The following is a 71,775-nucleotide window of genomic DNA, read 5'->3' on the forward strand; positions in this document are numbered from 1 at the left end:
TGCATTCAGCAGCAATACACCTGGTCGGCATTGCCGGAAAAACACCTCTTTTTTTTTTTTTTTTTTTTTAACGTACAAACTCACGATTTGGTCCGTACAAGTACTTTGCAATTGTGTTTACTCTACGCATTACAGGCAAAGTCTGCCTCGATTGACGTCACGAACAGCGCCCTCTCGGGTCGGGGTCTATTCTTAAATTTGTAAATAACATAAGAACTGATTTTTTAAAACCTTAGTTAACTGTTTATTCACATTCCACTCATCAAAACACATATATGGCTACCTGTTCAAGCTAGAATTAAATTCAAAATTCTCCTTTTAACTTTTCAATGTTTGCAAGGCACAGCCCCAATTTATCTCCAGGACCTAGTTCACAAATACATTCCTTCGAGAAATTTACGTTCTAAGTCAAAGTCTCTTCTTGTCATTTCCACCCCTGTTACAAAATCTTATGGTGCTCGCTCTTTCCAAGTAGCTGCAGCTGAACTGTGGAATGGCCTACCCGAGTCTGTCAAGGATGCTTCCACAGTGGACACATTCAAAAAACGCCTTAAAACTCATCTTTTCAACGCTTTTCAGTAACTTTCTTTGATGGTTCATTCTTCCTTTATTTTGTTTTCCTTAAAGCGCATAGGGACTTTGTTTTAGTGATATACGCTATATAAATACGGTTTATTATTATTATTATTATTTATATTAGTGACAAAAGCTTTATTTTGAAAAAATACCACTTCCAGGTGACTTTAAAGTCGAGCCCAGTCTTTATTGGAGGTATTAATTGTATCAGAAATTTAATTACAGTCAATGATTAGGTTTCCCGCCCGTCCCCCCCCCCACCTCCCACCCCTCCACCCTCGAATAACTAAAGCGGGTAACAAATAATTAGGAAAAGCGTGATGGGTATCCAGCGCTGAGCACTGTCTCATAATTTGTTTAGCGGTAAGCGGTTACTTTTGGATTTATGAAATTATGACATAAAATGTAAACTTTCCCATGTGCAGTATCTTGCCTGTAGAGAGACCCAATAGTTTCCAAGGTCAAACATTATTTTTTTGGTAAACAAAGTATACTTTTGCATAATTAACTAGGCCAAGGGTCACATTATAAAGCGTGAACTCTCATGGAACGCTCAACTTTGTACTAATTGTGATCGACCCCACATATATATAGTAACAATACGAAAGCTAAAGCTTTGAGGACAAGGTTGTGAGTGATGTTTCGTAGTTCATGCGTTGTAAACAACGAGAAAGGCAAGAAATTAACCACCTTTCCCTAGTCCCACGCCCTTCGTAAGATCAAATATTTCTGCCAGGACACTTTAATGGAAAGATGAGCTCCTATTACAAAAAGCGAGAGCATTCCTCGGAACGAGCTAAATCGTCAAAGGTATGTTTTTAAAAGAAGTGATTAAATTTTAATTTGCCCAATTCCCGGACAGTTCGGGACGTACATGTATCATAATTCATATATTATGTGATACACGTTTTCTTAAGAATTTTTGATAGGGCCTAGTTGTTTCCTTTTATTTTCCTCAAAAAATAAGATAGTTACCGGATCCTAGTTGTCATTTAAATTATATAAATTGGATTCCATTTTATTTATTGATAAGTTTTAGCATTATTAATTAGAGTAAAAATTTCCTTTTTTCCAATATATGGATTATTATTAAATATTATGGTCAAACTATCTATATTAAAATAATAATAAGGAAAAGTTTCCGTATGGCGCCACCACTTTTTCATTCGATATGAAATAATATAGTATCTAATTTACCTCAATGAGATATCCCTTTTTGTAAAAATGAGTGAACAAGTGGTGGCGCCATACGGAAAGTTATCCAATAATAATAATAATAATAATAATAATAATAATAATAATAATAATAATAATAATAATAATAATGAAAACTTATAAAGCGCACAAATCCACAGAAGTGCTCATGGCGCTAAAATACAAACAATAGCATTAATTAATATACAATAACAACAACACAAATTAAAATGTAAACCTAAGTTGAGAGAATTCTAGAACATGTGGTATAGAAGACAATAATACAAATGCAATATTTAAGAAAAAACATCCTAAAAGGTAACAAAAATAACAATAATTAAACCATTGAATCAAATGCCTGTTTGAAGAGATGTGTTTTCAGTTGTTTTTTAAATTGGGTCAAAGAAACGGATGAATTTACTAGTGCAGGCAGTTTGTTCCATAGACGAGGGGCAGCATGTGAAAAAAGATCGGTCTCCCCATGAATGTTTGGAAATGGGCTCAATAAGGAGGCTAGAATTATAAGACCGGAGTTTTCGAGGAGGATTGTATGAGCTGAGAAGATCATCAATATATGCAGGGGCATTACTGGTGAGCGATTTATACACGAAAAGCAAAAGTTTATACTTAATCCTACTGCTTACTGGTAACCAGTGTAATTCTTTTAAAATCGGCGTTATATGGCAGGACTTTTTAGTTAAGGTAATAACACGAGCAGCATAGTTTTGAATACGTTGAAGACGTTTAATTTGAGTACAAGGAAGGCCATATAGAAGTGAATTGCACATATCCAGTCTAGAAACTACAACAGAGTGGACAATCTGCTCAGTTGCATTTTGTGTCAAATATTTCCTGACTTTGCCTATATTACGGATATGAAATGATAGAGCGTGAAATACTAGAAATATGTGAACTAAGTGTCATGGAAGAGTCGAATATAACACCAAGATTGCGAGCTTTTGTAACAGCGGTGACTTCGGAGTCACCAATATTAATGTGGGGAATAGTAATTTTAGAAAGTTGTTGCCGTGAACCGAGTATAAGAAATTCTGTCGTGTGATCATTTAGCTTAAGGAAGTTGTCCTGCATCCAAACACGAATTTCAGAAACACATGTTTCAATACGATTATTGCTCTCATCAGCAGAAATTTTTGATGGTTTAAAAGAGAAATATAACTGAGTGTCATCAGCATATACATGATAATTTAGATTGTGTTTCATGATGATGCTATGAACTGGGTAGGTGTAAACTGTAAACCACAGCGGTCCAAGAACTGACCCCTGAGGGACCGAAAAATCATGAACAACTGGATCCGATGTGGAATTGCCAATGCGAACATGTTGTGGTCTGTTTTGCAAATATTTTGCAACATCCCTTATTTCATTAAAGCCGCTAAATCCACTGACCAATTCAAAAAACTTCTGAAAACACATCTCTTCCCTGTTTAGGCTTTTCTCTTTTTCTCATGCTTTTCAAACATTGTGTATGTAGCTTTTTCGATAAGTTTTTGTAATTGTTTAATTGTGCTTTTATTTTTCAGTTTTTGTAAGCGCTGTGATATAGTTTTCTATGGGGAGCGTTTCTAAATACCTGTTATTATTATTATTATTATTAGGATTGGCACCATTTAAGGGCATTACCTTGTAAACCAATAATATCACAAAGTCTCTTGAGCAAAATAGTGTGATCCACAGTGTCAAAAGACGCACTCAAATCAAGCAGAATCAGGGCAGTCACATAGCCGTTAGTATTACATCAAATTAAAGGTCTCCTCAGGAGAAAGAAAAACTTTCCGTATGGTGCCACCACTTTTTCACTCATTTTTACAAAAAGGGATATATCAATAGGTAAATTAGATACTATATTATTCTATTTCGAATGAAAAAGTGGTGGCGCCATACGGAAACTTTTCCAGGAGAAATTCAATGAAGCAAACGCCACTGTCATAGGTGCTTTCCTTAATGAGTTATGCCTTCCAAAAGACGCCATACGAGTGGTACTTTTCCTAGTCGTGAACTGGGTCAAAGTGATTACAAGTGATTAAAACCACGGGCCATAGGCCCCTACTACTCATTTTTAGTTACGCACATTTAGTCAAAATTTACATTGGATTAAGGCTCTTGATGCATAGAATATAAAAATTCAATCAAAAGTTTCAAAGGTGCTTCCATTTTGTGAGTTCAAACCACTGAAAGTTCTCTTTTGAATAACTACTTTATTTTTGTTTTTGTTTGTTTCTTTTCGCTACTGTACCCAGGGTGGAAAAGCAACTACTTTAGTGAATGGAATGCCTCTAGATATTCCCTCCTGATGCTATCAGCACCCATAGCCTCCCCTTGCATTATATTTTATTGATCTTCAACAATGAGATCTCCTTTTTGAAGATCTTCCAGCAGCTTACATGTGTAGACTGCTTCCGGGGACTCGTCGTACATGATATTATACCAATCAAGAAAACGTGGCACCTAGGCCTATAGGCAAAGACAAAAGTTTTTCAAATTGTTACAAGACTTAAGATAAAAGAAACAGGGATTGTGGGCACACCATAATTTTTTTCTAAGAAATAGTTCAAATTATGTAGACCATGTATACAATCCTATGGGCTCAACCCCTCAAGGTGAGAAAAAAAAAATCCGAAGGGGGGGGGGGGCATGATGATAGGCCTAAATAGTAAATAGTTGATTTTTTTTTTAATTGGACAATTTTTTTTTTAAACCTGCTGATTAACTGAAATTCATTTGTTGGTCACTGTAATGGACATTTTAACAAGTTTTATTTTGAAAATAATGAATTAATTACTGGGTGCAAACACATCAGCCCTTGCGAACCTTCACCTTCTGACCTTATTAGCATATCAACTCCAGAGGTTCCAAAATGACATTTTTACCAACTACTAGGTTCAATTAAAACTTCCATAAAATTTATGCGCAACGTCGCGCGAAAACAAAAATCCAGCTTTTCTTACTCAGAAAGGAACAAGGAATTATAAAGATGATATTGATAAAAAATGTAAAATAAATTCCTTTTTTTTCAGCATCGTAAACAAAGTGACAGTGAGTCGGACGAAGAGGAGAACTATGTACCATACGTACCACTAAAAGAAAGACGCAAACAGGAAGTGAGTGTTCAATCTTCATTCTTCATTTATTGTTGTTTGTTTGGTTTGTTTAGTACATTTTTCAGATTTAACAAATACTAAAGAGAGTTTGAGAGTTTGATTAAGAAAAGTAATGTAGATACATTGTTTATGTAAAGTGGGCTTTTTTAAAGAATGTTTTTCAATCAATCTTTATTGAGCAAATGTTTCCATTCATACAGCTTAGTTGAGGTCTGGTCGTTTGAGTATGCAAAGACTCAAATCCTACTTTTTTTACAGCTTGAGAAAGCGCATAAACTTCTGAACAGACGGATTGCTAAAGGAGTGAGCGAGGGAAACCAGGACCACAAAGACAGCGGCAAGGAAGATGGGGAAGCGGCAGACGATCTCGGTGTTCGAGCTAACGTCAGTTTACTGGATCAACATGCTGAACTCAAGAAAAAAGCTGAAAGTAAGACCAAGGGGAAACTTTGTTCATTCTAGGCGGCAGCTTGCTCGGTGTAGGACTTTGGCTCGGAATTACGTCTACAATAAAAATAAACATATCTGCTACTACACGGGATCTTGCTAGTGTTCCATAAATTGCAGGGCTCAAATTTTATACTGGACCACTGGCTCAGTGATGTCAGTGCGGAGCCAGTAAACACAAGACAAGTCCGGTGGTCTTCTTTTTTTCCAGTTCATCATCTTTGTCTCAAAAGGATGATGATCCAATATTGAGTTTGAGGCTCACAAATATCTTTCGATCCTGCTGAGTATCACCCATAAAACAGAAGAGATAAAACTTGTCTTATTGTTTGTTGAAATTAAACTTAGGGTTAAACAAGGAATTGACTAGAGTGGGATTCGAACCAACAACCTCCGGATTAACTTGCCGGCGCTCTACCAACTGAGGTATCTAGCCCTATGTTGGCGGTGTCCCTATTTTGTCAAGTTCTTTGTTCGGGGGTGCCAGTCATACAACCGTTTGCCGTGTAGCCAGGGATACAACCTGGGAAGCGGCAGCCGGGGGATCACCTTAAGGGAATGCGACTTTTTGTTTCAGATATCAATATAAACCACTGTTTGTTAAAATGAAACAGTTTACATGTATATGATAAAACTGCGTTCTCCTTATTTGTATTCTTGTCTCTTGATTAGTATAATAATAATAATAATGATAGTAATAATAATAATAATAATAATAATTGATTCAATGATGCAGGTATCAAGGTGAATCAATTGGACAAACAGCTAGAGGAGGAGCAGAAGATTCTACAGAGTATTCAAGAGCAGCGTGCCTTGATGACAGTTAAGGAACTGGCTAAAGGAATTACATACACACAGGCCCTCAAGACGGGGTATGTACATTGTACCTCCTCAGAGTACCCCATTCTTAGTGCACCTTCCCCAACCCACTCACACAACACAGACCATTAAGTCAGTTTAGGTACCTCCAAAATTTACCTCTTCTTTACTTTACCTCTTCCCCGGCCACTCACACAAAACAGACCCTCAAGCCAGTTTAGGTACAATGTACCTCCAAAATTGACCCCTTCTTGACCTTACCCCTACCAAACCCTCTCACAAAACAGACCCTCAAGTCAAGTTAGGTTCCTCCAAAATTAACCCCATCTTTACCTTACCCCTCCAAAATCCACTTACAAAACAGACCCACAAGTCAGTTTAGGTACATCCAAAATTAACCCCATCTTTACCTTACCCCACCCCAACCCACTCACACAACACAGACCCTCAAGTCAGTTTAGGTACCTCCCCCAAAATACCAAAGTCCTCCCAACCCACTCACGCAAAACAGACCCTTAAGTCAGTTTTATAAGTACCTCCCCTTAAAATACCTCACCAAGGCAAGAGTGTACACACGTGAGAAGAAGCAGGAAGCCTGGTTTCATGCTCAAACACCGTGATAGGAGGAACACACTGGTGGCACATTTGAACGTATCTGTTGGAAAGACAGGGGCTGGCTACAGACCTATACGATGAGAAAGAGGTTATAACATTGAACCCAATCCAAGCTTTATTGAGTATGTTGTTTGTTTTTGTTTACAGATGGTTAGCTCCAAGGTGTATTCTTCACATGGGAGAAGCGAGACATGACAGAGTACGCAAGAAACTTCATATCATTGTGGAGGGCGATGTCGTACCACCACCTATTAAACATTTTAGGGTCAGTTATCTACGTTTCCCCTTTTCCTAATATTCTTCAAATTGATGTCCGAATTCATTAGATAGTAAGAATTATCTGTAATATTATCATTTGGTTTTATCCATAGGCCCAGGCCTGTATGTTTCGTTTTCATAGGGCATTGGCATCAAGGCATTTTATCCTTGGTAAAGGGCACCCTAGGCTGAAATTGTAAATTTCTAAGGAGCATTTCAAGGGCACCAAGGCAATGACCAGGGGGTATAGAGGCAATTGCCTTTGTTGCCTCAGTACACCGATTTATGTAAAGAACTGTACTTTTTCGGAGTCCTGTGAAAAAAATCCACAGATATTTGCCATTATAGATTTCAGAAAAGTTGTAGAGCTATAGGCAGGTCAGTTTTTTATAGTTTAGGCTGAGTTTCAGAACCATCACAACACATGGTTGAGATTTGTGTATGTGATCTCTCTGCAAAAGAAGACTGAACAAATTACGTAGGATAAAGAATAATTATTTTTTTTTTTTTTACCCAAACACCAATGTGTGTAAGCACTGTATACTCGGTACTCTCCCAAGTCCTGTGAAAAAAATATCACAGGCATATTACTCGGGTGGGATTCAAACCCACGGCCCTTGCAATTTTAGTACTGAGTTGTACATGTGAACACATCTTTTATATACTGATGGTACCCGCTAACCCAGGCAATCTCAGTAGTTTAGTAGGTAAGACACTGCTCTAGAATTGCAAGGGTCGTGGTTTCCAATCCCTCCCAAGTATTAATATGCCCGTGATATTTTGTTCACATTTTGTATACAGTGCTAACACACATCATTGTTGGGTAAAAACCAAAATTAATAAACCCAACATGACTTCTTACTATACTTCTTTAATTTATTATAAGTTCTTTTTAAAATTTGTTAATTTAATTTCCCTTTAGGAGATGAAGTTCCCCAAGTCGATCATTTACGGCCTCAAGAAGAAAGGGATCATGCATCCCACCCCTATCCAAATACAGGGAATTCCAGTTGTGTAAGTATAACTTCACTCCGTGTATTTATTAGTAGCAGCTCCCCCCAGCAGAAAGATTTTAAATGAGTTGTTTTTAAAAGTTTAAAATGTTGTGAACTTGTTTTTGGGTTCAGGGGGTTTGGCTTGGGGGCGTGGGTAGTCTCTAACCATTTACCACTGGAAGTAAACAAATTGCCAGACACGCAGAGCACATTTTAAAAAAGAATTGTCGTAGGATGCTCACAGCAGGGCCCAATACCCTTACCTTAGCGTATAATGCCTAGTAACGTGGAGTACGCACGCGCAGAAGCCAAAATTCACCGCTACCCCGTGAAATACTCTTGGCGTAAGCACAGAATTCCCTGCTTCCGTAAGCACCGATTCTGTGATTACGGTAAGCAGAGCCATGAAATTGGGCCCTTATGTGTAAACATGTCCCAACATTCCATCGGTAGTGTTCTTATCCTGTGAGGCTTTTTTTGCCACGTAAGAAAGAGGGACAAAGGGTGGTAGAATTTCATGCCCCAAATCTCCTTTCTGGGGGGTGGGGGTGGGTATACTGTGTAATTTCTAATTGCAGACCTTTGTCTTACTGTTGGACTAAGGATATGAATGATCATTAGGCTGCCACCATTGTATTCGGCATGGGAGGTATCAGCTTACCATGGCTGATTAATGGCCATGGCTTGTGGCTGAGCTTTGGCCGACTCACGATGAACGAAAGTCATAGTTTCATTGCGACAAGGATATTCTCAACCATAAAAATTATTTAGAAATTCTGAATGTTTACTACTCTGGTGAAAACAAACAAATTAGGAACTACCGGCAGCAAGTGGTTAACGTGAATATTTTAAAGGAAAGGTACACGTATAAGTTTGGTGATCACTCTTAAAGTGAAGGGTTAGTCGCCTACAGAAGCTTTCGATAGTATAAAGCATTTTGAGAAACATTTCTCTATGAAGAAATTGGGTTTTTAACAAATTAATCAATGTTTATTATGCCCCAAATTTCAATCTGAGAAATTGTGTATTCCTTTTAGGGATTATTCTTCCTGCACGGACAAAGCCTCTTTGGACTTCTGGCGATATCTCTAAAACGCAACCACCTTTTGAAATGAAATTATACACATGTTAGTTTTATTGTATATATCTACGTTTACTTAGGTTTGAAACAATCAAACAGTTCCAGCAAACAAAGGTATACTTTGCCTTTGACATTGTTTAATAATAATAATAATATTTTTTATTTTTTATATAGCGCTTTATACACCATGTCTCAAAGTGCTTCCAACATTATTACGGTGATCACTGCGCCATTTCATTCCTTAGACCATCTCAGCTCCCTGGGGAGTATACAACCTGTGCCACCAAATATGTGGCGCACTAAGCTTATCAATCACAAGAACCATCTCTGCTCTCACAGGTACCCATACCCCTGGGTGGACAGAAGCAATTATAGTAAAGTGTCTTGCTCAAAGACACAAGTGTCAAGACCGGGATTCGAACCCACACTCAGAGCTTGAGTTCAGTGCTCTTATTCGCTCTCTCTCTCCCTTTGTTACAGACTGTCTGGTAGGGACATGATTGGTATCGCCTTCACAGGATCAGGAAAGACCCTCGTCTTCACGCTACCACTGATCATGTTCTGCATGGAACAGGAGAAGAAAATGCCGTTCATAAAGAACGAGGGCCCCTATGGACTCATAGTCTGTCCATCGGTATGTATAATAATAATAATCATAGTAATAGTCTTATATAGCGCACATATCTACCAACAAGGTACTCAAGGCGCTTAGTAGATACATTTATACAGAAGAGATGTTTTTGAAAGTTATGAATTCTGAGACCCAATTACATGTATGTAGCACCTTATAGTTAATGTGTGCATCTCGTCTTGTTGTTTGTTCCCTTTATTTTTGTAGCGAGAGTTGGCCAAGCAGACCCACGATGGGTTCCTGTACTTCTCCAAGTGTCTGGAAGCTGAAGGGTTACCATCTCTGCGTAGTATGTTGTGTATTGGCGGGATACCATCAAAGGAACAAATGCAGCTTCTACAGAAGTAAGTTATGTTTGTCCCTTGGACTCATACCAATCTTTAGCCATATAAACTGCTCACAGAAAGTTAGGAAACTTTTTCCAATCAAGTAATTTTTTTCTTCTTCATTTATTACTCTGTTTGTATACAATTATATATCAATGCAAAGCTGAGGTGTTCCTCTTTAAAATGATACCACATTTGCAATGATGACAAGTTGCTGAAATTGGCTACATGAATAACAATAAGGCAAAGTCACAAATCAAATGTGCCAAAATACAGTTATCTGTACTGAACAACCAATAGGTAATAATCAATAATCAAACCGGTCAAGCTTCAGAACCATGAATGGTTTACACAAAGATTTGCACCAGTGAGAACTCCACACACGATTACCCCGATCTCTTGAAAAAAAACCTTGCTTGGGTATTTGCAAGACTCGTTGCTTAACTTCTTGTCTCAATATAAAGTGGATTAAGATCGGTTGCCTTGCTTGCTTGCATTACGGTGTCAATTGTTTGTTCATACAGCAACACGAAATATTGCTAATTTTGGCACGTTTGATTTGCGACTCTGTCTCATTCTCACTCATGTGGCCAAGTCCAGCAACACGTCATCATTGCAAATGTGGTATCATTTTAAAGAGGAACACTTCAGCTTTGCATTGATATATAACTTAATACAAACCGAGTATTATACATAATAAAAATATACTTGATTGAAAAAAGTTTCCTAACTTATTGTGAGCAGTTTATATACTTCTCATCTTTCAAAAGTGTTCACACTAGTGCTGGGCGACTGGTGCGACTAGAGTTGTAGTCGCATCTATTGATTGCTTAATCCTGTCATGCTACCAATTTGCAACTACCTGGTTTATCGCACTGTCGCGACTACCAACAAAAATAGTCACAACTACCTTTTTGGTGAACCATTTGTTGCTTGCGTATACAAGCTTGGGTGTGTGTGTGGTGTATGTGCATTTGATCTCTATTGACTATTACACACGTTTATGCGCTGAATACGTTTACACGACAAGGAAACTAAGAAATATGGCAGGCGTCGTGGACCTACATGTACCTGTCTAAGGAATGCTACAAAAACATCTTGAATACGAGGACGAAGTACACAGTGTTACCATGTAAGAATTGTGGCGTAAGTTTCTGGTAATGTTTTGTCTACGCTGCAGTGCAAAGTCTGTTAAACAGACTTGTAGCGCTGGCTCAAAATCTGGAAAAGTTTTCCGCTTTTTTTCTTTGCACATCGCTCACATTCCTGATTATGCCCAAATGCATCTTGGGAATTGAAAATTAGTCTTGACTAGTGTTGTCATGGTTGTAGTCACGATTAATTAGGCGTGATTAGTTGATTAGAAAATGTCACTAGTCGCCCATCACTAGTTCAAAGCAGGAGGCACACCCAGTAGCCACACCCATGGATCTTTAACCACATGTATTAATTTGTCCTCTTGCAGAGGTGTTCACATCATGGTAGCCACGCCGGGTAGATTAATCCACATGCTGAACAGGAAAAATTTCAATCTGTCTGTTTGTCGTTATCTCTGTCTGGATGAGGCTGATCGAATGATTGATCTCGGATTTGAAGAGGATATCAGGACCATTCTCACCTACTTTAAGGTTAGTGTTTATGAGTTTTATTTTTCCCGTGATCATTTGTGATTTCAGCATGGCAGACTTTAGTAGTTGCTGAAGAAATTTATTTTATTTTATTTTATTATTTTATTTGATGTCATTAACAAGGTTCTGTATCATGCTCCCCATAATAATAATAGTAATGACTAGTTCTTATATCATGTATATAGTGCATTTTAGAATTACTTTCTTAATTACCTGGTGGGGAAATACAGCTCGAGCTGCCAGGGTGCTCCAAAGTAGTCCTACTCCAAAGACTTTTTCATACTTTAGTTAAACCTCGACCCTCACAGGTACCAGTTTATACCCTTGGTAAACCATCAATCACAGCTGGCATGCCAACTTTGTTTTGGCCAACATTATGGTTTTATGTTTCTTGGGGAGGGAGTTGCTAATTGATGTGCATCGATGTGCTTTACATTCGTGCTCTGGTCACTGCTAATAACATTGCTTAAATATTACTCGGCTCCCTGGGGAGTATACAACATGGGCAACCGTGCCGCTCCAAAGGCTTTTTCATTCACAGTATCAACCTCTACCCTCGCAGGTACCCATTTATACCCCTGGGTGAAGCGAAGCAATTATAGTAAGGCATCTTTCTCAAGATGAACGGGTTACAAACCAAAACTCCAATGACTAATCTACCAGACCTTTAATTTGATGCTCTGTTATTAATGATTAAACGTACAGGGCCAGAGACAGACGCTTCTCTTCAGCGCCACCATGCCTAAGAAGATCCAGAACTTTGCCAAGAGCGCCCTCGTAATGCCCATAACAGTCAACGTTGGTCGTGCCGGTGCAGCTAGCTTGGATGTCATCCAGGAAGTGGAGTATGTTAAACAAGAAGCCAAGATGGTTTATCTTCTGGAATGCCTGCAGAAGACTCCCCCACCGGTAAGACTCAACTGCTGGGAAGATTTTGCAAGAAACTTTGTTTTAAACAATTTGTTTTCTTCTTTTTTTGGATTTTTGGGGTTGAACAAATAATTGACTAGAGTGGGATTCGAACCAACGACTTCCGGATTAACATGCCGTCGCTTTACCAACTGAGCTATCTAGCCTAATGTTGGCGGTGTCTAGTTTGCTAATGTCTTTGTTCCGGGGTTGGGCTAGACCATTTAAAAATTTACTTTGATTCCTTATATTGATATTGAAAAAAAAAAAATTATTGGCACTCGGAAAATAATTTGTACAAATGATCGGTGTTAGGGCAGAAACTAAATTATATATTTTTTATACCGGATGCAAAACCAAATAGTTGCCTTTCCTGCTGCTAACCAATAGACCTATTTCCATGTGCCCTCCATCTTGGTACTGTACCTTGTACCAAACAACAGCATTGAATGCTAATATTCCTTGTACACAAAGGAGCCAGGCTATTCCTCCTTCCAGCCTCGGTTTGGTTACATTGTTTTGAATGGGAGAAAAATCAAGATGGCCGCACCATGATAAAGGTCTATAGGATTTGAACTGCCACTTGGCACTGGTGTAGCTCTGTGGTCTAGTGGTCATGGTGGTAATACATCTGCTTTTGCAAATGCAAAGGTCATGGCTTTGAATCTCACCCGAGTGATTTGCCAGTGGATTTTTTTTCACAGAACTCAGGGAAAGCACTCGGTATACAGTGCTTTGTATTCTTTATCCCTGATGCAAAACTTATTTTTAAGAAACTTTATGTTATTGGATGCACATCAGAACAATAAAGCAGAATATAATCAAGAGGTGACATTTTGACAGTTCCGTTTCACTGAGCTTTGCCTTGTGAAATGGAAAAGTCGAGATTTCAAGGAGTGATTATAATTCATGTGATGTCATCACCCTAGGAGAATGTTTTAATCTTGTCCAATTTGTTTTAGTTAGATTCCCTTAGTCATGTTAGTATTCTGATTAAGTTTGCTTTTCCGAGTGTCCTTGGCTTCATAAAAAGATATAAAAATGATTTTTTATTTTTTTTATTTTTTTATTTTATTTGAATGTAGGTGTTGATCTTTGCAGAGAAGAAAGCTGATGTAGATGACATCCATGAATATTTATTGTTGAAAGGAGTGGAAGCTGTGGCCATCCATGGAGGCAAAGGTAACTATCAGGAAAAATGTGGTTTCCATCCCCTAGTGGTTTCCATTTAAAGGTGGAAGGCCTATGTTAAAAATGTAAACAAACTGGCCACTGCCATTTCCTTATGGTCGAGTTGACATGACATGACTAGAGTCGCACTCCAACTGCAGTGCACATGTGCTATGTACATGTTAGTTTATTATTTATTTTATTTTATTAAAACCACAAATCGTGGCCCAAGGGCCAAATTGCATATGACTGTACAGATAAAAGTTTTAACATATAGCAAAATGATCAAAACAACTACTTAAACAAATTTTGATTTATTTAAAATGTTAATAAAATAAGGGACTGGACTGTTTTTCAAATGGGAGGTTCTAATGTAAGTTATGAACCAACTGCTACCTAAAAATTGATCCTTGTAAATATTTGTAAATCGTTGAGGAAGACCCTCATTGAATTTCTTTACACCCCTGTGGAGACATCTTTTGTTCTTTCCTTTGTCCTTTAGCTAAGTACCTACCATAGACTTTATACACCAAATTCCTTGTGGAGCACCTCACTCTTTGGAATTCCCCTATTGACCCCAATTCACCTAATGTCATTATCAATCTTGGCTGTTATGGTGGTGAAAGACACTGTGCGTTATTCAGTGAAGTGCGTTATTCAGTGAAGTGCGTTATTCAGTGAAGTCGCATTTTAGGGGATATTGACAACCAAATGGTGAGCATGGCACAGTTGCAGCGTGTGATGTGCGTGCAAGGGGTCAATAGAGACCTTTGTTGTTCCTTTTCTTTTTCTGGTCTTTAAAAGGTAATGAAAAATTACAAAAGTACAAATTATTAAGATTTTCTTTGTACAAAACCTTGCACAGGTCGCACCTCAAGAATGGTGGTGCTGCTTTGGGACTTGTGCGAATGGATTTGCCCGTACAAAGCTTTATAACGTTAAGTTCTGACATTTTGTCTTTTCTTCAAACTTCCTCAGATCAGGAGGAGAGAACACGCTCAGTAGAGCAGTTTCGTCAGAAGGAGAAGGATGTCTTAGTGGCTACAGACGTTGCTTCTAAAGGTCTTGACTTCCCCGATATTCAACACGTTATTAATTATGATATGCCAGAAGACATTGAAAACTATGGTGAGATATTACATCTTATATATCTTGTATAGGGCACGTACGATTAGCCTCCCTGTGTCGACCCCGCGGTGCTCACCCGGGTGGCCCCTGACAAAAGCTAATCGGACGATCACTCGCCCTCTCGTGGTCTGGCCAGCCTCAAGTGACCCGTTCCACAAGCAGGGCACTTGCGGCTAACCCGGGTGAGCCCCTGGAAAGACGTCAAAGCTATTCGAGTGACCGGGGGCAGACCGGGGTCAACCTGGGGAAGCTAATCGAGCGCACCCTTTGTTGAAACCAACAGTTCTTTTCAGAAACACCCCAAACCATTTAGAGATTAACATTACATGGTGTCTGCAAACCTTATTTCCACCATGCTAAGTTTAAAATCCTACTTTAGATCTGAACTCGCAGTATAAAATCCATTTGTGCACACATCCTTGTGGCTTGTCAACCAGAGGCGTGTGTACCAGTCACCTCAGCTTTTTTCTTTGTTCTTGGGGTTGAATGCTCTTCTGGTGAGTTTTTGGTCCCATGCTTAGTGGAATACTCGGCAACCATTGTAATTTTGTAGTAACCAAATAAATTATCTGAACATGGATTTTGTGCCTGTATGAACTAGGTTCAGGTTGGTCAGTATGGTCCCGAGATGGTAGGAGAATCCCCAACCCTTACATATACATGTAATAATGAATTTTAGCACTCATGTCTTGTTCATTTTTGTTCTTCTAGTTCATAGAATTGGAAGAACTGGCCGCTGTGGCAAGACGGGTATTGCGACCACCTTCATCAATAAATCATGCGGTGAGTTTCTTTGGTTCAAATCCTTCAAGATTATTGGTAAATTATTTAAGTTGATAACTTGAATTTGCTTAAAGACTTTGTTAATGATTTTTTTTCTTTGAATACATTTTTACAGATGATATAAGCATACAAACTATTTATTTTGTAAAAACCATGCTCACAATACGTGTAAGAGCAGGTGCGAGTGGGCACAAATAGCCGAAATGTAGTTGACTACTGACCAGCAACAAACATGCCCAGTGACGCATTCACTCGAACGACTCATTTGGAAGTCTAGTCAACCTTCCGCCTTTTTGCTACAGTGTCACTGGTTCCCTCTGCGCTTTGCACTTGTTAGAATGGAACAGGCTATTGGGACCAGTGAAGAAACCATGGGCTCGAGGCTGGTTCCAAATGGTCGACCACAGTAGTCAACCAATGGTCGACCAGCCTGGGTGACGCATTCACTCGAACGACTCATTTGGAAGTCTAGTCAACCTTCCGCCTTTTTGCTACAGTGTCACTGGTTCCCTCTGCGCTTTGCACTTGTTAGAATGGAACAGGCTATTGGGACCAGTGAAGAAACCATGGGCTCGAGGCTGGTTCCAAATGGTCGACCACAGTAGTCAACCAATGGTCGACCAGCCTGGGTTCGGAGTGCAAATGGTCAACCCTTAGTTAACCATTGTGCACACTCGAACTTTTCCAAGTTGCAAAATAGTTTGTACATGGCTGGTGGAAGGGGGTCGTGGTACCTTAAAAGTAGGGTTGTAACTGTCTCTACCTACCACTCAGTGGTCTAGTTGGAAATGCAGCTGCTCTATCTATGACAAGATTGGCAAAGGTCGTGTGTTCCAGGACTCGGGGAAAGGACTGAGTTTACACTGCTTAAAAGCACTGGTTACTATTGGTAATTGCTCAAAATAATTGTGATCATAAAAACTTACTTGTTTAGCGATCAATGGAGAGTGCTGATAGTATAAAACATTGTGAGAAACAGCTCTCTCTGAAGTAACGTAGTTTTCGAGAAAGAAGTAATTTTCCACTAAAATATTCTAGTTTGATTTTGAGACCTCAGAAATAGATTTTGAGGTCCCAAAATCAAGCATCTGGAAGCACACAACTTCGTCTGACAAGGGTGTTGTTTCTTCAACTATTATCTTGCAACTTCAGCGGCCAATTGAGTTCAGAAGTTTGTTAATTTGTGCGTATGTTGAGATACACCAAGTGAGAAGACTGGTCTATGACAATTACCAAAGGTGTCCAGTGTCTTCTTTAAAACACCTCAGGGTATTAGTAAAACCAAGTAATATTGATTGATTTTGTTGTCTTCTTTAGAGGAGTCAGTCTTATTGGATCTGAAGCATTTGCTTCTTGAGGCAAAGCAGAGAGTTCCTCCAGTTTTGGTTGCACTCGGAGGCAATGAAGAGATGCTCAACATGGGAGGTAAGTGTCGTTTGCAAAAAAATACCTGCAGTTTTGTTTCGTTTTGTTGAACCAATTAACCAGTGATCAGTGAACTGTCAGTTGGTACAGTCCATATATTTTGCTATGCAAAATTGGTGAACGAAACAGTTCCCTGTTAATGATAATGATCAGGGCCCAATTTCATGGCTCTGCTTACCGCCGAATTCTGCGCTTACGATGAAGATTCCTCGCTTACGTGCAAGCGCCGAATTTCTGCCCTAGCCTTGTAAACGTAGAATGCCTAGTTAGTAAAGTTCGCCGCTAGCCCGTGAAATACGCTTGCCGTTAGCACAGAATTCCCTGCTTCCGTAAGCGCCGATTCTGTGCTTACGGTAAGCAGAGCCATGAAATTGGGCCCAGGACTCTCCACGGACTAATATCCACCACATTACTATTATTTATCAAGTTTAATTATTCACTTCTAAAAGGAATGTATTTATTATTTTGTCTTCCTTAGATGAGCGTGGATGTTCTTTCTGTGGTGGATTGGGTCATCGTATCACAGAGTGTCCTAAACTAGAAGCTCTACAGACCAAGCAAGCAAGCACCATTGGTCGCAAAGACTACCTTGCTAACAGTGCTGCTGACTGGTAGATGCAACTCAAAGTCGCAAACCTTGCAGTTCCTTATTGTTTGAACGTGACGTTAGGAGGGAAAACGTCCGAGCCCATGCGCGGTATTATTTTTCAGAACTTTTGGAGCATCTGAAGTAATTTTTTTCCTTTGAAAATATCTGTGCCCCAATCAAACCCAGATTTGACAAAGGAAAGTCTACTGTATCCTGCCATAGAATGCTCGGAGTTGCCTCCCATTGAGCCGAATCTGATGATAAGTAATGGTGGCAGGCTGGCCAGTCTTGTATGAAACTTTTGTATAACGGTCTGGAATCGGGGATTAATTAATAACCCCTTAAAAGGGTCTATGTAACTTTTGTCGGACAATGTCCACAGATTTACACTAAACTTACACAGTTTGAAGATAATGATGAAGTAGAAAGCTTCCCTGAAAATATTACGTGCTGAGGTGCTGTAGTTTTGGGGAAATGAGTAAAACAATGTCATGAAAATAATTTTCGTCTCATGAGACGAAAATTATTTTAATCATTTACAAACGTATTTTCATGACACTGTTTTACTCATTTCTCAAAAACTACAGCACCTCAGTAAGTAAGATTTGAAGGGAAGCTTTCCACTATCATTATCTTCAAACCCTGTAAAGTTTAATGTAAATCTATGGACATTTTGAAAAGGTACCCCCAAATCCTTTAAAAGGGATGTTACGAGCATGAATGTCAGTACCTTCTGTCCCTCTTTGAACGTGTCAAATGAAGCCTCAGCAGGATAGGTTGCATGTCTGTGTATGCCTGAGTGGATATGCTTGTCAGCTGTCTAACTGACTGCGCAAAATTGAAGGCGCTCAGGCGTCGAGACGTCATATGACATAAAGTGGTTAAAGGGGGATGTCTTTATGATACATGTACGCCTGTGGCTGTTAAAGATGTACAACCTTTTACCCTGTTACTGCATACATCCATACCAAGTATTTATTATCATAACACTTCAAATTAAAGAGAATGGAAAATTAACATTTCAATTTTGTGATGTAGTTAGATACAGTGCTCACACGTGAGTGGGTGAAAAAGTCTCTGACCTCGTGTTGAAATGTCAAAAAATGTCCATTGTTTTTGATACTCTTCCAGTGCAAAATTATCTGATGACATATCTTTCTATAAAAAAAAATGGGTCTCTTCATTTTTGGAATGTAAAAATCTATTAGTTGTCGACATCCAATGATGTCAATGTTTTAAATTAAATTTTGCTATGAAAAAAAGCTGTTCTGAACCAGTGAACCACAACATTCCTGTACAAAATGGTGATGCACACCTTTTTAACTTGAGGTTAGAGACTTGTAATTAATTTTCATCATTCTTGTCATTTTCCTTTGTCTTTGTTGAATGGGCCTGTCCAATAGCCACAATTGTTTAGTTTATTAAAGACACTGTACACCTTTGGATTGTCATAGACCATCCTTCGTCCCTCAACATATGCACAAAATAACAAACCTGTGAACTGGTCGTCGACAGTGGACACTATTGGTAATTGTCAAAGACCAGTCTAAGTCTTCTCACTTGGTGTATCTCAACATGCATAACATAACCCAATTGATTGTCTCATGTTATATTCTGACTACATGGTCAATCTTCAAGGCTTGTGTCTTAAGAAAAAATTCACCCAAATATTTCCCCTATCTGTGCTTCTATTATGCCTGCTTTTGCAAGTTGAGTTGTAACTAGAAATGTTTTAAACTGTAAATAAATCATTTTTGTCTACAAAAAATCCACTGAAAAATTGTCTTTGTCATGTTGTTATGAGTATTCGATTGCGTGTTTTAAGTTCCTGTAGGCCTACTGCAAAAAAATGATTAAATAATAATAATACATCACCCAAGCAAAACATCCTTTAAAAAAAAAACAATACAAGAATAAGTAGTAGAGATCAAGTTGATGACAGTCGAGTCGGTATAGTGGAGGTTTGCCTCGGATCGCCTTCCACCTTTTTGGACCCTGCCATCGATTTCCCAAAACTGTTACTAATTTAAGACTAATCTTAGGACTTAGGACGAGTCCCAACCATGCAATGTAGCATGCAGACCATAAGATTAATCCTAAGTTAGGAAGAGTTACTCGTCCTAACTCGAGATAAGACGAGTCCTAACTCTTTGGTTAATGAATCCCAAGGGGGGGGGGGGGGGGGGGGGGGGGGGGGCTCTATGTGGATTGGGTTTTCAGTCCCTACTTGACTGCATGGGTTTCCCTGAAACAAATCTCTGGGATTTTCCTTCCACATCTAGAACTGAAATTTCTTTATCATCTTTCTTCTATTATTGCTCAATTTATCCAGATTATTTATTTTTTATTTACTTATGTAGACAATACTTTTCATAGAAAATACAATTTATTAGCCTATCATTTACTCCTCTAGAGATCTGAGACTCTTATTTTTGATTTCTTTTTCATATAATGAATAACAATATACAATCAAAATTGTTTTGGAAACATTTCTTTAAAGTTTTTCCAAGGTGAGGGCGCCAGACAAAAATTAAATTGCGCCACCTATTGTTAGGAGTTGGTTGTTGTTGATGTTATATCACTTCCCAGATCGACAAGGCATGACGTCGACCTGAGCGCGCGGACTTCGATCGATCGGGCATTCGGGTGTCATTCATTCTCCCCTAGTAGACCTTTCTTTTGTTGATAAACAAACCGCCTTGGTTGGCATGGTCGGCCGAATGATAGTAAAACATAAATTTTTAAAAACAGATGTTTTAATCGAATTCAGCATTTTCTGCAAACTTTCAATTAAATAAAATACCTCTCATAATTAATTGTTTAACAAAATCAACAAATTTGGTGACATTGTTACCAAAAATAGCGATCTTTTCTTAATTTGCACTTACGGCTTTCCATAGTTTTCATATCTGGGTTGGCAAAAACTCGGGCTGTGACGTTGCAAAAGAAAGGTCTATAAACTAATAATAGAGTAGAAATTCTGAATGATCATTTGACAAGACATGGTAAGTGAGACCATTCATTAGACTGAGATTATTAAGAGTAAGACTTTGCCGTGATGTGCGTTTTTTTCTCTCCCTCACTTCAGAATTCGTCTGACAAACTACGATTACTTACAATTCTCCTGCCAAACATGACTGAGTGATGTTACAACATGCAACCATGCACTGCTGTAGTGCATGCATTGCATGCATTATACTCAGACTCCAATAAAAACAAACAAGACACAAATTTTTGAATTACTGCCACAGTCTGAAACCAACTGATTCTATTTGTGCCTGATACCAAATTGGGCAAACCGGACACAAGAAAAACAAGCGGGGTACACCTGACCCCTAACCAGGATGCACTTGCACCCGAACCTGGGTTCAATTTGACCCAAAAATACAAAACAAACCAGGATGCACTTGCACCCAAACCTGGGTTCCATTTGACCCAAAAATTAGCTGCATATGGCAGCCACAAACCCAATATAATTTGTGTAGGCCTACACCAGATCAACTTTACTGTGTTTTGTAGAAATTATTAATTTGTTTAATTACACAGAGTACACAGGATAGAGTTGCGCTTCCACCGATGAAACCTCAGTCGGAATCATGGCCTCATGAAACTTTCGAACGCCATGGCAACAATACCAAAACCAATTAACAAATCCATTGTGTTTATAATAATTATTACATGTTGTTAAATAAACGCCAAAATCGGGGTAAATGGCTGTCTGAACCCTTCCAATTATGCCAATGCAGCAACTTGAAAAAAACAGCCAATAAGAACATTGCCAAATAACAGGTGGAGTAAGTGGGATGGCGGTGGGAAAATTATTCATATCTTTCCACATTGAAAGACTGTGACGAAGTGACAGATAAAATAATAAGCCCGCCAAAACAAAAAATCCTGATGGGGGGAATCACCATGATTGGTTAAAACAAAAGTAAATGTAATACACTGATTTGCTACATTGTTAAATTGCAACACAGCATGACCCAGAAACCCAGCAAGTGATTTTTTGCAAACTATGCCATGGATGCACAGGGAAAAAACAATTAAATATTGCTTGTAAGAAAAACGCTGTGGGTATGCCCGGAACAGACTGTGTACAATGAAGGTTACGCTGAGTATAAGGCCTTTTATCCTTAGGGTGATAAAAGGAATTGTTTCAGGCTGTCCATGGACTCGTAGAAATAGGCTGTGTGACTCTAAATGATACATCACAGGAGTTTCTATTTAGGCCTACCATATATCAAATGGAATCCAGACATTAACGACAACAGTGTAGTGAGTCTGCTGTGTCGGACACTTGAACTTAAAGCTTACTTTACATGTAAATATTACTTTATGAATGACACATCTTTAACAGTGCAGTGGAGTACAGTTTTACAAAGTTATGGCGTATAATTTATCCTATGATTTATCATAGATTGTGAATCATGGACGGTATCATCATGGTTTAAATCTTTCTTTGTGGCCGTCTTGTGGTTCTTGCATTTTGTTTTTGTTTTTTGTTGTTAGTTAGGGTGTTGGTTGGTTGGTTTGTTGGAAGTTTTGGGTTGTTTGTTTGTGTGTTGGGGTGTTTTCGTTTGTTTGTTTGTTTTGTGCTTGTTTATCTGTCTCTTTTGATCTTTATGTTGTTAATTAGTTGCAAAGACGTAACCCTCCTCCTGCCGTCGGGAGGACAGTTATGTTATCGCAACTAGTTGTTAATATAAGCATTGCATTGTTTTATTTTCACTGATTGTACTTTTAATATCCATCTTTGTTTACGTACAAGACATCCTAGCCTTATACAAGCTTTTGCTTTTAATGGGTCATGCCTCCATACAGTTTCAGTTTTAGTTTTTAATCGTATTGTTAATATTTGTATAAATGTTTTTTTCTGGTTTTCTTAAAGATCCGTGTAGTTTTTACCATTCAGTATTAAAGATGGTAACCAGTGTTGTGCGCAGTGTCTACCTCTCTAAGCTGATCAAACCTGTGATTGGCGGCAGTGTGAATCATGTGACCTCAAGGAGATTGAGCACTTCTCAAATCGTTCATCGAGCAGCAGGAGGAAGTCCAGAGGATGCTCTGACCAAGGAGTACGATGCTATCATCATAGGAGCTGGTCATAACGGACTCACTGCGGTGAGTTGTTTGTTAACCCTCTTGTTGCCAAATTGTTTGGACATCAACTATGGTTGGTGACCGCACTGTTTAACCACTCAAGCGTGAAACACACGTTCTTCCACAACAGAAAGCAGGCATGCAACTTTTCCTCGGATCAGCTGATTTCCTCTTTTTTTAATCTCAGTTTTACCATTCAAAATTGCGAGAAGTTTACTTGTAACGTGACTTGACTTGAGCAAAGGTGACTTGCAACTACGACTTGACTTGAGGAAAAATGACTCGGTTACAACACTGGCAAATTGTAACAATCACACCCTTTTTGCCTTTTTGCTTCCATAGTCTGCGTATCTTCAGAAAGCCGGTCTGAAGACATTAGTTCTGGAGAAGAGACATGTTATAGGAGGAGCGGCAGTAACTGAAGAGATTGTACCAGGTTTGTAGTAAAAGCCAATAGCCTTCAAGAATCTTAAAGGCAGTGGACATTATTGGTAATTACTCAAAATAATTATTAGCATAAAACCTTATTTGGTAATGAGTAATGGAGAGTTGTTGGTAGTAAGAAACGGCTCCCTCTGAAGTAACGTAGTTTTTTGATAAAGAAGTAATTTTCCATGCATTTTATTTCGAGGCCTCAAATTTAGAATTTGAGGTCTCGAAATCAAGCATCGAAAGCACACAACTCGGATGACAAGGGTGTCTTTTCTTTCAGTATTATTTAGCAACTTCGACGACCGATTGCGCTCAAATATTCACAGGTTTGTTATTTTATGCATGTTGAGATACACCAAGTGAGAAGACTGGTCTTTGACAATTACCAATAGTGTCCACTGTCTTTAAATAATGTGAAGTGCAATCAATCTACTTGGTGAATCAATGTTGTGCAGTCCTTTGTAGTTGTGTTGGTGAACTAAAACTTCATTCCTGTCTTCTCTCCATTTGGAAATGTTTTTTTTTCTCTTTCAAACCACTTCCAGCCAACAACTGAAGGAAATACTTTTCTTTTATTTAAAAGGGCATTAAATGAAAATTATGTTAAAATTGAGAATTTTAAAATAAAATTTATGGAAGTGAATGTTTTCCTAAAAAAGGGAATGTTTCTTTTCCATAAACAATTACTTTGGAGACCACTACGGATCAATACATTTCCATTTACCAGGAGCGCCAAAAAAGCAATCTATGTAATCCATCCAAACTGCACTAACAAATTATGACCCTGTCCATATATTGAGGAATGCCAATGGGGTATAATTGTGTTCTTAGCCTATAATAAGATTACGGATTTCTTATTTGCCCCTACCTCTCATGGCACAGGATTCAAGTTCTCAAGATGCTCATATGTACTGAGTCTTTTAAGACCGGATATCTACAAAGATCTGGAACTTAAGGTAGGACTCAAAAGAACAAGAATCAGGTTAAGCGTTGCTGCTCCAAACTAAAGAAAACAATTACAGCCATAAATTTTTAATTTTAAAAGTAATGGCCCATGTTCATGGCTTACCGAAAGCGACGAATTGGCACTTGCGTCAAGCCTATTTTATGCGTTAGCAGGGAATTTTGGCTTGCGTACTCTACGTTAATGGGCATTCTACACTTACACAGCTAGCGCAGCAATTCTGCACTTGCACGTAACACGAATGGTGTTGGTAAGTGCAGAATTCGCCGGTAAGAGCCATGAAATTGGGCCCAGGTCACATCGTGCTTGTCAGGTCAGATCATATCGCGTGTATAGCACACGTATCAATAAACATTTATTTACCATGTCGACAATAACAATTTAAGCATACACTAGAAAACAAATATCAATGAATATAATAATGAAGGACGGATGCAATGTATAGAATTTGAAGATGATAACTACAGAAATTAACGTAATAGTCAATACATTTCCCTGAGACAGACATGGACTTGGACGACAAGGACAACACTACAAAAGCAACCAAAAACAGAACAAAGAAAACCCCCCCCCCAAAAAAAAAAAAAAAAGTGTAGTGTGGACTGGATGATTTGTAGGTAGGATTGTCCAGGCCATTTTTGGGACTGCTTAGACTGTTCTGAGCTTGCTGGGACTCTCCAAGCCAGTGTTTGTAAGCAGGGTGTGGGGGGGGGGGGCAGATGGTTCGATACATTAAACACCCCCCCCCCCCCTTTGATGGAGCAGCTGTTCATGCATGGTATATTGATACTCCATTGAATTGTTATTCTTTGTGCCTTCGCAACACACAGAAACACGGATTGAAAGTTCACATCAGGAAGGCCTACGCCTACACCCCGTTACTTGAGGCCCCGGGTTCCAGCGGCAGACCAAGATCTCTCCTTCTTACTTGTGATGATAAGCAGACGTATGAACAGATTGCACAGTTCTCTGAGAAAGATGCAAGGGTATGGAATCCAGACTGCTTTTGGTTACAGTCACACCTCGGTTTAAAGACACTGGACACTATTGGTAATGGTCAACAACCAGTCTTCTCACGTGGTGTATCTCAACATATGCATAAAAAAACCTGTGAAAATTTGAGCTCAATCGGTCGTTGGAGTTACGAGATAACTATGAAAGAACAGCCTTGTCACACGAAGTTGTGTGGTTTCAGATGCTTGATTTCGAGACCTCAAATTCTAAACTTGAGGTCTCAAAATCAAATTTGTGGAAAGTTACTTCTTTCTTGGAAGCTACGTCACTTCAGAGAGAGCCGTTTCTCACAATGTTTTATACTATCAACCTCTCCCCATTACTCGTTACCAAGTGAGGTTTTATGCTGATAATTATTTTGAGTAATTACCTAGTGTCCACTGACTTTAAATTACCGGCCTCAGGCCTTCAGCCAGTGTTAAGCTCCATTATACCTCAACAAATTTATAAGTTGATCCAAACTTTGCAATCAGATTTAGAGACTTCTTCCAACACATTGTTTGTTCCAGGTTTATTTTAAGATACCTTAAAATGAGCCGAAATGCAATAGTTACATCAGTTAAATAAGGTTAGAAATTTAGCTTCAATGCATTCAAATCAATCTGTGAATTGCACTAGTTTGTTTTAAAGGCAGTGGACACTATTGGTAATTACTCAAAATAGTAATTAGCATAAAACCTTACTTGGTAACGAGTAATGGGGAGAGGTTGGTAGTATTAAACATTGTGAGAAACGGCTCCCTCTGAAGTGGAGTAGTTTTCGAGAAAGAAGTAATTTTCCATGAATTGGTTTCGAGACCTCAAGTTTAGAATTTGAGGTCTCGAAATCAAGCATCTGAAAGCACACAACTTCGTGTGACAAGGGTGTTTTTTTCTTTCATAGTTATCTCGCAACTCCGACGACCAATCAAACTCAAATTTGCACAGGTTTGTTATTTTATGCATATGTTGAGATACAGCAAGTGAGAAGACTGGTCTTTGACATTTACCAATAGTGTCCACTGGCTTTAAATTCACAATTAAAGCCTTACCTCTCTTCTTCTTAAAGCTATAGTCTACAACCCTGATTTGTTTCCCATTGTGTAGTTAATAAGTTGTAGAATCAAGGTGAAATGATTCTAAAAAAAGCTTTATACTCTTCAAATCTGCTGTGTTTCTAACCGAGTAAGTTTTTATTGCCATACATTTTACAAGTGATTAGCAATTTTAAACATTCCCTGTGAGGCCCTGAACATGTTTGGCAATTGTCAAAGACGTCGATTTCACAAAGAGTTAGGACTAGTCCTAGGAGATATACAAATTGCATGGATAGTCCTAAGTTAGGACGAGTAACTGGTCCTAACTTGAGATAAGACTAGTCCTAACTCTTTGTGAAATCCACCCCAGTATTCTCACTTGGTGTGTCCCAACATATGCATAAAATAACAAGCCTGTGAACATTTTGGCTCAATTGGCAATCGAAGGTGCGGGAAAATGATATCAGAAAAAACACCCTTGCTGTACAAATTAGTGTGCTTTCAGATAGTTATAAAAGGCTTCTGGCCAGAAGTCTCTTACTATTTTAGTGAGAAATTACCTCTTTCTCAAAAACTGTGTTACTTCAGAGGGAGTCGTTACTCACTATCAACAGCTCTACTGTATGTTGCTTGTTACCAAGCATGCCATGTAAGTTTTCATGCTAATTTATATTTTGATTGATGACCAAACGTGTACAGGGGTGGATTTCACAAAGGTAGTCCTAACTTAGGACTAGTCCTAGGCAATGCTAAGAGATAGGACCAGTCCTAAGTTAGGATGAGTTACTGGTCCTAACTTAGAACCAGTCCTATCTCTTAGCATTGCCTAGGACCAGTCCTACATGTACGTTAGGACTACCTTTGTGAAATCCACCCCAGTGCCTTTAAGCAGCTCTAATGGGCCTCGGTTTGAGAATATTTTAATCGCTGGTTCATGCAGAATTATTTTGAGTATGAGCATCAGATGACGGCCATAGCTCAAGCCATCGGACCTCTTTTGGATGCACCACCTGTAGAGTTGTCTGCACTCGGTAGTGGCTCACTAAGGGAACGTTTGGCTATGTGGCCAGCTATTAAAGCTGCTTTGAAATCAGGTATGCTGTGGAGATTAGAATAACAAACATTCTTAAATTATTAACTTATCTTCAACTCAAACTCGCATTTGCCTGAAGCGAAGGGGAGTATACTGTATATGATTTGGACATTGCATGGTGAGGTATCTATATATATTTGGTTTGCGGTAACACCATGTGTGCATCTACATGTACTTGCCAGGAGGAGTTTGTTCTTTAGAGAACTGTCTTTCTATATTCTACTACCACGGAGTAGATTTATCAGATTGTTCGGGAGACTTCTCAGTTCTGAAAAGAACTGTCCTGCTATTTAACTACTACCCGGGCGGAAGGTAGAAAATCAGCTGTGACTAACTTATAGGATTGTTATTAACTGCACAACCGTGGAGTGAGTTCTGAAATTGGTCTCAACGTTTCGACTAGCTTGCTCTAGTCATCTTCAGGAGACCGAGTATACTGTTTGAAACGTCGAGACCGCACTGGCTCTTTTCAGAGCCAACACTCCCTCAAAAGAGAAATTTTACATGGTTGTGCCTGCAAGTTTACTATTTAGTATTTGTTGTTACTTCTTGTCTTCAATTCAAAAAATATATATACACTGAGCTATCTTGCACTGTGTAGGCAGTTTCCCTTTTTGTCAATATCTTTGTTTTGGGGTGCCAGTTGAAAGCCATACAACCATTAGCTTTAGCTGCCGTCTAGCCAGGGATCACACCAAAGTGTACAATAGAACCTGGGAAGCGGCAGCCAGGGGATCATTTTTTTGTTCATATCAAAATATCAAGTTAAAACCCACAAGGGAAACTGACTGGGTAAATTTCCAATGTGCCGGCACTGTCTACCAACTGAGCTATCTGAGTAGCCCTATGTTTGTTTTCCTCACAGGTAAAGCTTTGGGGAAAAATCTTCCACAATTCTATGAGCTCTTAACTGCACCAATGGACAAGGTAAGACCACAGATTTCAAAACTAACTCAGTTTCACTGAATGATTTGTTTATAATAAATCACTTTGGTCACCATCCCAAACAGCGCCCTCACTGAGGTATCAAGATTTAGCCACCACATTGTTTGATAGTTGTGATGCAGTGAATGTTTTTCGCTCATCCCCAGTGCCTTGCCTTAGAGCCATTATACACTTTCGGTACATAATTTTTTTTTTAAGTTCACAGATTTATAATTAATTTACAGGGTTTACAGAAGGTAGTGGTGAAAGACTTATCTTGAAATATTATTCCATGAAATGCTTTACTTTTTCAGAAAACATTAAAACAATATCAATTCTCGATAGCGAGAATTACAGATTTCTTTTAAGCACATGTCATGACACGGGGAAGCGTGGGGAAACAAGGGTGGGTTTTCCGGTTATTTTCTCTCGACTCCACTGGCCGATTGAGCCAAAATTTTCACAGGTTTGTTATTTTATATAGAAGTTGTGGTACACGAAGTGTGGGCCTTGGACAATACTGTTTACCGAAAGTGTCCAATGGCTTTAACCAAAGGCACTGGGATGGGCAAACCTATGAAAAGCAAGCTCACGCATCACACTTGCACTACACCATAGATGTACACTGCACGCATGACGTACTTCCTGTTCTTGGATGAACTGGCTGCTGGGGCCGAGCGAATGAATGTTTGTGGATTTCAAATGTGCTTAGTTGTTTTAACGCTACATACAGAGTGTGAACCTGAGAACAAAAGAGGTCCACATATTGTAGGTACTTAAAGACAGTGGACACTATTGGTAATTGTCAAAGACCAGTCTTCTCACTTGGTGTATCTCAACATTTGCATAAAATAACACACCTGTGAAAATTTGAGCTCGATTGGTCGTCGGAGTTGCGAGATAACTACAGTATGAAAGAAAAAAAAACACCCTTGTCACATGAAGTTGCATGCTTTCAGATGGTTGATTTCGAGATCACAATTTCTAAACTTGAGGTCTCGAAATCAAGTTCGTGGAAAATTACTTCTTTCTCGAAAACTACGTCACTTCAGAGGGAGCCGTTTCTCACAATGTTTTATACTATCAACCTCTCCCCATTACTTGTTACCAAGTGAGGTTTTACGCTGATAATTGTTTTGAGTAATTACCAATAGTGTCCACTGCCTTTAAAACACTATGTGGATTGACGTCCACACAGTTTTTTTTTACAGTGTTGAAGAGAACAAAGGAAAGTCCACAGAGTGACTGCGACACAGCTGAGTGTGATGGCATGTGTGCAGGTCATTTGAGTCTGTTACTTTTTCATATCATATACTTGTTATAAACTTGATTATCAATTCTGTTTTGGGTTTATTGTTGTCCATTTTGGTATTTATGTCAGATCCTGGATCGTTGGTTTGAGTCTGAGCCTCTTAAAGCTACCTTAGCAACAGATTCAGTCATAGGTGCTATGGTAACGCCCAGCACACCTGGTAGCGGGTAAGTGCGTTTTAAAAGTTTTTATGAGTGAAATATCTGTCTGATCTCATAAGGAATATGTTTTTGGCTTTCAGTTTAATAAATGGCTGGTGTCAGAGTTGGTATCAAAACAAAACAAAAATTTGTAACTGTAAAATACGAAGTATAATAGTTGGGATTGAGGAGGTGTAAGTCTGACAAATGAATAAGAAAATTCTATTGTCATTTTGCCATTGTTTAAAAACAACTAACCACACATTGTCCAACACCCTGAAGGCCGGTTTATAGTTGGTCCTGCGATGGTGGTGCGATGGAAATCTAGACAAGTGATCCCCAAAACACAGTTTATAGTCATCGATGAGGTATAAAAACTGTGTCTTTGTATGATCGCGCATAAAGATTTCCATTGGGCGGCCATCGCGGGACCGACTATAACTCGGCCTTTAAAGATACTGCTTTTAAACATGAAGTACGTTTTGATTCACCATTGGATGAATGTTGTTTTATATAATTTCAGAATATTTCAATCCAACGGAACAGATACCTTTGTATTGATTTGAGGTTGTTTTAATTAGCACCAAGAGGTTAATCCAACACAAAACTGTCTCGGCCCTCTCGGATTTCTACACCTCGGTTAAGAAAAGCAATTACAATGTATAGTTAAGTGTCTTGCTCAAGGACGCAAGTGTCACGACGGAGACTCGAACCCACACTCTGCTGCTGTAAACACCAGAGCTTGGGTGGCGTGAAATAGACCACTCAGCCATGACAGACCATAATGGTTACACCTTCTTTTTGTTTGTGTATTTTTTCTCCAGTATCTTTCTTGTGAATATTATTCATTTTTTAAAGTGATGTTTTAGTGTTTGATTTGACTTTGGTCAACAACATGTGTTGTATTTTTCTGCCTAATCAAGCGTCTTGTGAGTACCATATCTTCTACTGCCGCAAAAAAACACCTGAAAACCTACTTTTCCAGTCAGCCTCGTCATTAATCCTTTTTTTTTTTTTTTTTCTTTCTTCCTTTGCATTGTTCTTGCTTTATTCATTGTTCAGCGCTTTGATCTGTGTTAAAGGCACTTCATAAATACCTATATTATAAAAATACCTATATTATTATTGTATGTGCATTTTTTTTCCAATATTTTTTATGTGTAAATATTATTCATTTTTTAAAGTAATGTTTTAGTGTTTTAGTGACTTTGGTCAAAAACATTTTCGAGTATGATTCTGTGTATGTAACTTTTGTAGGACAAAAAACACAATGTCCACAGATTTACACTAAACTTACACAGTTTGAAGATAATGATAGTAGAAATCTTCCCTGAAAATATTACGCGCTGAGGTGCTGTAGTTTTTGGGAAACAAGTAAAACAATGTCATGAAAGTAATTTTTGTCTCATGAGACGAAAATTATTTTAAGCATTTACAAACGTATTTTCATGACATTGTTTTACTCATTTCTCAAAAACTACAGCACCTCAGTCAGTAAGTAATATTTGAAGGGAAGCTTTCCACTATCATTATCTTCAAACCCTGTACGTTTCATGTAAATCTATGAACATTTTGCGCTATATAAGACTACTATGTTTTATCCCTTCAGGTATGTGTTGATACATCATGTGATGGGTGAAGTAGAAGGGATCAAGGGGGCATGGGGCTATGCTGAGGGAGGCATGGGGTCAGTGTCAGGGAGTATTGCTAGTGCTGCTAAGGCCCATGGAGCTACCATTCTAACAGAGAAGGTGAGTCATAAGTAGGATTTGGAACTTTGCATGGTGGAAATAAGATATAGAAGAGTTTGCGGTAACACCAGCTAATGACTATCTCTAAATGAGTTGGGGTGGTTCTGAAAAGAACCGTTGGATTAACTTGACGTTTCGACCTGTATGCTCTGATCGTCTTCTGGAGAATGCTGGACTCTGATGCTGCATGCTGGTTAAGTACTGGGCGGCGGATTAGCTTGGTGATGCACGAAGGCGGGAAATACAGGCGGGTAGTGAACTCGATGATGCGTGGTGAAACCTGCTGTGGAGCCTTGGGTAGTGCGTGGGATGTGTGTGCTCACTGAACCGTGTCGGTAGGAACAAGCATAGGGGATAGTGAGGGTGTGGGGCCTAGGTGACTGAGGGTATAGATGACCCAAAGCAGTCTAATGGTTGGGGGCCTAGGGGGTGACCGTGGATATAGAAGATCCATTGGTCGGGAGGAGGGGGAGCTAGATGTCGCTGATGTCATAAGTGGTGAGATTACTTTCATGTTTGTTGAAGCTCTATCCTATGGTAGTGCAGCAAGAAACAAGATCTCAGGGATGATTTTCCTGTTAGAGAATATTATTTCGATAGAAATGAGCAATCAGGGAAGAGTTTCCCTTCGACATGTCTGAGGAGATTCCATGGTTATGCGTCGTCTTGTTTCACTGTAATCATTCGATCAACATGGGCCACAATATACCAGGTGAAGTAATTTGGCTGTCAAACTAGTTATTTGCTGAAAAACACATCTAAAGACTGCCGTTTGATTTAGGTTATTGGCTCACACAAATCAAAGTGGCAAATTTTAACTGATGTCAAATTGCGAAACAGGAATCAAAATTATCTTTCATTTTTGATTTGGTTTTCCTAAAAGTAAGACAATCCTAAATGAAGAATCAAAAATCTTTTTGCTGCCTGTCATTAAAGTTAAAGTAACTGGATTTTTCTGAGTTGTTTCATTTAATATATTTAAAACTTAGAGAAGAAAATAACTTTTTTTTCTATAAAATAATTTGCCTACAGCCAGTGGATACCATCATGTTAGACGGCAACCAGAGAGCATGTGGTGTTGTCTTGGAAGACGGAACTGAAATAAGAAGCAAGATGGTCCTCTCCAACGCCACGGCCAGACTTACCTACTTGAATCTGACCCCACAGGAAGCTCTTCCAAAGGAGTTCATTCAAGAGGTCAAAGCTATTGATTATAAATCACCTGTCACAAAAATCAATGGTAAGTTTTTTTTGTTATTTTTTTTTAATACAATTCAGTGCTATTCACACGACAGCAATTCAACAGGGGGTCCCTTGCTTATTTTTAGCACGGTTGTAAAATGTAGCAATGTTTGAGAAGATTTTAAAAAAGAACTTGGACAGTAAACAAAATGTTTGTCCTTCACACGGAAAATGTAGCAATGTTTGAGAAGATTTTGGAAAAGAACTTGGACAGTAAACAAAATGTTTGTCCTTCACACAATGTACATTTTGTAAGACTTTACAACCATGCTACAATTTAGCAAGGGACCCTTGCTTAATTGCTCTTGTGTGAAAGGGGCTTTAGCTGCAAATCTTCCTTCTGGGCACACAATGATTTATTTATGCAATTATGTCAATTATGAAATTATAAATGTCATCTTCCCTTTGCAAGTAAAATTTGTTGGAAGCTTGTGGGAACTTCATGCAGGTTAACTGTTAAATAAAATATTTGGAAATATCTTGGAAATCACCATGTGTTATCGGAGCTGCCAACAATTTTATCCTGCCATCAGGGAGGTTTTGTACAACAACCATTATTTAGAGTTACATTCAACATGACAGGGAAAAGAGCAAATCTCATCAGGGAAATTTTCATTTGTTTTCATGCATAGAAAGATTGGTTTATTTTCACAGAACTTTCTGCAGAATCATGTAGAGTTTATAGCAGCTGTCCATACACATCTCACTCTTGCAAACTTTTCTTCTCAAAAACATTTGCAGTGGCTGTGGACCGACTTCCAAACTTCAAAGCCAGTCCTACAGACTCCAATCAGCCCGGTCCCCATCACACCTGTACCATCCACTTAAACTGCGAGACGACCCAGCTGTTGACCGATGCCTACGAGCCGTGTCAGAAGGGTCAAATTGCAGATCGACCCATGATTGAGATGTGTATACCATCCTCAATGGATCGTACCATTGCTCCAGAGGGATGTCATGTCCTTAGTCTTTTCACCCAGTATACACCGTATCATTTAGCTGATGGGAAAGAGTGGGATGAGGAGACCAAGAATGCCTATGCTGATAAAGGTGAACATTAAACCATAGAGTTATAAGAACTAGAGAGCGCACTGGTGATGCTGCGCGCACAAATGTCATGGGACCGTAAGGAAGGAGACACGCGCGCCATTTTGTATGAACGTTGTACGCGCGTTGAATAATAAGTAAAAGTTGGTGGGGAACGTGTCATGATAACTCTGTGGGATGCTGTTTCGTCAACTAAAAAGTGGCCGCACACCTGGCTGCGTATCTAGGCTTGTGCGCCCCCCTAGTTCCTATATATAACTCTAAGCATTACACCCATCACAAAGGGTCTAGAATTCCCTCTTCTGTTTCAAGTAGGAATTGAAACTATGCATGGTGGAAGTATAATTAGGTGAGGTTTGCGGTAACATCATGTGAAACTTTCTTATGGGTAGAACCGGTGGTTGAGAACACAATGTTTTGATCAAATTGCTCTGATCCTCTTAAAAAGGCACTGGACACTATTGGTAATTGCTCAAAATAATTGTTAGCATAAAATCTTACTGTTGATAGTATAACAAATTGTGAGAAACGGCTCCCTTTGAAGTAACTTAGTTTTTAAGAAAGAAGTTATTTCTCTGTAAAATAATTATTTGATGTTGATCTTGAGACCTCAGAATTTGATTTTGAGGCCTCGAATTAAAGCATCTGAAAACACACAACTTTGTGTACCAAGGGTTTTTTCTTCCACTTTTATCTCACAGATTTATGTCTTTAGAATTTGCCAATTATAGGATCTTTTCAAAAACAGTTCACTTAGTTCCCTTTGAAAAAGTCATTCCTCAGTACAAATTCCCATTTTGTAGGCAATCAGTACTCCTTTGCTTTACAAACAGTCTTCGACAACATTGAGAATTATTGTCCCGGGTTCAAATCCAGTGTGATTGGAAGAGACATCTTACCACCGCCTGAATTGGAGAGAATCTTTGGACTAACAGGAGGGGTGAGTGTACCATGTCTTGATTCATTCAGAGCTTATACAGAGTATATCGGTAGCAGCAGTCTTTGCAACATGCTCTCGGCTGTACCTTATCTTGATTCAAAGACAGTAAGAATGGATATCAGTGGCAGCAGCCTTTGCAACGTGCTCTCGGCTGTACCTTATCTTGATTCAAAGAGAGTAAGAGTGGATATCAGTGGCAGCAGTCTATGCATCATGCTCTAGGCTGTACCTTGTCTTGATTCAAAAAGAGTAAGAATGGATATCAGTGGCATCAGTCTTTGCATCATGCTCTAGGCTGTACCTTGTCTTGATTCAAAAAGAGTATGAAAGGATATCAGTGGCAACAGTCTTTTCTGCACCTTATCTTGATTCAATAAGATTAGGAGTGGATGTCAGGGGTAGCAGTCTTTGCAACCTTCTGTAGGCTGTACCTTATCTTGATTCAAAGAGAGTCAGTTACTTTTGTCGCCAGTTTTATAATTATTAATGATACAAAGATAATAGACCTCAAAAGAAACTGACTGTGTTCATTTTTAAAAACTGCACAACTTAACTCTTGCTAAAAAATATTTTGTCTACTACATTTTTCATGGAAATAAATTTAAAAAGTCAATGATCAATACCATATTTCTATATGTATCAATCTAGAACATTTTTCATGGAGCGATGTCGTTAGACCAGTTGTACTTTGCAAGGCCTGTCATGTCCAGCTCTAGTTATCGTTCACCAGTTGCTGGTCTGTACCTGTGTGGTAGTGGAGCTCATCCAGGTAAACTTTTTCCATTTACATCTGACTCTCGTTAAAGGCAGTGGACACTATTGAACATTACTCAAAATAATTATTAGCATAAAACCTTACTTGGTAACGAGTAATGGGGAGAGGTTGGTAGTATAAAACATTGTGAGAAACGGCTCCCTCTGAAGTGGAGTAGTTTTCGAGAAAGAAGTAATTTTCCACAAATTTGATTTCGAGACCTCAAGTTTAGAATTTGAGGTCCCAAAATCAAGCATCTGAAAGCACACAACTTCGTGTGACAAGGGTGTTGTTTACTTTCATAGTTATCTCGCAACTCCGACGACCGATTGAGCTCAAATTTTCACAGGTTTGTTATTTTATGCATATGTTGATATACAGCAAGTGAGAAGACTGGTCTTTGACAATTACCAATAGTGACCACTGGCTTTAAAGGCACTGGATACTATTTGTAATAACTCAAAATAATTGTTAGCATAAAAACTTGTTAGCGATCAAAGGAGAGACCGATGTTGATAGTTTAAAACATTGTGAGATTAAAACATTCTGAAGTCACATCGTTTTCGAGATAGAAGTTATTTCTCACTAAATATTGAATTTGATTTTTAGACCTTTGAACTGGATTTTGAGGTCTCCAATTTAAGCTTCTGAAAGCACACAACTGCGAGTAACAAGGTTGTTTTTTCTTCCATAGTTATCGTGCACTTTCAATGACCAATTGAGTTCAAATGTTTACGGGTTTGTTATTTTGTGCATATATTGAGATACAGCATTGCAAGTGAGAAGACTTTTTATATTATCTGAAACTCGTCCTGTTTAAACTGGCTGTTAAACGCTGCACACTGTAAATATACATGTCGTCATAGTGCATGTACATGTAGTGCATGTACTACACTCAAGTTTAGTCTAAAACAGAGCGTTTTGATCATGTACCCAAAAATATCAATGATAAATGCATTTTCATTCATTTAATAATTTAATGTTTGCCACAGTTATTGTTTATTTATGACAATGATGTGAAAAATTCAATACTGCAGAGCACCATATGCAGAATATTGTTTCGCTGGTAATTGTCAAAGTGTACATGGGAAGTAGCATTTTAAACAGGTTACCAGCGAAAATTTGTCTGGAGCTGTATGGCTGCCAAACACGAAAATTTGCTTCTAAGCAAGCATGAAATTTCTTCCTTGATAAAAACAGGATTACCAACAAAACTTTCATTTGTTGCATATTGCTTGTTTCTGGTATTCAGCTGTTATTTGCTTTTCCTGAAAATCAAGTACAAATTTGGTTGGTAATCCTGGGGTTTGTTTTTCAAGGCAAAATTTCATGCTAGGCAAATTTTGGTGCTAAGCAGCCCTATGAAAATGGGCCCAGATGGTAATTTCTTAACGATTAGCTTGTTACACAACAATATTTTCTGATCTCGCTACAAAGTATGAAAAACATTTTGTTGTCACAGGGCCGCTTGACTAGACAGAGTTTTGGCTAATTAAGTCATAACTTGATTCATCTGTAGTTCTTTCGTAAATTTGGCCAGGAGTGAAAGAGGGGAGAGGTTAGCAGCATGACAGGATTGGTGCAATATTGGGTTGTGAGTGGGTATTAAAAAATACCATGGAAAGTTTCTAGACTGTGATTGGTCATACTCGATCATATGTGTTAACTGTTGATAAAGGACCTGCTCTGGAAACTCGTTGGCACTGCGCACATGCGCGTCATTACCGGTCATTACATGGTCTTTACCATGCGGTGAAGACCAGGGCCCAATTTATGGCTCTGCTTACCGTCAGCACAGAATCGGCGCTTACGGAAGCAGGGAAATCTGTGCTTACGCCAAGCGTATTTCATGTTTTAGCAGGGGATTTTGGCTTCTGTGCGTGCGTACTCCACGTTACTTGGCATTCTACGCTTACAAAGCTAGCGCAGAGTTTTGGCGCTTGCACGTCAAGCAGGGAATTGTGATCGTAAGCTCAGAATTCGGCGGTTAGCAGAGCCATGAAATTGGGCCCGGGTATTCGCACTGTTATTCCCTAATTCAACACCTACCCTCTTCAGAGCAATGAATATAGGATGCCCAAAGCACATAGTCTGTGTAGAGCACAGCCATAAAATCAGATTTGCTTGTCAATGCTTGTTTTTTAGGTAACAATTTTAGCGGCTTTTCTTTTTCTTCAGCTTGTTTTATGTGTTCATCAACATAATTGTAGTTTTTGATTTCATTTTACTCAGGTGGTGGAGTTATGGGTGCCCCAGGCAGAAATGCTGCTCATGTGGCTAGCATGGATCTCAAGAAGCAAGGTTATAAGAAGTAGCAGCTTTTATAATTATAAAGAATAATAACTCTTATAAAGCACATTTCACAATAACCGTATCAATGCGCTTTACATTAGTGCCCTGGTCATAGGGCCAATTATATCCCTTTTAATGTTTCTCATTATACAACCTGGGCAACAGTTTATAACGCTCCAAAGGCTTTTTCATTCACAATATCAACTTCTATCCTCGCCGGTACCCATTTATACCTCTGGGTGAAGAGAAGCATTTATAGTAAAGTATCTTGCTCAAGGACACATGTGTGTAGACCGGAATTCGAACCCACACTCTGGTGACTTAGCACCAGAACTTGAATTTGATGCTCTTAACCACTCGGCCATGACACTTTACATAGTAGCTTCTTATATGTAGCGCTCATTTTCTTCACTCAGTGAGGCTAATGGCGCTTCAACATTCACTATTTTCCTGCAAGGTACTGTAGAGTACGTTGTGTATCATCAGACATAAATGGTCCAGTCGCAAAGGCGAAATAACGTTCAAAGCACAATGATTCATCTTTGGAATGGTGCTATGCATAAAAACTGATATAATTATGTAAGGTTGTGTATATTTGCGTCAAAAAAGAAAAATCTCACTCCATGGAATTAATGAAATTTTAACAAATTCTATGAACTTCCTAGGTAATGTATTAGGCTACTTATTACCAAAGAGCAAACTTTAATGAAACGTTAACAGTAATACACTAGTAAGGTGATGCAATTTAGTTGCTGTAATTAGGATAATTTTAAAGATCTTTTGCAGTATATTCTATTTTTGTAATCTAGCAATTGTTGCATGAATGTGTGCAATCTTTTTTGTTGAACTAATTGTACGATTTCAGCCATCTGTTTTTGGCCTAAAGACACTGAACACCTTTGATAATTGTCAAAGACCAGTCTTCACAGTTGGTGTGTCTCAACATATGCACAAAATAACAAACCTGTGAAAATTTGATCTCAATTGGTCGTCGAAGTGGAAAGATTATGATGGGGAAAAATTACCCTTGTCACAGGAAGTTGTGTGCTTTCAGATGCTTGATATTGGGACCTCAAAGTCTAATTCTGAGGTCTCAAAATTAAATTCAGGGAAAATTACTTCTTTCTCGAAAATTACGTTACTTCAGAGGGAGCCGTATCTCACAATGTTTTATACTATCAACAGCTCTCCATTGCTCGTTACCAAGTAAGTTTTTATGCTAACAATTATTTTGAGTAATTACCAATAGTGTCCAGTGCTTTTAACTGTATATCAATATCTCTGAAGAGGTTTCTTCTTACTCTAAATCTTAGTTTTTAGGCAGAATTTAGGGAGTACACAAGGCTATAATCTTGTACTTATTTTCAGGCAAAATTTGATATATTCAGGCAAAATTTGATGATTACACAAGGCTATAGTCTTGTACTTATTTTCAGGCAAAATTTGATATATTCAGGCAAAATTTGATGATTACACAAGGCTATAGTCTTATACACTATTTCAGGCAAAATTTTATAATTTCAGGCAAAATTTGATGATTACACAAGGATATAGTCTTGTACTTATTTTCAGGCAAAATTTGATATATTCAGGCAAAATTTGATGATTACACAAGGCTATAGTCTTATACACTATTTCAGGCAAAATTTTATAATTTCAGGCAAAATTTGATGATTACACAGGGCTATAGTCTTGTCCTTATTTTCAGGCAAAATTTGATCATTTCAGGCAAAATTTGATCATTACACAAGGCTACAGTCTTGTACACTATTTCAGGCAAAATTTGATCATTTCAGGCAAAATGTGATGATTACACAAGGCTAAAGTCTTCTACACTATTTTCAGGCAAAATTTGATCATTTCAGGCAAAATTTGATCATTACACAAGGCTACAGTCTTGTACACCATTTCAGGCAAAATGTGATGATTACACAAGGCTAAAGTCTTCTACACTATTTTCAGGCAAAATTTGATCATTTCAGGCAAAATTTGATGATTACACAGGGCTATAGTCTTGTCCTTATTTTCAGGCAAAATTTGATCATTTCAGGCAAAATTTGATCATTACACAAGGCTACAGTCTTGTACACTATTTCAGGCAAAATTTGATGATTACACAAGGCTACAGTCTTCTACACTATTTCAGGCAAAATTTGATCAGTACACTTGTTTTTAGGCAGAATTTAGGGAGTACACAAGGCTATAGTCTTGTACTTATTTTCAGGCAAAATTTGATATATTCAGGCAAAATTTGATGATTACACAAGGCTATAGTCTTGTACTTATTTTCAGGCAAAATTTGATAATTTCAGGCAAAGTTTGATGATTACACAAGGCTATAGTCTTGTACTTATTTTCAGGCAAAATTTGATAATTTCAGGCAAAATTTGATGATTACACAAGGCTATAGTCTTGTTCTTATTTTCAGGCAAAAATTTGATAATTTCAGGCAAAATTTGATGATTACACAAGGCTATAGTCTTGTACTTATTTTCAGGCAAAATTTGATAATTTCAGGCAAAATTTGATGATTACACAAGGCTACAGTCTTCTACACTATTTCAGGCAACATTTTTTTCAGTACACAAGGTTATAATTTTGCACTTGTTTTTAGGTAGAATTTAGGGAGTACACAAGGCTATATATAGTCTTGTACACAAGTACACAATTTCAGGCAAAATACACAAGGCTACAGTCTTGTACACTATTTCAGGCAAAATTTGATCGTTTCAGGCAAAATTTGATCATTTCAGGCAAAATTTGATATATTCAGGCAAAATTTGATAAGTACACTAGGCTTGTATACTGTAAAGTCTTGTACTTATTTTCAGACAAAATTTGATCATTTCAGACAAAATTTGATGATTACACAAGGCTACAGTCTTGTACACTATTTCAGGCAAAATTTGATAGTTTCAGACAAAATTTGATGATTACACAAGGCTACAATCTTGTTCACTATTTCAGGCAAAATTTGATCATTTCAGGCAACATTTTAAAATTTCAGGCAAAATTTGATCAGTACAAAAGGCTTGTGTACTTATTTTCAGGCAAAATTTGATCATTTCAGGCAAAATTTGATGAAGTACACAAGGCTATAGTCTTGTACACAATAGTTCGACAGTTTTAGTTTAAGAGCAACACTTTTGTAAGTACGCAAGGCTTGTACATATTTTCAGGCAAAATGTGATAATTCAGAATTTGTACACAAGGCTATAGTTTTCAACACAAAAGCACAAACATATTGTCAACCAAACTTGCTAACACACATTTCTTAAGCCTTGTCAGTTTCAGGCAAGGTTTGATAACTGTCAGGCAAAATATGGCAACTGTACAAGGCTATATTATTTTTATATAGGTTTGAGACACAGTTTCAGGCAAAATTTGATAATTTTAAGAAAAAAAGTACACAAGGCCTTGTAAACATTTTCAAGCAAAATTTGACAACTACACAAGGCATATGCACCAGTCTAGTAAGTACTATAGCTCTTACATTTTCAAGCTAAGTGTTTTTTTCTGTACTGAAAGTGTATAATGGCTTTAAACACATTTCCAAACACACAAGCCTTGTACACATTTTGTAGCAAATGCTATACATGTAGCACATTTGTACACATTTTCAGGCAAAGTTTTATAAGTAAACAAGGCTATATAAAGCATTGTACACACATTTTCGGCAACATTGAAATTTTAGTACAGGAGGCTGAAGTACAATAGCCTTGTACACAGTTTCTGGCAAATTTCATAATTTCAGGCAAAATTTTTATCAGAACACAAGACCTAATACACAATTTCAGGCAAACCTTGGTAAGTACAAATTTTAGTAACTATCACAATAGCGATAACGCGATATTACTAATAAATAGCTATGAATTGCATTCCGTGTAAGTTAAGTTGGAGTACATGAGCTTGCGCGCCCATGTGTTTTTATCAGCCGTTTAAACACCACCACGTGACGCGCTCTCAACCAATAGGAGTAGCGAAACTGTCTGGGGTATTTATGAATATAGATTTAAACGTAATATATGACACAAACTAATAACATCAGCAGATAATTATACCCAAAAAATATAAATAACTAATAAGATGAAGATAAATAAGTAAAAAATAACAAACTTTAAAAACGATTTAAAATACTACAGTTTCCTCAAATCAGTTAGATTTTCTGTCTGCCAATTTCATGAAGTTACTTGAATAGTTTTTTAACTCTGTCCAGTTTTTTAACTGTCCATATTTTTTGTAACTCTTTCTTACTTGTAAATTTTGACCTTTTTATTTGTTCTAATTTTTATTTCATCATACATGTATATAGTTTTTCCTCCAGGGAGGGGACTGTCGCTCTAGTATTTGGGTGTTGTTTGGGTAGCCAAAGCTTTGGGGAGCTGTCCCTTTGTTTAGCATGCCTAGCCAGTCACTGGGGAGTTAGTTTAGTTTTTAACTCCACCCTTCTATAAGTCTGCTTTACCCCATTCACGTTGTAGGGCCTTTTTCCCTTGGGGCTCTATTTAGCTCGAAAGTATTTTGCTGTTTAACAACAAAACTCATATCATGCCTGCTGACACACAAATTGTACTTGAAAAAGATCCTTTACTAATTTCGTGGTATGGATTAGACAAGTGATGATCACAAGTAACACAAAGAAGCTGAGTTTGTCTCATATTTCTCCTACATCTTTGTAAAACAGTTCCCCTGTTGGATGATTTAACTTGAACAAAGCATCCATGCAGTAGGCAGTGTGTTTACATCAATATTCTTCAATATTAAATGAACTGAATTCTGTACAAAATCCGGTTACACACAAATCACTTTTCGTCAGTAATTTAAATTCAACATGTTTAAATTATGTTTTCAATTTGACACCTGCTTAACAAAACAGTTTGTAGGATCCAAACCACACAATATTCTAAACATGTTGTGGGTACACTAGCTAGTTGTGCTACAATAGAAGTGTGTTAAAACTCCAAACTTTGTTTTTACTTATTTGTTTTAAAATTTATATACAGTAATGACGGTAAAAATCACACTAACTTACTGGCAACTCAGCTGACAGTAAATTACTGTAATTTTTAAGGGCAAAGTTTTACAGTGTACCCTTGCAAACATTTTGAGGCAAAATTTGATTGTACACAAGGCCTAAGTACACTAAAAAAAAACATGGACAGTAAAATCATACACAACTTGGAATGTAAAAGAAAAGTTAAATTGTGTTTACCTAAATTTTCGAAGGACTGCAACTTGTTTGTCTTGTGTGTCTTGCTGGATGATGGCAAGGATTTCACTACAGAAAAGCTTCTTGGCATCAAAAGGTTCTTTAAGGGCTCGAACCTCTTCAACAGCGTTTGCATCAGGTCCTGCTGGGCTGCCTCCCTGCACATCTTGTCGCAAATCTTCTCGCACATCTTATGAATGTCTCATTCTCAATGACTACTGCAAGTAAAGTAAAGCAATGGGGTTTGAACAGAGAAAATTGTACTGAGGCGGGCCGCTCGAGTAAACTTTTCCTTGTTCAAACCTAAGTTGTTTAAGATCTACCAAGTAAGTTTCCCTTCAGGTTTTCTTACTTGATAAGTAAAATAAAGAGTACATGATAAAAATCTTTGTTGCAATTTTGGGAATCAATGTGGTACCATGGATACCTCAAAGATTGTGCAGTATCGTGCGCCTTTTTAGGCAAGACAAAAAGAACAAGGATACCATAACTTATATTGACAAACACATTCTTCAGGGGTTCTGACGAATGTATAGTCTCTATCTTCACCAACATACACACAAAAGAAGATTCCATCATCTCCAAACAACGCCTCTCATGATATCTTTGATATTATGTTTTTGTGGCGATTGCATGGTCCATTTAACAACATCATGTAAATTATGCGTAAACAATAAAAATGACCCATTCTCATTGATACAATGCACTGACCTGATTCCAATCTTCTTCTTGCAAGCTTGAGTGCAGAACCGACCATGACACAAATAATGATGATGCTTGATTTCCCATCAAACATGAAGATATTTCGCACTCTGTTCAACCATATCTACAAATAAAGTTTTTGAACATCAACTTAACTGACCTGGATTTCTAACAAACTTCTGTGGTGAGCAAGGATAACAGCCACCAGAACAGATTTACAACAGTATGAACTGATAAATACGCTCTTCCATGTAGTAGGGTGGCATTTTTTTTCTATTGTTGCTGACAGGAGTGTGGCTTTTGTTCTTTTAAGATCAAACCCCTCTGTTTTTCAATAAGATTTTCGTTTTTAATGTGGTTTGGTATTTGCCATTGTTCTCTCATACCCCCTACTTGTATATCATCTTGAAGCTACCTCTTTCTACATTTACACATACAAAACTCAAAGGGTCCCAATAAAAGGCTATCTATAATACGTAAACTGTTGTTCGTATATTTGTGGAGTAAACAATATTGTTCTCCAAAAAGGCAGGAAAAAAACACAATTTATAGCCAAGATATATCTGTGTGGATCATTCTTTAGTACTGTTAAAAGAAATATTTTTGTATACATGGACCATTGGTCATTGTTGTCATGATAATTCAAATCAGTATTACCTGAACATCACTCATCGCCAAACAAAATCTGAGCAGAACTCAAACAATTGAAGAGGTTTTCCATCTTCTCATTCTACTATGAGCTTTTCAGGTCATGTCTCTTGTAGACCTACAAAGAAAACACCAACATTTCAGAATGTAAGAAATTACTCAAACAGATTTCAACATTGATAGAAATATCTTTTGATATTCAGATTGGTTTTAATACCCAGCTCATTATGCACTACATGTGAAATCAAAGAATGCGAGATGACATGCACTTTTACCTACACTTCTTCTCTACATCCAAGAGTACAAATGGGCACATTATGCATGAGGTTTTGGTGTTTAAGTTCCCCTCGCACAAAACATGAAGGCAGCTTGCATTGCGGCTTCAAGTAGTCAACAATGGAAAGCAAAAAGGACTGAAATCAGTGCTGCTCAAAAATTTAAGCCTAGCACGCCTGATGCTGAAACATTAAAGTGCTTCTTGTTCTGAAAAGAACTGTCCTGCTTTGTCCGGGCGGAAGGTATAGAAAATTGGCTGGGACAACTACTTTAGCTTTATAGGACCATAATTAACTGCACTACCGCGGAGTCAGTCTCTTGACGATGACTAGAGCAAGCTAGTCAAAACGTTAAGACCAATTCAAGAACTGGATAGTGATTTGATTCCCTATTGGGCAATCCCTATAGGCTTCTGCTTGCTTTTTGTTGATATGTCTCTAATTATTTTACTAATAATGTAAAAATTATACATTTCTACTTATTGTTGCTGTGTGTTTTGAAGTTTTTAAAGCCTAAGTGAATAAATAAATAAACAAATAAATAAATTACTTGATGGATTGGAATTGGACCAAAATTAAGTACAGTTTCAAGAAAAAGGACAAAGCTTTATGGAAAGAACTGTAATAACCTGTGGAGCTCCTGGTTGTCTCTTCGTCTTTTATCCATATGCTTCAAGTCCTCTGCATTCTTCTCACTCAGCCTCTTCCTTGATTCAACCTCTTCCCTGCAAACAGTCAAAGCTTGGTAAATAACACCAAACTCACAAATCTCAACTCATGTTAATCCGGCATGGGTAGGCCTATCGTCTTCTTGATACTCCAAGGGTTTATGAAGACGCACCAAAAATTCAACCCATACTCAGTGATACCGCCTCTTGAAATACATAATTCTAAAAACTCCCCCTTTCTGGAGCTCCGGCCCTGGCCCCACGCGTCGACCTGGTATTCTTTTAAAACGTAAGAGCCAATAATTTAATAACAACAAGTATGCTAGTAGGAGTACAATAATTTCGCTGCATTGGCCTGCCTAAGCAATTTGTCTAGCGGTTGATACATGTGGATGTAAAGGGTTTTAAACCAGAAAGGGCTTTCAACCTTTTTCAGTTGCTCAGATTTCTTGGTGTTATCTCCTTTCATAAATTTTGAACAAAAGGTTGTATAAACCTAGAGTTTTCAAAGTAGCAGAGTATAGCTTTTGCTCTTTTCAGATATCCAAAAATTTAATAAAAAATGACAAGGGTCGACAGACAACTCATTTTGCTTGAATGCATCATTGTACAAACTTAACAGCCCAATAAAACTTCTGTCCAGAAATTAATCACAGAAGATGTTCAACTGCCTCACTGGCTGATGACCATTATGCAATACAATACCTACCATTGGAACTAGTTGTGGTATTGGAAGTCTGTTTTTCAGCTGAAGTGCTGGGCGGAAATTGTCAGTACTGGGCAGGCCCGCCCACCGTCGCCCACCGTGGCTACAACACTGATCATCACCAATGAAGGTAAGAGTACTGTACTGTAAACAAAAAAGGTGAAAGCAAATGAGAAAATTGGAAAGAAGTTGTTAATTCTTCACTTACCTTCTTCATCCATTGTTGAAATGAACGAGCTTTACCACTGATGTCTTTACCTCTTCCACAGAATAGAAGAAGCAGGCGTGGGTAAACAAAGCACACATCACATATCCGTAGACAACGAAACACATGGGGCATCTAGGCCTAGTGTCAATTATTAATATTATTTTTTTATAGGCAATACAGCATGTACACAAAACAATGAGATCAACTGGATTATTATTAGGCCCAAAGAGAAAAAATACAGCACTAGTAACCTTAATAATCAACAACTTTGATGATTGAGTACTCCGGAGCTTCTGTAACTACGGTAAAAACACTACCATATCGTAACTGATAAATAACAAACTTTCCCATGCACGCAGAATGATTGATCATCACTGATCACGAGCCCCATACTCATACCAATATACCATCTTTAGAGATAACAAAATAAGAAAAGTCCTACTCACTTTTATACTGCACGCACGGGCGAGAATTAACTGGTTGATGGATGAAGAATAATCTGTGATTTTTAAGGCGATTTCGTGAAATTATTGGAGAACATTGATGAAGAACAATTGGCGATATAACTTGAATCGTAATGAAATTAGCCTGTCAATAGAGGGCGCTATCAAAGTTCAATTTGTATGACTTTTTCCAATATTATTTTTGTGCAGAAATCCAGCCTTCTAATTTATTTGGTCGTTATTATACAGCATTTTTCATAATATGAACAGTGGAATGGAATTGCCTGCCATGAAATAGACTGGAACGTAGGACTAATTTCATTATGCCTGGAAGCACAAAAACTTGCTAAGCACAGAAAAATAGCTTAAAGGCAGTGGACACTATTGGTAATTACTCAAAATAATTATTAGCATAACACCTTACTTGGTAATGAGTAATGGGGAGAGGTTCGTAGTATAAAACATTGTGAGAAACGGCTCCCTCTGAAGTGGGTAGTTTTCGAGAAAGAAGTAATAATTTCCACGAATTTGATTTCGAGACCTCAAGTTTAGAATTTGAGGTCCCGAAATCAAGCATCTCAAAGCATAGTTGCGATAATCGTAACCCTCCATCCTCCCGACGGTCGGAGACCGGAGGGTTACGACACAAGACTGATATTATCGGTGTAACTAGCAGTTTTGACCAGTTTTTGCCAGACTCGTGATCAGATTCGTCCTTTTTTTCCAATTTCCAAAATCATGACAGACATTCTAAACACATGGAGTTGATCTTTATTGTATGACAACGTCATCTGGAACCCTTAAAACAACATCATGAAAATATTTGGCAGAAAAAACGACAAAAACTTACCAAAAGACTGACCGAATATATCCATAATCCATAGCGGGCCCAACTAGTGATTTTGAACGTCGCACTTGCTTGGCAACAACCAATCAGCGTGACCCAACCAAACACGCACGATCTTCATAGAGTACATCTACATGTACATGTACATGCACATGTACATGTACATGCCTGCATGCTGCGCACTCGGTGCGGGGGATCGGTGCTTACACACATAGGCGGTGAGTTTGCAAGCTGGAATGGCCGATACGCATACGACAGCCATGGCTCGTCCAGATGCGTGTTTGGTTGGGTACGCTGATAAAAAACAATTGTTTGTACTTGATTTCATGAAGATTAATATAAGTTTGAATGAATAAAAACCTGGCAACATGAATTGAACATTTTAAAACTAAAAAGTAAGTTTCTCTTCAAATAATGACATTACACGGAGGCCCATATCATATCCAAGACATTATTGGATTCGCACATACTATACACCAACGGATAGCGCTAATCATGGGCTACAGTTTCGTGTTTTTGTTTTGTGTCTGTGGCTTGGATCTAAGCGACGCAAGCCGACAAAGGATGGAGCCATTTTCGGCAATTTTGGGCAATTTTGAAAACGCCAGGAGACGGGGTGCCGAAAATGGTTGGCATACAAGTTCGCTCAGAGTCTGTGAACTTGACCATTATTCCTGAATTTGGTAGGGTAGAGAAATAACCTGGGTACCTGTGTGTGGCTTGAAAATTACCGCATCCGATGATCAACGTGCGGAGACCCTGCATCAACTCCGTGGTCCTCAAAAACACGTTTAAGCAAGCCTACTCCGAATGGTTGGCACGAAGAGTGTTTTCCGGACGTCAATATTAGCCATTCTGGAGAGAAATTCAAAGTACAAAGGTTATTTTGAACCCCAAGAAAACTTTGATCCACACATACTATACACCATAGGAAAGCCCTATTCAAGGGCTACACGTTTATAATTGTTTCGTGTCTGTGGCATAAATCTGCGCAACAAGGGCGGCGAAAAAGCTACCCCTCACCCTAAGGGAGAAAAAGGCTAAAAAAGTAAGTTTCTCTTCAAATAATGACACTACACGGAGGCCCATATCATATCCAAGACATTATTGGATTCGCACATACTATACACCAACGGAAAGCGCTAATCATGGGCTACAGTTTCGTATTTTTGTTTTGTGTCTGTGGCTTGGATCTAAGCGATGCAAGCCGACAAAGGAGGGAGCCATTTTCGGCAATTTTGGGCAAGTTTGAAAACGCCAGGAAACGGGGTGCCGAAAATGGTTGGCATACAAGTTCGCTCAGAGTCTGTGAACTTGACCATTATTCCTGAACTTGGTAGGCTAGAGAAATAATCTGGGTACCTGTGTGTGGCTTGAAAATTACCGCATCCGATGATCAACTTGCGGAGACCCTGCATCAACTCCGTGGTCCTCAAAAAAACGTTTAAGCAAGCCTACTCCGAATGGTTGGCACGAAGAGTGTTTTCCGGACGTCAATATTAGCCATTCTGGAGAGAAATTCAAAGTACAAAGGTTATTTTGAACCCCAAGAAATACTTTGATCCACACATACTATACACCAGAGGAAAGCCCTATTCAAGGGCTACACGTTTATAATTGTTTCGTGTCTGTGGCATAAATCTGCGCAACAAGGGCGGCGAAAAAGCTACCCCTCACCCTAAGGGAGAAAAAGGCTAAAAAAGCAAGTTTCTCTTCAAATAATGACACTACACGGAGGCCCATATCATATCCAAGACATTATGGATTCGCACATACTATACACCAACGGAAAGCGCTAATCATGGGCTACAGTTTCGTATTTTTGTCTTGTGTCTGTGGCTTGGATCTAAGCGATGCAAGCCGACAAAGGAGGGAGCCATTTTCGGCAATTTTGGGCAAGTTTGAAAACGCCAGGAGACGGGGTGCCGAAAATGGTTGGCATACAAGTTCGCTCAGAGTCTGTGAACTTGACCATTATTCCTGAACTTGGTAGGCTAGATAAATAATCTGGGTACCTGTGTGTGGCTTGAAAATTACCGCATCCGATGATTAACTTGCGGAGAACCTGCTTCAACTCCGTGGTCCTCAAAAAAACGTTTAAGCAAGCCTACTCCGAATGGTTGGCACGAAGAGTGTTTTCCGGACGTCAATATTAGCCATTCTGGAGAGAAATTCAAAGTACAAAGGTTATTTTGAACCCCAAGAAATACTTTGATCCACACATACTATACACCAGAGGAAAGCCCTATTCAAGGGCTACACGTTTATAATTGTTTCGTGTCTGTGGCATAAATCTGCGCAACAAGGGCGGCGAAAAAGCTACCCCTCACCCTAAGGGAGAAAAAGGCTAAAAAAGCAAGTTTCTCTTCAAATAATGACACTACACGGAGGCCCATATCATATCCAAGACATTAATGGATGCGCACATACTATACACCAACGGAAAGCGCTAATCATGGGCTACAGTTTCGTATTTTTGTCTTGTGTCTGTGGCTTGGATCTAAGCGATGCAAGCCGACAAAGGAGGGAGCCATTTTCGGCAATTTTGGGCAAGTTTGAAAACGCCAGGAGACGGGGTGCCGAAAATGGTTGGCATACAAGTTCGCTCAGAGTCTGTGAACTTGACCATTATTCCTGAATTTGGTAGGCTAGAGAAATAATCTGGGTACCTGTGTGTGGCTTGAAAATTACCGCATCCGATGATTAACTTGCGGAGAACCTGCTTCAACTCCGTGGTCCTCAAAAAAACGTTTAAGCAAGCCTACTCCGAATGGTTGGCACGAAGAGTGTTTTCCGGACGTCAATATTAGCCATTCTGGAGAGAAATTCAAAGTACAAAGGTTATTTTGAACCCCAAGAAATACTTTGATCCACACATACTATACACCAGAGGAAAGCCCTATTCAAGGGCTACACGTTTATAATTGTTTCGTGTCTGTGGCATAAATCTGCGCAACAAGGGCGGCGAAAAAGCTACCCCTCACCCTAAGGGAGAAAAAGGCTAAAAAGGCAAGTTTCTCTTCAAATAATGACACTACACGGAGGCCCATATCATATCCAAGACATTAATGAATGCGCACATACTATACACCAACGGAAAGCGCTAATCATGGGCAACAGTTTCGTATTTTTGTCTTGTGTCTGTGGCTTGGATCTAAGCGATGCAAGCCGACAAAGGAGGGAGCCATTTTCGGCAATTTTGGGCAAGTTTGAAAACGCCAGGAGACGGGGTGCCGAAAATGGTCGGCATACAAGTTCGCTCAGAGTCTGTGAACTTGACCATTATTCCTGAACTTGGTAGGCTAGATAAATAATCTGTGTACCTGTGTGTGGCTTGAAAATGACCGCATCCGATGATTAACTTGCGGAGAACCTGCTTCAACTCCGTGGTCCTCAAAAAAACGTTTAAGCAAGCCTACTCCGAATGGTTGGCACGAAGAGTGTTTTCCGGACGTCAATATTAGCCACTCTGGAGAGAAATTCAAAGTACAAAGGTTATTTTGAACCCCAAGAAATACTTTGATCCACACATACTATACACCAGAGGAAAGCCCTATTCAAGGGCTACACGTTTATAATTGTTTCGTGTCTGTAGCATAAATCTGCGCAACAAGAGCGGCAAAAAAGCTACCCCTCACCCTAAGGGAGAAAAAGGCTAAAAAGCAAGTTTCTCTTCAAATAATGACACTACACGGAGGCCCATATCATATCCAAGACATTAATGAATGCGCACATACTATACACCAACGGAAAGCGCTAATCATGGGCTACAGTTTCGTATTTTTGTCTTGTGTCTGTGGCTTGGATCTAAGCGATGCAAGCCGACAAAGGAGGGAGCCATTTTCGGCAATTTTGGGCAAGTTTGAAAACGCCAGGAGACGGGGTGCCGAAAATGGTTGGCATACAAGTTCGCTCAGAGTCTGTGAACTTGACCATTATTCCTGAACTTGGTAGGCTAGATAAATAATCTGGGTACCTGTGTGTGGCTTGAAAAATACCGCATCCGATGATTAACTTGCGGAGAACCTGCTTTAACTCCGTGGTCCTCAAAAAAACGTTTAAGCAAGCCTACTCCGAATGGTTGGCACGAAGAGTGTTTTCCGGACGTCAATATTAGCCATTCTGGAGAGAAATTCAAAGTACAAAGGTTATTTTGAACCCCAAGAAATACTTTGATCCACACATACTATACACCAGAGGAAAGCCCTATTCAAGGGCTACACGTTTATAATTGTTTCGTGTCTGTGGCATAAATCTGCGCAACAAGAGCGGCAAAAAAGCTACCCCTCACCCTAAGGGAGAAAAAGGGTAAAAAGCAAGTTTCTCTTCAAATAATGACACTACACGGAGGCCCATATCATATCCAAGACATTAATGAATGCGCACATACTATACACCAACGGAAAGCGCTAATCATGGGCTACAGTTTCGTATTTTTGTCTTGTGTCTGTGGCTTGGATCTAAGCGATGCAAGCCGACAAAGGAGGGAGCCATTTTCGGCAATTTTGGGCAAGTTTGAAAACGCCAGGAGACGGGGTGCCGAAAATGGTTGGCATACAAGTTCGCTCAGAGTCTGTGAACTTGACCATTATTCCTGAACTTGGTAGGCTAGATAAATAATCTGGGTACCTGTGTGTGGCTTGAAAAATACCGCATCCGATGATTAACTTGCGGAGAACCTGCTTCAACTCCGTTGTCCTCAAAAAAACGTTTAAGCAAGCCTACTCCGAATGGTTGGCACGAAGAGTGTTTTCCGGACGTCAATATTAGCCATTCTGGAGAGAAATTCAAAGTACAAAGGTTATTTTGAACCCCAAGAAATACTTTGATCCACACATACTATACACCAGAGGAAAGCCCTATTCAAGGGCTACACGTTTATAATTGTTTCGTGTCTGTGGCATAAATCTGCGCAACAAGGGCGGCGAAAAAGCTACCCCTCACCCTAAGGGAGAAAAAGGCTAAAAAGGCAAGTTTCTCTTCAAATAATGACACTACACGGAGGCCCATATCATATCCAAGACATTAATGAATGCGCACATACTATACACCAACGGAAAGCGCTAATCATGGGCTACAGTTTCGTATTTTTGTCTTGTGTCTGTGGCTTGGATCTAAGCGATGCAAGCCGACAAAGGAGGGAGCCATTTTCGGCAATTTTGGGCAAGTTTGAAAACGCCAGGAGACGGGGTGCCGAAAATGGTTGGCATACAAGTTCGCTCAGAGTCTGTGAACTTGACCATTATTCCTGAACTTGGTAGGCTAGATAAATAATCTGGGTACCTGTGTGTGGCTTGAAAAATACCGCATCCGATGATTAACTTGCGGAGAACCTGCTTCAACTCCGTTGTCCTCAAAAAAACGTTTAAGCAAGCCTACTCCGAATGGTTGGCACGAAGAGTGTTTTCCGGACGTCAATATTAGCCATTCTGGAGAGAAATTCAAAGTACAAAGGTTATTTTGAACCCCAAGAAATACTTTGATCCACACATACTATACACCAGAGGAAAGCCCTATTCAAGGGCTACACGTTTATAATTGTTTCGTGTCTGTGGCATAAATCTGCGCAACAAGGGCGGCGAAAAAGCTACCCCTCACCCTAAGGGAGAAAAAGGGTAAAAAGCAAGTTTCTCTTCAAATAATGACACTACACGGAGGCCCATATCATATCCAAGACATTAATGAATGCGCACATACTATACACCAACGGAAAGCGCTAATCATGGGCTACAGTTTCGTATTTTTGTCTTGTGTCTGTGGCTTGGATCTAAGCGATGCAAGCCGACAAAGGAGGGAGCCATTTTCGGCAATTTTGGGCAAGTTTGAAAACGCCAGGAGACGGGGTGCCGAAAATGGTTGGCATACAAGTTCGCTCAGAGTCTGTGAACTTGACCATTATTCCTGAACTTGGTAGGCTAGATAAATAATCTGGGTACCTGTGTGTGGCTTGAAAAATACCGCATCCGATGATTAACTTGCGGAGAACCTGCTTCAACTCCGTTGTCCTCAAAAAAACGTTTAAGCAAGCCTACTCCGAATGGTTGGCACGAAGAGTGTTTTCCGGACGTCAATATTAGCCATTCTGGAGAGAAATTCAAAGTACAAAGGTTATTTTGAACCCCAAGAAATACTTTGATCCACACATACTATACACCAGAGGAAAGCCCTATTCAAGGGCTACACGTTTATAATTGTTTCGTGTCTGTGGCATAAATCTGCGCAACAAGGGCGGCAAAAAAGCTACCCCTCACCCTAAGGGAGAAAAAGGCTAAAAAGCAAGTTTCTCTTCAAATAATGACACTACACGGAGGCCCATATCATATCCAAGACATTAATGAATGCGCACATACTATACACCAACGGAAAGCGCTAATCATGGGCAACAGTTTCGTATTTTTGTCTTGTGTCTGTGGCTTGGATCTAAGCGATGCAAGCCGACAAAGGAGGGAGCCATTTTCGGCAATTTTGGGCAAGTTTGAAAACGCCAGGAGACGGGGTGCCGAAAATGGTTGGCATACAAGTTCGCTCAGAGTCTGTGAACTTGACCATTATTCCTGAACTTGGTAGGCTAGATAAATAATCTGGGTACCTGTGTGTGGCTTGAAAAATACCGCATCCGATGATTAACTTGCGGAGAACCTGCTTCAACTCCGTGGTCCTCAAAAAAACGTTTAAGCAAGCCTACTCCGAATGGTTGGCACGAAGAGTGTTTTCCGGACGTCAATATTAGCCATTCTGGAGAGAAATTCAAAGTACAAAGGTTATTTTGAACCCCAATAAATACTTTGATCCACACATACTATACACCAGAGGAAAGCCCTATTCAAGGGCTACACGTTTATAATTGTTTCGTGTCTGTGGCATAAATCTGCGCAACAAGGGCGGCGAAAAAGCTACCCCTCACCCTAAGGGAGAAAAAGGCTAAAAAGCAAGTTTCTCTTCAAATAATGACACTACACGGAGGCCCATATCATATCCAAGACATTAATGAATGCGCACATACTATACACCAACGGAAAGCGCTAATCATGGGCAACAGTTTCGTATTTTTGTCTTGTGTCTGTGGCTTGGATCTAAGCGATGCAAGCCGACAAAGGAGGGAGCCATTTTCGGCAATTTTGGGCAAGTTTGAAAACGCCAGGAGACGGGGTGCCGAAAATGGTTGGCATACAAGTTCGCTCAGAGTCTGTGAACTTGACCATTATTCCTGAACTTGGTAGGCTAGATAAATAATCTGGGTACCTGTGTGTGGCTTGAAAAATACCGCATCCGATGATCAACTTGCGGAGAACCTGCTTCAACTTCGTTGTCCTCAAAAAAACGTTTAAGCAAGCCTACTCCGAATGGTTGGCACGAAGAGTGTTTTCCGGACGTCAATATTAGCCATTCTGGAGAGAAATTCAAAGTACAAAGGTTATTTTGAACCCCAAGAAATACTTTGATCCACACAAACTATACACCAGAGGAAAGCCCTATTCAAGGGCTACACGTTTATAATTGTTTCGTGTCTGTGGCATAAATCTGCGCAACAAGGGCGGCAAAAAAGCTACCCCTCACCCTAAGGGAGAAAAAGGCTAAAAAAGCAAGTTTCTCTTCAAATAATGACACTACACGGAGGCCCATATCATATCCAAGACATTAATGATGCGCACATACTATACACCAACGGAAAGCGCTAATCATGGGCTAACAGTTTCGTATTTTTGTCTTGTGTCTGTGGCTTGGATCTAAGCGATGCAAGCCGACAAAGGAGGGAGCCATTTTCGGCAATTTTGGGCAAGTTTGAAAACGCCAGGAGACGGGGTGCCGAAAATGGTTGGCATACAAGTTCGCTCAGAGTCTGTGAACTTGACCATTATTCCTGAACTTGGTAGGCTAGATAAATAATCTGGGTACCTGTGTGTGGCTTGAAAAATACCGCATCCGATGATTAACTTGCGGAGAACCTGCTTCAACTCCGTGGTCCTCAAAAAAACGTTTAAGCAAGCCTACTCCGAATGGTTGGCACGAAGAGTGTTTTCCGGACGTCAATATTAGCCATTCTGGAGAGAAATTCAAAGTACAAAGGTTATTTTGAACCCCAAGAAATACTTTGATCCACACATACTATACACCAGAGGAAAGCCCTATTCAAGGGCTACACGTTTATAATTGTTTCGTGTCTGTGGCATAAATCTGCGCAACAAGGGCGGCGAAAAAGCTACCCCTCACCCTAAGGGAGAAAAAGGCTAAAAAGGCAAGTTTCTCTTCAAATAATGACACTACACGGAGGCCCATATCATATCCAAGACATTAATGAATGCGCACATACTATACACCAACGGAAAGCGCTAATCATGGGCAACAGTTTCGTATTTTTGTCTTGTGTCTGTGGCTTGGATCTAAGCGATGCAAGCCGACAAAGGAGGGAGCCATTTTCGGCAATTTTGGGCAAGTTTGAAAACGCCAGGAGACGGGGTGCCGAAAATGGTTGGCATACAAGTTCGCTCAGAGTCTGTGAACTTGACCATTATTCCTGAACTTGGTAGGCTAGATAAATAATCTGGGTACCTGTGTGTGGCTTGAAAAATACCGCATCCGATGATTAACTTGCGGAGAACCTGCTTCAACTCCGTGGTCCTCAAAAAAACGTTTAAGCAAGCCTACTCCGAATGGTTGGCACGAAGAGTGTTTTCCGGACGTCAATATTAGCCATTCTGGAGAGAAATTCAAAGTACAAAGGTTATTTTGAACCCCAAGAAATACTTTGATCCACACATACTATACACCAGAGGAAAGCCCTATTCAAGGGCTACACGTTTATAATTGTTTCGTGTCTGTGGCATAAATCTGCGCAACAAGGGCGGCGAAAAAGCTACCCCTCACCCTAAGGGAGAAAAAGGCTAAAAAAGCAAGTTTCTCTTCAAATAATGACACTACACGGAGGCCCATATCATATCCAAGACATTAATGAATGCGCACATACTATACACCAACGGAAAGCGCTAATCATGGGCTACAGTTTCGTATTTTTGTCTTGTGTCTGTGGCTTGGATCTAAGCGATGCAAGCCGACAAAGGAGGGAGCCATTTTCGGCAATTTTGGGCAAGTTTGAAAACGCCAGGAGACGGGGTGCCGAAAATGGTTGGCATACAAGTTCGCTCAGAGTCTGTGAACTTGACCATTATTCCTGAACTTGGTAGGCTAGATAAATAATCTGGGTACCTGTGTGTGGCTTGAAAAATACCGCATCCGATGATCAACTTGCGGAGACCCTGCATCAACTCCGTGGTCCTCAAAAAAACGTTTAAGCAAGCCTACTCCGAATGGTTGGCACGAAGAGTGTTTTCCGGACGTCAATATTAGCCATTCTGGAGAGAAATTCAAAGTACAAAGGTTATTTTGAACCCCAAGAAATACTTTGATCCACACATACTATACACCAGAGGAAAGCCCTATTCAAGGGCTACACGTTTATAATTGTTTCGTGTCTGTAGCATAAATCTGCGCAACAAGAGCGGCAAAAAAGCTACCCCTCACCCTAAGGGAGAAAAAGGGTAAAAAGCAAGTTTCTCTTCAAATAATGACACTACACGGAGGCCCATATCATATCCAAGACATTTATGGATTCGCACATACTAAACACCAACGGAAAGCGCTAATCATGGGCTACAGTTTCGTATTTTTGTCTTGTGTCTGTGGCTTGGATCTAAGCGATGCAAGCCGACAAAGGAGGGAGCCATTTTCGGCAATTTTGGGCAAGTTTGAAAACGCCAGGAGACGGGGTGCCGAAAATGGTTGGCATACAAGTTCGCTCAGAGTCTGTGAACTTGACCATTATTCCTGAACTTGGTAGGCTAGATAAATAATCTGGGTACCTGTGTGTGGCTTGAAAAATACCGCATCCGATGATTAACTTGCGGAGACCCTGCTTCAACTCCGTGGTCCTCAAAAAAACGTTTAAGCAAGCCTACTCCGAATGGTTGGCACGAAGAGTGTTTTCCGGACGTCAATATTAGCCATTCTGGAGAGAAATTCAAAGTACAAAGGTTATTTTGAACCCCAATAAATACTTTGATCCACACATACTATACACCAGAGGAAAGCCCTATTCAAGGGCTACACGTTTATAATTGTTTCGTGTCTGTGGCATAAATCTGCGCAACAAGGGCGGCGAAAAAGCTACCCCTCACCCTAAGGGAGAAAAAGGCTAAAAAGCAAGTTTCTCTTCAAATAATGACACTACACGGAGGCCCATATCATATCCAAGACATTAATGAATGCGCACATACTATACACCAACGGAAAGCGCTAATCATGGGCTACAGTTTCGTATTTTTGTTTTGTGTCTGTGGCTTGGATCTAAGCGATGCAAGCCGACAAAGGAGGGAGCCATTTTCGGCAATTTTGGGCAAGTTTGAAAACGCCAGGAGACGGGGTGCCGAAAATGGTTGGCATACAAGTTCGCTCAGAGTCTGTGAACTTGACCATTATTCCTGAACTTGGTAGGCTAGATAAATAATCTGGGTACCTGTGTGTGGCTTGAAAAATACCGCATCCGATGATCAACTTGCGGAGACCCTGCTTTAACTCCGTGGTCCTCAAAAAAACGTTTAAGCAAGCCTACTCCGAATGGTTGGCACGAAGAGTGTTTTCCGGACGTCAATATTAGCCATTCTGGAGAGAAATTCAAAGTACAAAGGTTATTTTGAACCCCAAGAAATACTTTGATCCACACATACTATACACCAGAGGAAAGCCCTATTCAAGGGCTACACGTTTATAATTGTTTCGTGTCTGTGGCATAAATCTGCGCAACAAGGGCGGCGAAAAAGCTACCCCTCACCCTAAGGGAGAAAAAGGCTAAAAAGCAAGTTTCTCTTCAAATAATGACACTACACGGAGGCCCATATCATATCCAAGACATTAATGAATGCGCACATACTATACACCAACGGAAAGCGCTAATCATGGGCAACAGTTTCGTATTTTTGTCTTGTGTCTGTGGCTTGGATCTAAGCGATGCAAGCCGACAAAGGAGGGAGCCATTTTCGGCAATTTTGGGCAAGTTTGAAAACGCCAGGAGACGGGGTGCCGAAAATGGTTGGCATACAAGTTCGCTCAGAGTCTGTGAACTTGACCATTATTCCTGAACTTGGTAGGCTAGATAAATAATCTGGGTACCTGTGTGTGGCTTGAAAAATACCGCATCCGATGATCAACTTGCGGAGAACCTGCATCAACTCCGTGGTCCTCAAAAAAACGTTTAAGCAAGCCTACTCCGAATGGTTGGCACGAAGAGTGTTTTCCGGACGTCAATATTAGCCATTCTGGAGAGAAATTCAAAGTACAAAGGTTATTTTGAACCCCAAGAAATACTTTGATCCACACATACTATACACCAGAGGAAAGCCCTATTCAAGGGCTACACGTTTATAATTGTTTCGTGTCTGTGGCATAAATCTGCGCAACAAGGGCGGCGAAAAAGCTACCCCTCACCCTAAGGGAGAAAAAGGCTAAAAAAGCAAGTTTCTCTTCAAATAATGACACTACACGGAGGCCCATATCATATCCAAGACATTAATGAATGCGCACATACTATACACCAACGGAAAGCGCTAATCATGGGCTACAGTTTCGTATTTTTGTCTTGTGTCTGTGGCTTGGATCTAAGCGATGCAAGCCGACAAAGGAGGGAGCCATTTTCGGCAATTTTGGGCAAGTTTGAAAACGCCAGGAGACGGGGTGCCGAAAATGGTTGGCATACAAGTTCGCTCAGAGTCTGTGAACTTGACCATTATTCCTGAACTTGGTAGGCTAGAGAAATAATCTGGGTACCTGTGTGTGGCTTGAAAAATACCGCATCCGATGATCAACTTGCGGAGACCCTGCATCAACTCCGTGGTCCTCAAAAAAACGTTTAAACAAGCCTACTCCGAATAGTTGGCACGAAGAGTGTTTTCCGGACGTCAATATTAGCCATTCTGGAGAGAAATTCAAAGTACAAAGGTTATTTTGAACCCCAATAAATACTTTGATCCACACATACTATACACCAGAGGAAAGCCCTATTCAAGGGCTACACGTTTATAATTGTTTCGTGTCTGTGGCATAAATCTGCGCAACAAGGGCGGCGAAAAAGCTACCCCTCACCCTAAGGGAGAAAAAGGCTAAAAAAGCAAGTTTCTCTTCAAATAATGACACTACACGGAGGCCCATATCATATCCAAGACATTTATGGATTCGCACATACTATACACCAACGGAAAGCGCTAATCATGGGCTACAGTTTCGTATTTTTGTCTTGTGTCTGTGGCTTGGATCTAAGCGATGCAAGCCGACAAAGGAGGGAGCCATTTTCGGCAATTTTGGGCAAGTTTGAAAACGCCAGGAGACGGGGTGCCGAAAATGGTTGGCATACAAGTTCGCTCAGAGTCTGTGAACTTGACCATTATTCCTGAACTTGGTAGGCTAGATAAATAATCTGGGTACCTGTGTGTGGCTTGAAAAATACCGCATCCGATGATCAACTTGCGGAGACCCTGCATCAACTCCGTGGTCCTCAAAAAAACGTTTAAACAAGCCTACTCCGAATAGTTGGCACGAAGAGTGTTTTCCGGACGTCAATATTAGCCATTCTGGAGAGAAATTCAAAGTACAAAGGTTATTTTGAACCCCAAGAAATACTTTGATCCACACATACTATACACCAGAGGAAAGCCCTATTCAAGGGCTACACGTTTATAATTGTTTCGTGTCTGTGGCATAAATCTGCGCAACAAGGGCGGCGAAAAAGCTACCCCTCACCCTAAGGGAGAAAAAGGCTAAAAAAGCAAGTTTCTCTTCAAATAATGACACTACACGGAGGCCCATATCATATCCAAGACATTAATGAATGCGCACATACTATACACCAACGGAAAGCGCTAATCATGGGCTACAGTTTCGTATTTTTGTCTTGTGTCTGTGGCTTGGATCTAAGCGATGCAAGCCGACAAAGGAGGGAGCCATTTTCGGCAATTTTGGGCAAGTTTGAAAACGCCAGGAGACGGGGTGCCGAAAATGGTTGGCATACAAGTTCGCTCAGAGTCTGTGAACTTGACCATTATTCCTGAACTTGGTAGGCTAGATAAATAATCTGGGTACCTGTGTGTGGCTTGAAAAATACCGCATCCGATGATCAACTTGCGGAGAACCTGCTTTCAACTCCGTGGTCCTCAAAAAAACGTTTAAGCAAGCCTACTCCGAATGGTTGGCACGAAGAGTGTTTTCCGGACGTCAATATTAGCCATTCTGGAGAGAAATTCAAAGTACAAAGGTTATTTTGAACCCCAATAAATACTTTGATCCACACATACTATACACCAGAGGAAAGCCCTATTCAAGGGCTACACGTTTATAATTGTTTCGTGTCTGTGGCATAAATCTGCGCAACAAGGGCGGCGAAAAAGCTACCCCTCACCCTAAGGGAGAAAAAGGCTAAAAAAGCAAGTTTCTCTTCAAATAATGACACTACACGGAGGCCCATATCATATCCAAGACATTAATGAATGCGCACATACTATACACCAACGGAAAGCGCTAATCATGGGCTACAGTTTCGTATTTTTGTCTTGTGTCTGTGGCTTGGATCTAAGCGATGCAAGCCGACAAAGGAGGGAGCCATTTTCGGCAATTTTGGGCAAGTTTGAAAACGCCAGGAGACGGGGTGCCGAAAATGGTTGGCATACAAGTTCGCTCAGAGTCTGTGAACTTGACCATTATTCCTGAACTTGGTAGGCTAGAGAAATAATCTGGGTACCTGTGTGTGGCTTGAAAAATACCGCATCCGATGATCAACTTGCGGAGACCCTGCATCAACTCCGTGGTCCTCAAAAAAACGTTTAAACAAGCCTACTCCGAATAGGTTGGCACGAAGAGTGTTTTCCGGACGTCAATATTAGCCATTCTGGAGAGAAATTCAAAGTACAAAGGTTATTTTGAACCCCAAGAAATACTTTGATCCACACATACTATACACCAGAGGAAAGCCCTATTCAAGGGCTACACGTTTATAATTGTTTCGTGTCTGTGGCATAAATCTGCGCAACAAGGGCGGCGAAAAAGCTACCCCTCACCCTAAGGGAGAAAAAGGCTAAAAAAGCAAGTTTCTCTTCAAATAATGACACTACACGGAGGCCCATATCATATCCAAGACATTAATGAATGCGCACATACTATACACCAACGGAAAGCGCTAATCATGGGCAACAGTTTCGTATTTTTGTCTTGTGTCTGTGGCTTGGATCTAAGCGATGCAAGCCGACAAAGAGGGAGCCATTTTCGGCAATTTTGGGCAAGTTTGAAAACGCCAGGAGACGGGGTGCCGAAAATGGTTGGCATACAAGTTCGCTCAGAGTCTGTGAACTTGACCATTATTCCTGAACTTGGTAGGCTAGATAAATAATCTGGGTACCTGTGTGTGGCTTGAAAAATACCGCATCCGATGATCAACTTGCGGAGACCCTGCATCAACTCCGTGGTCCTCAAAAAAACGTTTAAACAAGCCTACTCCGAATGGTTGGCACGAAGAGTGTTTTCCGGACGTCAATATTAGCCATTCTGGAGAGAAATTCAAAGTACAAAGGTTATTTTGAACCCCAATAAATACTTTGATCCACACATACTATACACCAGAGGAAAGCCCTATTCAAGGGCTACACGTTTATAATTATTTCGTGTCTGTGGCATAAATCTGCGCAACAAGGGCGGCGAAAAAGCTACCCCTCACCCTAAGGGAGAAAAAGGCTAAAAAAGCAAGTTTCTCTTCAAATAATGACACTACACGGAGGCCCATATCATATCCAAGACATTAATGGATGCGCACATACTATACACCAACGGAAAGCGCTAATCATGGGCTACAGTTTCGTATTTTTGTCTTGTGTCTGTGGCTTGGATCTAAGCGATGCAAGCCGACAAAGGAGGGAGCCATTTTCGGCAATTTTGGGCAAGTTTGAAAACGCCAGGAGACGGGGTGCCGAAAATGGTTGGCATACAAGTTCGCTCAGAGTCTGTGAACTTGACCATTATTCCTGAACTTGGTAGGCTAGATAAATAATCTGGGTACCTGTGTGTGGCTTGAAAAATACCGCATCCGATGATCAACTTGCGGAGACCCTGCATCAACTCCGTTGTCCTCAAAAAAACATTTAAGCAAGCCTACTCCGAATGGTTGGCACAAAGAGTGTTTTCCGGACGTCAATATTAGCCATTCTGGAGAGAAATTCAAAGTACAAAGGTTCTTTTGAACCCCAAGAAGTACTTTGATCCACACATACTATACACCAGAGGAAAGCCCTATTCAAGGGCTACACGTTTATTTTATAATTGTTTCGTGTCTGTGGCATAAATCTGCGCAACAAGGGCGGCGAAAAAGCTACCCCTCACCCTAAGGGAGAAAAAGGCTAAAAAAGCAAGTTTCTCTTCAAATAATGACACTACACGGAGGTCCATATCATATCCAAGACATTACTGAATGCGCACATACTATACACCACCGGAAAGCGCTAATCATGGGCAACAGTTTCGTATTTTTGTCTTGTGTCTGTGGCTTGGATCTAAGCGATGCAAGCCGACAAAGGAGGGAGCCATTTTCGGCAATTTTGGGCAAGTTTGAAAACGCCAGGAGACGGGGTGCCGAAAATGGTTGGCATACAAGTTCGCTCAGAGTCTGTGAACTTGACCATTATTCCTGAACTTGGTAGGCTAGATAAATAATCTGGGTACCTGTGTGTGGCTTGAAAATACCGCATCCGATGATCAACTTGCGGAGACCCTGCATCAACTCCGTGGTCCTCAAAAAACGTTTAAACAAGCCTACTCCGAATAGTTGGCACGAAGAGTGTTTTCCGGACGTCAATATTAGCCATTCTGGAGAGAAATTCAAAGTACAAAGGTTATTTTGAACCCCAAGAAATACTTTGATCCACACATACTATACACCAGAGGAAAGCCCTATTCAAGGGCTACACGTTTATAATTGTTTCGTGTCTGTGGCATAAATCTGCGCAACAAGGGCGGCGAAAAAGCTACCCCTCACCCTAAGGGAAAAAAAGGTTAAAAAAGCAAGTTTCTCTTCAAATAATGACACTACACGGAGGCCCATATCATTTCCAAGACATTTATGGATGCCCACATACTAAACACCAACGGAAAGCGCTAATCATGGGCTACAGTTTCGTATTTTTGTTTTGTGTCTGTGGCTTGGATCTAAGCGATGCAAGCCGACAAAGGAGGGAGCCATTTTTGGCATGTTTGGGCAAGTTTGAAATCGCAAGGAAACGGGGTGCCGAAAATGGTTGGCATACAAGTTCGCTCAGAGTCTGTGAACTTGACCATTATTCCTGAACTTGGTAGGCGAGATAAATAATCTGGGTACCTGTGTGCGGCTTGAAATTTACCGCATCCGATGATCAACTTGCGGAGACCCTGCATCAACTCCATGGTCCTCAAAAAAACGTTTAAACAAGCCTACTCCGAATGGTTGGCACGAAGAGTGTTTTCCGGACGTCAATATTAGCCATTCTGGAGAGAAATTTAAAGTACAAAGGTTATTTTGAACCCCAAGAAATGTTTGATCCACACATACTATACACCAGATGAAAGCCCTATTCAAGGGCTACACGTTTATAATTATTTCGTGTTTGTGGCATAAATCTGCGCAACAAGGGCGGCTAAAAAGCTACCCCTCACCCTAAGGGAGAAAAAGGCTAAAAAAGTAAGTTTCTCTTCAAATAATGACACTACACGGAGGCCCATATCCTATCCAAGACATTATTGGATTCGCACATACTATACACCAACGAAAGCGCTAATCATTGGCTATAGTTTCGTATTTTTGTTTTGTGTCTGTGGCTTGGATCTAAGCGATGCAAGCCGACAATGGAGGGAGCCATTTTCGGCAATTTTGGGCAAGTTTGAAAACGCCAGGAAACGGGGTGCCGAAAATGGTTGGCATACAAGTTCGCTCAGAGTGTGTGAACTTGACCATTATTCCTGAATTTGGTAGGCTAGAGAAAAAGTCTGGTACCTGTGTGTGGCTTGAAAATTACCGCATCCGATGATTAACTTGCGGAGAACCTGCTTCAACTCCGTGGTCCTCAAAAGAACGTTTAAGCAAGCCTACTCCGAATGGTTGGCACGAAGAGTGTTTTCCGGACGTCAATATTAGCCATTCTGGAGATAAATTCAAAGTACAAAGTTTATTTTGAACCCCAAGAAATACTTTGATCCACACATACTATACACCAGAGGAAAGCCCTATTCAAGGGCTACACGTTTATAATTGTTTCGTGTCTGTGGCATAAATCTGCGCAACAAGGGCGGCGAAAAAGCTACCCCTCACCCTAAGGGAAAAAAAGGTTAAAAAAGCAAGTTTCTCTTCAAATAATGACACTACACGGAGGCCCATATCATTTCGAAGACATTTATGGATGCCCACATACTAAACACCAACGGAAAGCGCTAATCATGGGCTACAGTTTCGTATTTTTGTTTTGTGTCTGTGGCTTGGATCTAAGCGATGCAAGCCGACAAAGGAGGGAGCCATTTTTGGCATGTTTGGGCAAGTTTGAAATCGCAAGGAAACGGGGTGCCGAAAATGGTTGGCATACAAGTTCGCTCAGAGTCTGTGAACTTGACCATTATTCCTGAACTTGGTAGGCGAGATAAATAATCTGGGTACCTGTGTGCGGCTTGAAATTGATCACGTCCGATGATCAACTTGCGGAGACCCTGCATCAGCGCCGTGGTCCTCAAAAAAACGTTTAAACAAGCCTACTCCGAATGGTTGGCACGAAGAGTGTTTTCCGGACGTCAATATTAGCCATTCTGGAGAGAAGTTCAAAGTACAAAGGTTATTTTGTACCCCAAAAAATACTTTCATCCACACATACTATACACCATAGGAAAGCCCTATGCAAGGGCTACACGTTTATATTCGGACGTATCTGTGGCATTAATCTGCGCAACAAGGGCGGCGAAAAAGCTACCCCTCACCCTAAGGGAGAAAAAGGCTAAAAAGTAAGTTTCTCTTCAAATAATGACACTACACGGAGGCCCATATTGTATCCAAGACATTAATGGATTCGCACATACTATACACCAACTGAAAGTGCTAATCATGGGCTACAGTTTCGTATTTTTGTTTTGTGTCTGTGGCTTGGATCTAAGCGATGCAAGCCGACAAAGGGGGGAGCCGTTTTCGGGATGTTTGGGCAAGTTTGAAATCGCAAGGAAACGGGGTGCCGAAAATGGTTGGCATACAAGTTCGCTCAGAGTCTGTGAATTTGACCATTATTCCTGAATTTGGTAGGCTAGAGAAATAATCTGGGTACCTGTGTGTAGCTTAAAAATTACCGCATCCGATGATTAACTTGCCGAGAACCAGCTTCAACTCCGTGGTCCTCAAACAAACGTTTAAGCAAGCCCACTCCGAATGGTTGGCACGAAGAGTGTTTTCCGGACGTCAATATTAGCCATTCTGGAGATAAATTCAAAGTACAAAGGTTATTTTCAACCCCAAGAAATGTTTTGATCCACACATACTATACACCAGAGGAAAACCATATTCAAGGGCTACACGTTTATATTCGTGACGTATCTGTGGCATAAATCTGCGCAACAAGGGCGGCGAAAAAACTACCCCTCACCCTAAGGGAGAAAAAGGCTAAAAAAGTAAGTTTCTCTTCAAATAATGACACTACACGGAGGCCCATATTGTATCCAAGACATTAATGGATTCGCACATAATATACACCAACGGAAAGCGCTCATCATGGGCTACAGTTTCGTATTTTTGTTTCGTGTCTGTGGCTTGGATCTAAGCGATGCAAGCCGACAAAGGGGGAGCCATTTTCGGCAATTTTGGGCAAGTTTGAAAACGCCAGGAGACGGGGTGCCGAAAATGGTTGGCACACAAGTTCGCTCAGAGTCTGTGAACTTGACCATTATTCCTGAATTTGGTAGGCTAGAGAAATAGTCTGGGTACCTGTGTGTGGCTTGAAAATTACCGCATCCGATGATTAACTTGCGGAGAACCTGCTTCAACTCCGTGGTCCTCAAAAAAACGTTTAAACAAGCCTACTCCGAATGGTTGGCACTAAGAGTGTTTTCCGGACGTCAATTATAGTCATTCCGGAGAGAAATTCAAAGTACAAAGGTTATTTTGAACCACAAGAAATTGTTTGATCCACACATACTATACACCATAAGAAGGCACTATTTTAGGGCTACACGTTTATAATTGTTTCGTGTCTGTGGCATAAATCTGCGCAACAAGGGCGGCGGAAAAGCTACCCCTCACCCTAAGGGAGAAAAAGGCTAAAAAAGTAAGTTTCTCTTCAAATAATGACATTACACGGAGGCCCATATCATATCCAAGACATTATTGGATTCGCACATACTATTCACCAACGGAGGTCCCTAATAGGGGCTACAAATTCATGTATTTGTTTCGTGTCTGTAAAATGTACCTAAGCGATGCAAGCCGACAAAGGAAGGAGCCCTATTCTTATCCAAGACATTTTTGGACTCGCACATACTATTCTCCACCGGAGAGCCCTGATAAAGTGCTACAATTTATGACCTACATGATGCAAGCCGACAAAAAAGGGAAAAATATTTCTCCAACTTCGGGCAATGTTGACAATATCAGGGGTAGAGGGTTGCATACAAGTTTATCTGTGAACCTGACCATAAATCCTAAAATGTGTATGCCAGAGAGAAAAATCTTGGTACCTGTGACGGGTCAATTGTGCTCAAAAAGACGTTTAAGCAAGCCTACTTTTGGCCAATATTTTCAATTATATTTGTACATGCCTAGGCCCAGATAGTAGTGCAATTAAGATAACGTTCACTTAAATGCAACCGTTTCTTGAAACCATCAAACACAAAGTATCGGAAATGTATACAAATTTCCGTTTTCGCCTATATTTTCACTAGTTTATGTGTGCAGACGCCCTGAAAATTGTTTAATATTGATGTCACTGTCACACCGAATTTTCATGCAAGTGTCTCTTGAAACCCTACAAAATAAAGCATCTAAGGTGACATTAAAGTTAAATTCATAAATACCTCAGACAGTTTCGCTATTCCTATTGGTGGAGAGCGCGTCACGCGTCACAGTAAAAAGTGTTAACAACATGGGCGTGACACGCGAGCTTACAACAGTTTCAGTTACAACAGTTTCTTCATTCCTATAGGAGACTTTCCAACGCTAGGCGGCAGCAGACATACCGGGTAAATTTCCATTGTTTACGTAGTTCTGAACATGCGCATAATTCTGAGAACAATGGATTTACCCGGTAAGTCTGCTGCCCTCTATCGTCCCAGAAAGTCTCCTATTGGTCGAGAGCAACGGCCAGGACAGTTGTGCCACATCACGCGATACGCGTGACGCGCACAGCATTCCCTTATAAGGAGTTGTTTACCCGAGGGCGGCGGAGGGCCTTACCATTTTATAGCTGGAGGGGTGTTGTGTTGAAAGAAATAATTGAAAATTAAAATGTTTGCATTTGTTTTACTTTTTGACATAAGGTGTTGGTGTTTTTTGACCGAAAAGGTATTTATAAATGGGAATCAAAGTGTGTTGAATCGGTTTCCAACTAGTGGTTTTAACCCGCCGAGGCCTGGTTCGGTTCAAGAACCAGGCCTCGCCTTGGACCGGTCACCACTAGAACGGAAGATGTTAGAGATGGGTGCAAAATTATGATCTCTAGCTTGGTGATGGGGGCTTAAGTATTTACTAAACTTAGTTAAATAAGTATTACGTCACGTATTACAGTGCACTATAAGTTATTGAAATAATTATGTCACTGCCCCTGTTGACAGGCTTTAAAAAGATGCAATCATTATTGCAATAATCTGTAGTGGCTTGTAATTATACGCACGCAATCTTAATTAAACAAATTTAATTAAATTATACTAGAACCCCCATGACAGGGCTAGGGATAACAATTTTGTAAAGTTTGGAACCTCCTTAACATATCCGACCTAGTGGTGCTCAGTCCAAGACGTCAAACATAATTTGAAGACGCAGTCATTATTGCATTACTTGTTAGTGCATAATACGCGCGTAACTCTAAATAAACAAATTCAATTAAAATGTATTTGCTTCTTTGATACTTTGAATATTGTTGATACATTATTCGGGAGGGTTACCTTGTTTCAAGAGACATTTGACAATGATATAAATTATTCTGCAACTATAAGGGCGTGTACACACATACACTAGTGGAAACAGAGGCGAAACGGCAATTTTGAATTCATGCAATTATGCATATTTTCCGTGATTCCTTTTTTCTACATGATACTTTGTTTTGGGTTGTTTCAAAATTGATGAACGTGAAAATGATATAACTTTCACTACTATCAGGGATTATGTGGAAAAGTTTCCGTATGGCGCCACCACTTTTTCATTCGAAATAAAATAACATAGTATCTAATTTACCTGATTGATATATCCCTTTTTGTAAAAATGAGTGAAAAAGTGGTGGCGCCATACGGAAAGTTATCCCTTTTCCCTGCTTGCGTTTTTTTCTACTTTTTCGATGTGCTGTTATGGAGGGATATAAGAGACTGTTGCAATTTCGTCTACAGGTCAAGCCATTTTTTTGTTGCCCTTTAAAGACTAGACTATTTGGCGTATAACGGGCTGAACTGAAATCTTCTAGCGCCTCCTTAGCTTATATATACACCTGGTAATGCTTCAAGGAACTAGGAATGGTAGATCTGTATAGGACTCTTTGTACTGTAAATCCGTACACAGTATTTAATAATACAAAAGTGTAAGGCCGCCAGGTCTATAGGAATGGCAACTATTACCGCGCTGCTGCATTCTTTCAGCCAACGCCCAGTCATAGCATTATGTCCTCCACCGAACAAAAAACAATTTTCATTCTCCTTTGCTTTGCGTATAGGCATGACAAAATAGTGTTCTGTATCGGGCGACATAAAAATTACACCGACACATCAGTCTGACTCCAAAGCATGGGTAGCAGCCGCCTTGACCACTTGAACATTGACAAAGAATATCGATTAAGCATTTTTAGTTTCATTACCTCGAAAAAGATCACAGTTTGCAGAAAGTGTCTTGTAGCCATCTTGGCATCTACGGTCTTTCTCAGCTCCAATTCTTTCTTGGATGCCTCCTCTGATGCTAAAACTCTTTGTCTGTCCTCTGAGGAAATGCTTGTTTTCTCTCCTCTCTCGAGACGTTGGATGATGGTTATCCGACCAGATTTGCTTGTATCAGTTTTCCCAACCGAGTTTCCAACTGTCCGCAGAAATGAAAACGGTGCTATTTTCTCGCTATTGTAAGCTGTTGTGCCTCTCCCGCTCGAAGCTCTTTGAATCTTACATCAGCCTCGTTTGTTGTTGCGTTTGCGATCGACTGGAGCTTTCAGTCGAAATAATGCTGAAAATGTGTCGAATGGCAAGTCAGTGTAAACCCCAATCGGCTCCTCTTTTTTATACATCGTTTCTCGATAGTACTGATTTACTAATGTAAGGTATCGACGTGTATCCTCTGGCGTATAGCGGTCTGAATTCTTCTAGCGCCTCTTCTATACAGGGTTATGCTTCATTGAACTAAGGAATGTCAACTATTTCCTTGACTTGTTATTGCAATCAATGGATGATGTAAGATTCTCTGTATAACAACGGGACAAACTTCAAGATGTCCCACAGCTTTCATGAGAAGTTGGCAAGGCACCAATTCGTTTTAAGATGTGGAAGGATGGATTAATAAATATGAGTATTGAGTACCGAATAGGCCTACATACAGTGCTAACACACATCGGTGTGTGGGTAAAAACAAAATGAGTGTTCGTTATCCCCGATGCAAATTTAACATTAATAAATCGTTTGCAGTACCCGCTGCTAAAACATAGGGTTCGAACTGACTCTAGTATAGCCACCGGGCAATCTCTGTGGTTTAGTTGGCATGACACTGCTCTAGAATTTCAAGGGTCGTGGGTTCGAATCTCACCCGAGTAATATGCATGTGATTTAATCACAGAACTCGGGTAAGTACTGTGTTTACACATCTGTGTGTAAGTGTAAAAATCCTCATGTCGCACCCCACTTTGGTGGATCTGGAACCTGAGATCCGATCTGGGCCCAATCTCATAAAAAACCTTTAAGCAGAAAATAATGCTTGAAACATTTATTTTCTAAGCAAGCAAAGTCGGGCACAAGCCACAATATGCAACCTTCTTTTGCAAACAATCTGTTCCTGCTAAGCAATACTTTTATGTGCTTATGTGTTTTTGTATTCCTGCATGCTCTATAAAATTTGGCCCAGAATATAGCTGCTTAAAGGCAGTGGACACTTTTGGTAATTGTCAAAGACTAGCCTTCACAGTTAGTGTATCTCAACATATGCATAAAATAACAAACCTGTGAAAATTTGAGCTCAATGGGAGACTTTCTGGGACGATAGAGGGCAGCAGACTTACCGGGTAAATCCATTGTTCTCAGAATTATGCGCATGTTCAGAACTACGTAAACAATAGACCTTTTCGCAAATACTGGGGCGCGCGCGTAAAGCTTGGAATTAGGTGCATTGTGGTCTAGCTGGTATCCAAATTTGATCCATATCTATCCCACAATGCACCTCATTCAACAGTCTGCGCTTGCGCATTGGTATTTGCGATAAGGTCTATGGAAATTTACCCGGTATGTCTGCTGCCACCTAGCGTTGGAAAGTCTCCTATTGGTCGTCAAACTTGCGAGATAATAATGAAAGAAAAAACACCCTTGTCACACGAAGTTGTGTGCGTTTAGATGGTTGATTTCGAGACCTCAAGTTCTAAACTCGAGGTCTTGAAATCAAATTCGTGGAAAATTACTTCTTTCTCGAAAACTATGGCACTTCAGAGGTAGCCGTTTCTCACAATATTTTATACCATCAACCTCTCCCCACTACTCGTTACCAAGGAAGGTTGTGTGCTAATAATTATTTTGAGTAATTACCAATAGTGTCCACTGCCTTTAACGGCAGATTTTGCGCTTTCTGTGTGATTTCCCTTTTAAAGCAAATGCAATCCCTAGGGCCCTACTTCTTGGAATAAACACTTGGTTGCTTTAACCCATCGACACGTACCAGTGAAAATTCGAACTCATTGGTCGTCAAAGTTGCGAGAGAATAATGGAGGAAACAATACCCTTGTCGCACAAGTTGTGTGCTTTCAGATGCTTGAATTCAAGACATCTTCATTGCTCGTTACCAAGTAAGTTGTTATTTTTTTTACAATTATTTTGAATAATTGCCAGTAGTGTCGTGAGCTTTTAACCAAGATTTGTTTAAAAAGTAATTGATTTTCCTAGGCGAGCAA

General features: G+C 39.8%; 2 protein-coding genes and 4 long non-coding RNA genes across 9 annotated transcripts; 2 read left to right on the top strand and 4 right to left on the bottom strand.

Annotated features, from left to right (window-relative positions):
* Window positions 1-910: 910 nt before the first annotated feature.
* On the top strand, window positions 911-18,109 carry LOC117295031 (probable ATP-dependent RNA helicase DDX41). 2 transcript variants are annotated; one of them, XM_033777596.1, is made up of 15 exons: window positions 911-939; window positions 4,806-4,889; window positions 5,148-5,319; window positions 6,073-6,208; window positions 6,918-7,035; window positions 7,951-8,042; window positions 9,585-9,738; window positions 9,943-10,079; window positions 11,527-11,689; window positions 12,395-12,598; window positions 13,684-13,780; window positions 14,747-14,896; window positions 15,608-15,679; window positions 16,997-17,104; window positions 17,583-18,109. In XM_033777596.1, exons 4-15 carry the CDS (start codon window positions 6,153-6,155, stop codon window positions 17,717-17,719), a joined length of 1,488 nt encoding a protein of 495 aa, XP_033633487.1. In that variant the 5' UTR covers window positions 911-939; window positions 4,806-4,889; window positions 5,148-5,319; window positions 6,073-6,152; the 3' UTR covers window positions 17,720-18,109. The 2 variants fall into 2 exon arrangements, with proteins under 2 accessions (XP_033633487.1, XP_033633486.1); XM_033777595.1 differs by lacking the exon at window positions 911-939 and adding an exon at window positions 1,097-1,386.
* A 2,557-nt stretch (window positions 18,110-20,666) lies between these two features.
* Window positions 20,667-37,810, top strand: LOC117294988 (pyridine nucleotide-disulfide oxidoreductase domain-containing protein 2-like). Of its 2 annotated transcripts, none has more exons than XM_033777546.1 (14): window positions 20,667-20,698; window positions 22,582-22,814; window positions 23,136-23,229; window positions 24,108-24,181; window positions 25,020-25,175; window positions 27,159-27,312; window positions 28,177-28,238; window positions 29,617-29,714; window positions 31,297-31,438; window positions 32,471-32,678; window positions 33,422-33,730; window positions 34,561-34,667; window positions 35,316-35,436; window positions 37,654-37,810. In XM_033777546.1, exons 2-14 carry the CDS (start codon window positions 22,614-22,616, stop codon window positions 37,734-37,736), a joined length of 1,809 nt encoding a protein of 602 aa, XP_033633437.1. In that variant the 5' UTR covers window positions 20,667-20,698; window positions 22,582-22,613; the 3' UTR covers window positions 37,737-37,810. The 2 variants fall into 2 exon arrangements, with proteins under 2 accessions (XP_033633437.1, XP_033633438.1); XM_033777547.1 differs by lacking the exon at window positions 20,667-20,698 and adding an exon at window positions 21,995-22,014.
* A 2,917-nt stretch (window positions 37,811-40,727) lies between these two features.
* LOC117294800 lies at window positions 40,728-46,824 on the bottom strand. Of its 2 annotated transcripts, XR_004519574.1 has the most exons (5): window positions 46,576-46,824; window positions 45,925-46,065; window positions 45,177-45,272; window positions 43,634-44,390; window positions 40,728-43,140 (listed from the first exon to the last, which is right to left on the bottom strand). It is a non-coding gene; the product is annotated as an uncharacterized LOC117294800 (long non-coding RNA). The 2 variants fall into 2 exon arrangements; XR_004519573.1 differs by having other exon boundaries at window positions 40,728-44,390.
* Window positions 46,825-48,887: 2,063 nt separating this feature from the next.
* LOC117295134 lies at window positions 48,888-50,219 on the bottom strand. Its single transcript, XR_004519641.1, has 3 exons — window positions 50,089-50,219; window positions 49,435-49,580; window positions 48,888-48,927 (listed from the first exon to the last, which is right to left on the bottom strand). It is a non-coding gene; the product is annotated as an uncharacterized LOC117295134 (long non-coding RNA).
* A 1,182-nt stretch (window positions 50,220-51,401) lies between these two features.
* LOC117295135 lies at window positions 51,402-54,130 on the bottom strand. The gene is made up of 5 exons (XR_004519642.1): window positions 54,009-54,130; window positions 53,356-53,501; window positions 52,703-52,848; window positions 52,049-52,194; window positions 51,402-51,541 (listed from the first exon to the last, which is right to left on the bottom strand). It is a non-coding gene; the product is annotated as an uncharacterized LOC117295135 (long non-coding RNA).
* A 640-nt stretch (window positions 54,131-54,770) lies between these two features.
* On the bottom strand, window positions 54,771-56,091 carry LOC117294439. Its single transcript, XR_004519532.1, has 3 exons — window positions 55,970-56,091; window positions 55,316-55,461; window positions 54,771-54,807 (listed from the first exon to the last, which is right to left on the bottom strand). It is a non-coding gene; the product is annotated as an uncharacterized LOC117294439 (long non-coding RNA).
* Window positions 56,092-71,775: the final 15,684 nt, after the last annotated feature.

This window comes from Asterias rubens, chromosome 9 (genome assembly GCF_902459465.1).
Source record: "Asterias rubens chromosome 9, eAstRub1.3, whole genome shotgun sequence".
NCBI classification, from domain to species: Eukaryota; Metazoa; Echinodermata; class Asteroidea; order Forcipulatida; family Asteriidae; genus Asterias; species Asterias rubens.

Excerpts from the sequence above, each read along its gene's own strand:
- LOC117295031 (XM_033777595.1), top strand. The coding sequence starts at position 1,330 with ATGAGCTCCTATTACAAAAAGCGAGAGCATTCCTCGGAACGAGCTAAA. Across the intron at positions 11,690-12,394 it reads CCATTCTCACCTACTTTAAG|GGCCAGAGACAGACGCTTCT; the intron begins GTTAGTGTTTAT and ends TTAAACGTACAG. Across the intron at positions 12,599-13,683 it reads TGCAGAAGACTCCCCCACCG|GTGTTGATCTTTGCAGAGAA; the intron begins GTAAGACTCAAC and ends ATTTGAATGTAG.
- LOC117294988 (XM_033777546.1), top strand. The coding sequence starts at position 22,614 with ATGGTAACCAGTGTTGTGCGCAGTGTCTACCTCTCTAAGCTGATCAAA. Across the intron at positions 28,239-29,616 it reads TAACTGCACCAATGGACAAG|ATCCTGGATCGTTGGTTTGA; the intron begins GTAAGACCACAG and ends TATTTATGTCAG. Across the intron at positions 32,679-33,421 it reads ACCTGTCACAAAAATCAATG|TGGCTGTGGACCGACTTCCA; the intron begins GTAAGTTTTTTT and ends AAACATTTGCAG.